Consider the following 72,089-nt stretch of genomic DNA (forward strand, 5'->3'; position numbering starts at 1 on the left):
AGTACTAGTGCTGCATCTAACAACAATGATCGGGGGAGGAAGCCCCCCTCAGGATGTCGCCATTGCGGCGGACCACATTGGAATAATGAATGTCCACATGCACAGATGAATGCCCATCAAGCTTTTGAGGATGGGACGGATGACGACGCCGATGATGCGGACCAGACCGAGCCAGTAGGTGCATTCAATGCAATTGTTGGCTCCATTTCTGAGCCCTTAGCGGGTACCAGTGCCGGTATCCGCAAGAAGAAGGACCCCTGTCCAATTGCCAGGAAAGGAAATAAGAAGGCGAATTTGAGGACTCCTCCTCATCAAGAGAGGACCCTAATGTTCGTTGACATGAAGGTAAATGGCAAGCCCATTCGGGCAATGATAGACACAGGTGCCACCCACAACTACTTAGCCTCGACTCAGGTGGAGCGTCTTGGACTAGTCGTAGGAAAGGGCAAAGGTCGTGTGAAGGCTATCAACTCACCACCTCAACCAGTGGGTGGAATAGCCAAAGAAGTACCAGTGAAGCTTGGCCCTTATGAAGGAAAGTTCAACCTGCGCGTAGTGATCATAGATGACTTTGAGTTAATCGTGGGGTTGGAATTCCTGAGACAGACCAATACCATGCCCGCACCGTATGCAGACATGCTACTGATGATGGGGGCAAATGGGGCCAAGCCCTGCATTATTCCGTGCATTCCCATGAAGATGGCAGCCGAGAACATCTCGGCCTTGCAGTTGAAGAAGGGGGTAAAAAGACATGAACCCACGTTCCTGGCTACCCTCTGCATGGAAGATATAGAACGCTCCTCGGGTCCCATTCCTGCACCCGTGAAGGAGTTGCTTCTGGAATTTGAAGACATCATGCCACAAGACATGCCAAAGCGTCTTCCGCCTAGGCGAACTGTGGACCATGAGATTGAGTTGGTGCCGGGTGCGAAGCCACCTGCCCGGGCGCCATACAGAATGTCACAACCCGAACTCGCCGAGCTTCGGAGACAATTGACGGAAATGCTAGACACAGGGATCATTGTGCCCTCTAAGTCCCCATACGGGTCCCCTGTGCTATTCCAAAAGAAACATGATGGTAGTTTGCGACTCTGCGTGGATTACCGGGCTCTAAACAAAATCACCGTGAAAAACAAGTACCCTATTCCGCTAATGGCAGACTTGTTTGATAGACTGGGTGGTGCGACGGTATTCACCAAAATAGACCTGAGGACAGGTTATTGGCAAGTTCGGATTGCCGATGGTGATGAGCACAAGACGACCTGTGTGACAAGATATGGGTCGTACGACTTCCTGGTTATGCCCTTTGGCTTGACTAACGCGCCAGCCACATTTTGCACCTTGATGAACCAAGTCTTCCGAGAATACATTGATGAATTCGTCGTGGTTTATTTGGATGACATTGTGGTATATAGCCAGACACTAGAAGAACACCTGGAGCATTTGCGGAAGGTCCTAGCCCGATTGCGGGAGCACGAACTATATGCGAAGCTATCCAAATGCTCCTTTGCTCAGAAACAAATTGACTTCCTCGGACATGTCATCAAGGAAGGGAGGATCAAGATGGACCAGCAGAAGATTCAGGCCATTACAGAATGGCCGCCTCCTAAGGATATACATGCCTTGAGGTCGTTCCTTGGCCTATGCAACTTCTATCGGCGGTTTGTGAAAAGTTACTCCCTCATTGCAGTGCCGCTGACAGAACTTCTCAAGAAGGCCACCCCGTGGGATTGGGGCCCCAAGCGGGCAAAGGCCTTCGACGCATTGAAGATGGCTATGTCCAGTAGCCCAGTCTTGGCCCTCCCTGACTTGGCCAAGCCATTCGAAGTGCAAACGGATGCCTCCGACTATGCACTTGGTGGAGTATTGCTACAAGAAGGGCATCCCGTAGCGTACGAGAGCCGGAAACTGAAGGATGCAGAGCGACGCTATGCCGCCCATGAGAAAGAATTATTGGATGTCGTTCATTGCTTACGCCTTTGGAGGCATTATCTACTGGGAGCCCCATTCGTGGTCAAGACAGACAACACAGCCGTTAGCCATTTCATGACCCAGCCAAAGCTGAATGGACGACAGGCTAGGTGGCAGGAACTCCTAGTGGAATTTCACTTCAACCTGGAGTACCGAAGTGGAAAGACCAATCATGTTGCTGATGCACTCAGTCGGAGAGCTGATCTAGCATCGATGTGTGTACTCGCCGCCCTAAAGGGAAGCGAAGTAACCACCACCATAAAAGACCAGATACAGGATCTACTCATCAAGGATCCTGCTGCACAGTATTTGGTTGATTTGGTAGGACAGGGCAAGACTCGCCAGTTCTACACCGAAGATGGGTTCCTGAAGGTGAAAGGGAACCGACTTTATGTTCCTAAAGGAGGAGATCTGCGACGGACTCTTCTTGCAGAATGCCACGATACTTTGTGGGCCGGTCATCCCGGCGAGGAACGCACCATGGCATTGCTTCGCCGTGCATATTATTGGCCTCAAATGGTCGATGACGTCGCTCAGTATGTGAAGACTTGTCTAGTATGCCAGAAAGATAAGTCAGACCGCTTGACGCAGGCAGGGCTCTTGGAACCACTAGCTGTACCAAAAAGACCTTGGGAAAGCGTTTCCCTGGACTTCATCACCGGATTGCCCAAGGTCGGAGATCTCACAACTATCTTGGTTGTGGTGGATCGGTTTTCCAAGTATGCTACCTTTATAGCAGCCCCACAATATATATCAGCAGAAGATACAGCTCGACTATTCTTCTCTCATGTCGTCAAGTATTGGGGCTTACCTAAAGACATTGTTAGTGATCGCGACTCACGCTTCACTAGCAATTTTTGGACCCAACTCTTTAAGTGCCTCGGGTCAAAATTGAGTCATAGCTCAAGTTTTCATCCGCAATCTGATGGCCAGACGGAGCGATTCAATGGCATGCTAGAGGAATATCTCCGGCACTTTGTGACCGGATCGCAGAAGAATTGGGTGAAGCTTCTGGATGCTGCTCAACTGTGTTTCAATTCACAAAAGAGCTCAAGTACCAACAAAAGCGCTTTTGAAATTGTTACCGGACAGCAACCGCTACTCCCACACACAGTGAACGCACCAAACATGTCAAAATCTCCTCGGGCTGCCAGCTTCTCAAAAGAATGGAAGCAAAATTTGGAGATAGTGCGGAGCTATCTTGTCAAAGCCCAAAAGCGGATGAAGAGGCATGCTGATCAGAATCGCCGCTTTGTGGAATACCAGGTGGGAGACAAAGTGATGGTCAAAATCCCAAAGCGGTACTTGTTTGCAGGGGTCCATGACCCTCGCCTATTGCAAAAATATATTGGACCCTTGTCCATTGAAAGGCGCATTGGGAAAGTTGCATACCGGGTGGATACCCCAGCTTGGTGGAAAATCCATCCTGTTTTCCATGTCAGTCTCCTGAAACCTTTTCGGGAAGATATGGAGGATCCTTCACGAAGCCAACTCACAATACCAAGTATTCGAGGCCCCAATTCAACCGGAAAAAGGCGTGCTGAAGCTATTCTTGATGATCGAGTGATTCACGCCTCAAGAAAAGATCACCAGGAGTTCTTGGTGAAATGGCAGGGATGTGATGCAGAGGAGAATACTTGGGAGAGGGGAACAAACCTCAAAGCCTACAAGAGCCTGATTGATGATTACCTTGCAAGGAAGGCGCCGAGGACGTCGCCAACTCAGGTGGGGGAGAATGTCATGGGCGGCTTTCCAGCCATGCCCCATGATCCCTTGGACGCGCCCCGTGGCGTCCTGGCCAGCCTCCCAACGCCCGTCGCCACGGTCGGCCCCGTGGTCTCGGCAGCTCCAAGTGACAAGCGCGCATGTGCCTCTGTCGCCCCACCGATAGCCATCGCCAGCGCCCAGCCACAGGCAAAAGCCAACAGCGCCGCGCGCGCAGACAATGCCGCGCGCGCAGACCCTGATGCTAAAGACAAAGTTGCTGCCAACGGACTTGCTGCTGCTTTGTAGAAGACTAAGTCCTTTTCATTGTAAATATAGAGTAGTTTTGCTGCATTTTCTTTAAGTGTGATTTTCCAGCTTTCATAGGTCTAGTCATGTAACTTTGGTTTATTTTTTTTAAGCATTATTAAGGGGGACCAAGCAATCAAAACTTTCAAGCAAGCAAACAATTCTCTGTACTGGTGTCTCTCCCCCCCGACACCGTCTTGTTTTCTGTAATAGCTTTCATTCAATGCAATCAAGCTTTCTTTCATTCTCAATTCTCTTTTCTGCTCTCTTTCAATTGCTCATGACATTGGTTTTCCCGTACGGCACTGACAATCTAGTCTAGCGTACGGAGGGGACCTCAGTTGGCGGACAGCAACCGTACTGACATCGGTTGCCTAGCCTTACGTCGCCCTTCCAAGGAACTTCAGGAAGGCGCCGCGTAACAGTAAGTATGAACAAATTCAGACTGTGAAACTGCGAATGGCTCATTAAATCAGTTATAGTTTGTTTGATGGTATCTACTACTCGGATAACCGTAGTAATTCTAGAGCTAATACGTGCAACAAACCCCGACTTCTGGAAGGGATGCATTTATTAGATAAAAGGTCGACGCGGGCTCTGCCCGTTGCTGCGATGATTCATGATAACTCGACGGATCGCACGGCCATCGTTTTGCTGCTATTTGTATAGCAGCCTTGCTATCACTATGCACATGTACTGGCAATTTTACTTCTATTCCCAACTCCTTTAGCAATGTTGTTAGCCAAACAATTTCTGAGACTGCACTGACCATGCTTCTATACTCAGCTTCAGCTGAGCTTTTAGAGACTGTGTTTTGCTTCTTGGATTTTCATGAAACTAGGGATTCTCCATACTTAATTAGATATCCTGACACTCACTTCCTAGTGTTAGGACATGAGGCCCAATCAGCATCACAAAAAATATTGAGCTCATTTGAACTTTGACTGCTCAATAAGATTCCTAGTCCTAGTTCCCTTTTAATGTATTTCACCACTCTTATAGTTACATCCCAATGAGACTTCTTTGGTTGTTGCACAAACTAGTTAAGAGTCTGTACTGAGAATGCAATGTTTGGCCTGGACATAGTCAGATACAACAGCTTCCCGATGAGTTTATGATATTGACATGCATCCTCCAACAGTTGATCTTCTGTTATACCCACCAATTGATCCAGTTCTGGAACTGTCAACTTGACATTTGCCTCTAATGGAATCCAAGCTGGTTTTGTCCACCTAATCCCAAATCTGATATTATTTCTAGTGCATATTTTCTTTGGTTGATCAAAATACCCTTGTTAGACCTATTGAACTCCATGCCAAGAAAGAATTTTAATTCACCCAAATCTTTGATCTTGAAGGCCTGCTGTAAGGAGTCTTTGGTGGTTTCAATCAACTGTAGATTGTTTCCTGTAACCAACATATCATCCACATATATCAGTATCACCACTATATATGTTCCATTCCTGTTGATGAACAATGGATGATCTAGGTTACTTTGTTTGAACTCAGACTGCACCATAGCCTCTGTTAGCTTTAAGTTCCACTGTCTGTTTGCTTGTTTTAGACCATAGAGAGATTTTACAAGTCTACATACTAACCCAGACTCTCCCTGACTTGTAAAACCCTGTGGCAAGTGCATATAGACCTCATCATGTAAGTCACCTTGCAAAAATACATTATATACATCTAGTTGATGGATTGACCAATTGTGCATTGCTACCAAGGAAAGTACAATTCTCACAGTGGTGATCTTCACTATAGGAGATAAGGTCTCATTGTAATCAAGACCCTCCCTTTGATTGTAGCCTTTAGCTGCCAACCTAGCTTTGAATCTCTCCACATTACTATTGGCCTTGAGTTTGATCTTGTATACCTTTTTGCAACCTATTGTTGTATTCCCTTAAGGCAAAGGAACTAGTTCCCAAGTCTTTTTGTCTTGCAGAGCTTGAATCTCAGCTTGCATAGCTTTAACCCATCTTACATCCTTAGAAGCTTTCTGAAAGGTTTTGGGCTCAACAACAGAAGACAAAACACCCAAGTATGCCTGGTAAGAAGGAGAAAGATGATCATAGGAAACATAGTTATGGATTGGATATAAGATAGTGTTAACTAATTTCTTTGTGGTAATATAATATGTCAGCCAGACAGGTTCCTTAGATTCCCTCTGTGATCTTCTTAGGAGATTAGGATATGTGCCTGCAATAGGAGGAGAAGGTAAGGCTGTGATAGCCTCTGAATCACTGATTATAGGAGATGAGCTTTCAGTGATAATAGAAGGTTGATCTTTAGTAGCAGGTGATGTGCAATACTGTCTGAACCATGTAATTTCTCAAGAGCAAGAATAAAATCATCTGCATTTTCATCTGAGACACACAACTGCTCAGTTGTAGCAATAGGATCTTCTGTATTTGCACCTTCAATACCAAAATCATCATCAGTAGTGTTGGGAATACAGGGACAGATTTGCTTCATTAAGTCATCATTTTGAACCTTAAAGGGAAACACATATTCCCTGAATACTATATCTCTGTTGATAAAGAACTTGTGTCTATCTAAATCATAGAGGATATATCACTTAGTGACACCAGAATATCCCATAAATACTGCCTTGACAGCTCTACTAGCAAACTTATCAGTCTTGGGGTAGGGCACTTGCAAATAATAAACACCCTCGTATTTTTAGATGAGAAATAGAAGGCTTCTTGCCAAAGAAAAACTCATATGGTGACTTACCATCAAGTGCATGTGATGGTAGCATGTTAACAACATATGGTGCAGCCAGGACACAGTGTCCCCAGAATTCCATTAGGTTATGACCTTGAAATTTGAAAGCTCTTGCAACTTCAAGTAGGTGTCTATGTTTTCTCTCAGCTACACCATTTTGCTGAGGTGTATAAACACATGTTTTCTCATGAACTATTCCCATAGACCTACATAGGTCTTACATTATTGAATTCATAAACTCTCCACCATTGTCAGACCTAATTGTCTGTACTATTCCATTTAATTGTGTTTGTATCAGCTTAAGAAATGACATAAAACAATCATAACATCACTTTTAAATTGCAAGAGAAAGATCCAAGTCACACGAGAGTAATCATCTACAACTGTGAGGAAGAATTTATTACCATCAAATATTGGTGTACTGCAAGGTCCCAAATATCTAAATACAACAATTGAAAAGTTCTAGTAGATTTAGTGTTGCTAAATGGAAAAAGTTGTCTTACATGCGTAGCAATTGGACAAACATCACAACTATCTATTACAGACTTGCAATCTTCCAATTTATCTCCCAGCAGTTCCTTTAGAGATCCTCGAGATGCATGTCCTAATCTTTTATGCCATAGAAATATATCCTCATTTATTGTTTGTACACTTAGTCCTTTAACTGTTGGTTGTATATTGTTTACAGCCTTAAGAGAAGCTTTTGGGACCAGCAAGTAAAGTTTTTCTTTCTCCCTACCAATCCCCCTCACCTTCCCATTTGAGAGGTCTTGGAATATGCAAAAATCGAGGTAAAAGGAGACAAATGGTAAGTCTTTTGTTATCTTTGACACAAAAAGCAGGTTGTATGCAAACTCAGGAACATACAGTATATCATGTACTTCCCCTATTTCTGTGATTTTACAATTACCAACATGTAACACAAGTGTACAATCTCCATTAGGCAAGTGAACTCTTTTGTCTCTTGTAGGACTAATGTCCTTAACATCTATTAGCATTCCTAAATCAGCTACCATATAGTTGATTGCTCCTATATTGACTATCAAATTTTTCCTTGCTATCTTTAGCCATAAAGGAATGGGTTATATCTTTATTGAGCAGCTTCATGATTTGATCATACTGATCTGTTATGAGTTGAGGTGCTCTTTGCCAGTTCCGTTCTCTTATTGCGTCTGGTATCTCTCCTCTTCTATCATCAATACCTGTAAAGTTTGGATTAAGATTCTCAACTTGAACATTTTATGTTGTGTTTGTGTTTCCTTTCTTCTTATTCTTGAAGTCCTCAGGGTAGCCAATTATCTTATTACATCCTTCTTTTGTATGGCCTTATATGTGACAAAAATCAAATTGTACATTCCAGTTTCTCTTTGGTTTCTGATAGCTTTGGTAATTTCCTCCTTTACCAGCTAGCAAAACAGCTAGTACAGAGGCATTAGCTACTAACATCTGACTTTGCCTTTAAACAAACATTGCATATGCTTTGTTGATGCTTGGTGTTGGACTGGTCATAAGAATTTGGCTACGAGCCTGCTCATAGTTGTCATTTAAGCCCATTAGAAACTGCAATACCTTCTGTTTTTGCATGAATTCAATAAAGTTCTTTGATCCGGCACAGTCACATGGAGGAGGAACCATGCTGTCAAACTCATCCCACAAATTGTTGAGCTTAGAAAAGTAAACTGAAACATTGTCTGTTCCGTGAGTTATTGTTGATATCGCTTTGTGTAACTGATACACTCGTGATGCATTCACTTTATCAAATTGCTCTCTCAAATCCTCCCACATTTTTCTCGCATCTCTTGCATATAATATCCAGTAATCAATTCCTGCGATACTGAGCTCATAATCCACCTACTACTAAAAATTCGGTAAAAACTGATCAAAAATACCGACCAACGTTGGTCGGTAATGGCCAAAACCGATCAAAATGCGATCATTTACGTGTGGACGGTATTTTTGTGGTCGGAAAGGAATACCGACCAAAGTTGGTCTGAAATTACCGACCAAAGTTGGTCGGTCAATTAAAAAAAAAAACCGACCAAAGTTGGTCGGTATTTTAATTATGTAATAAAAAAATTCACCATTTGGGAATCGAACCGGGGTCTGTACTATGGCAGGATACTATTCTACCACTAGACCATTGGTACATTTTGTTTTAAGATTGTCTTTTATTTGATTTATACTCTTTAATTGTATTTTCGCACGAAAATAACCGACCAAAGTTGGTCGGTTTTATTAAAAAGTAAAATTACCGACCAAAGTTGGTCGGTTTTTTTAAATGACCCGCCGAATTAACCGACCAATTTTGGTCGGTTTTTTTAATATTAATTTTTATTTATATTAATTGAAAAACCGACCAAAGTTGGTCGGTTTCTTGAAACATAAATTTTGCGGGACTCAAAAATAGTTTTCCGCATTTTTGTGCCAAAGAAAACCGACCAAAGTTGGTCGGTTTCTTAAAAAAAAAAAAATATATATATATATATTTTGAAAAACCGACCAACTTTGGTCGGTTTTTTTGTCGGTCTTTTGACCGACCAAAGTTGGTCGGTCGACCTTGGTCAGTTTTTGCCGAATTTTTAGTAGTGACCCTAGGACAATAGTGTTGCATCTATCCCATTGATGACCTAGTTCCTCGTCAAAATCCCCCTTTTTTAGAGTTTCGTCGACTAACCCTAACTTATTCTTTTCTAACAGCTGGATCTCCATCGCACGACTCCAAGTGGAATAGTTTTCTGAACCAGTCAATTGAATTGAGATGATCGGAGCTCCGGTGATGTCCGGTGGGTGAAGAAACAGTGGGTGATTATGGTCAAGGTCAGTTTTCGCCGCCATTGTTAACTCTTACACACAAATTGCAATACGAAAATTGAGATTGATATGAATTTGAACAGGATCAATGATTTCAACTCGCAATCGCGATTTTACCGCTCTGATACCATGGTGAAACTTGAGTGAATCAACAATGGAGATCCTAATCTGATAATGACATAACTGAGCTTAAGAGAAGAAAAAAAGCAGAGTATTGTCTTGAGAGGAAAAATGAAAACGTGTTCTGTTACATTGAGCTAACTATACTACATATATAGACAACTCACTTCCACTAACCACCTAACTAACATTCCACGTGTACACATACTTACTACTAACAAACTGAAATAATAAGCTTCTACTACTATACACTAATGCTTCATGTAATTCCTATATCATCTCACTTTGATTTATACCGCTTATAGTTAAATTATTTGGTTTGAGGCCACGGGTAAATAATTTCGGTATATAGTACGTACTCATCTGGTGATCTGAAACCAATAAAATAGCAAATCAGATAATATCACAAAAGCAAGTCGAAAAAGAAAAGCAGTGATGACTTGGACAAACACTAAAGGTAGGAGTTTTAACTTATCTACGATTTCGAAAATAGGTTTAAGAAGAATGAAAATTGGTTAGGAGTTAGGAATCATTCTTACAAGCTTCCCCAAATTAAGTGTGCACATGATCACTTCTTTGTTAAGCAATCTAAACTAGGATTTTGATTGCTAAAATATTATATTGACATAGTATTATCGTACATGAAATGGAAAAATCTTTGAGTATAAGATCATTAATTAGTTATATACTTTTATTCTAAAGATTATTAAGTGGTAGGTTCAATCTCTCTCACCCATATCTATGCTTCAATCACAAATTCACAATGATCATGACTATTTGATATTTAATGGCGCCTTCGGGTGTTGCCACGTATTAAAATATTAAAGATTATTTATAGACTATTCAATATTTAAAATCAATCTCGATCACAATTCATAAGCAAATAGTATTTTGTATTAAAATTCAAAAAAAAAAAAAAAAAAGTTAGGACTTGACCATGACCTCGAGGCGAGGTACTCTGTATGCAATTCGAGGTGATCATAGAGCACAAAACTCAAACTATAACTTATACTATATTCGTATAGCGATTCCTAAAAGTCTAAAACCAAAGAGAAGAAACACTACCTTTCTTTCACGAATATGCAATTAAGTCCATATAATAACTAACCGTATAAGTGGAAATTCGAATGACGGAGCAAGTACGTTACTACTTTAGAATTGTAAGTCAATAAATTCGTTACATAAGATAATTTTGTCAGAAATATAAAAATCACACAAGATTGATATATATTAAGATGATTTTTTCCTACAATTTTGATTGAAAGTATTGTAATATTCGACAGAGTTAAACTAGGAATAAGAAAGGTTCAGTTGGATAATGGCCACCTCTTATTTGAATTAGTGATACTTTAATTCGAATTATGACTTCTAATTAACCATTTGATTATTCTCAAAAAGACATTGGAATTATATAAAATTATTTATAAAAAGTTTGGTCAAATTCAACGTAAGTAATTATAGAAAATAATGCAGAATAAAAAAACAATATGCAAAGAAAGTAAAATCTTAGAGCCTTCCCAGGCCACAACCCCAGCGTATAAGCTGAGTGTGACGACATATTGACACAGTTTGCGCAAAATCTTATGTACACTATTAGGGTTGGGGAGGAATAGGTGGACTATGTAACAGGTATTTGAAGAACTCGCACACACAAAACAAGTTGGGTAGAAATCTTTGTCTGCACATTGTTAGGAGTGCAATGTGATCCAGCCCCTTTGATTTTATGGCTTGGATTTGATGCTTTTGGTCCCCCAAAATTTTTCCTTTGTCTATATTTTTTCCAATATTGTTCAATCAACTTTTTTATGGTTTTCCCCCTCGACTTATAATATTCGGACGGGTCCGATTAAATTTGAATTCGCGTCAAAAAATTTCACATTGAGATTAAAGCGCTTCCTGACAAAAATAACTTTATGACCAAAAATCGAAAGAGTATTTTTCACTCTGCGGTAACCCTTGTTGGTGTTATTTAATCAACTTTAATTTCCTTAGTGGCTGAGTCTTCAGTCTTCTTTCTTCTCCTTCTTCCTCAATCAGTACCTTTGGCCCTACAATAAAACGAGACTCCCCTTTAACGTGCGCGTTGGGTTTCTTTCATGCTCTCCATTTTGGAATCTCTTGTCCCTTTGGCAGTCAGGCACTCGTTGGTGGAGAGGTTTGTTGAGTGTGGATAAGTGAGTATACATTTCTTTAATTCAGTTTATGCATTCCATATTAAAAATTCACAAATCTAATCTTATATAGATTTTGAATTCATGTCGAGTATGACTATTAAAAGAGTAAAACTCTTCCTTTTGATATACTTAATACATTTTGAGAATTCCCTATAATTAAGAGCCAAGGGTTTAACCACCCACCATATTACAGAAGGCCATTGGTGTTTAGAGAATTGTGTGTGATGTACTTCCACAGTTGATTTGACTAATGCTATACTCCTTTTTTTCTTCTTTTATGTTTACTGTACTCTTATTTTGTCGTTTATTTAGGGCATTTTCATTTGTTATATGACCCGACATTGATATATGATAAATCCTCGGTCATTAACATAATCATCCATGCATTCTCAACAACTAATGATTATAAAATCCAAATTTTATATGTCTGAATCGTATTGGTCTTGATTTAGGTCAATTTTAATAGTTTCATCTAAGAAAGTGCCGCGATTGTACGCTAATGTATACATACATATATTGTCACAACTGAAAGTTTAGATGTGAGATCATACAAATACTAGCAATATATTCAAAAGTTTTTGTGTTGTCGGTTAAGTAGTTTCTATTTTGCATTTTTAACATAAATTGCGACAATTAACGAAATATATCATTAAAACAACGTACGATTACGGGTCTTACTGTTTATTTTTACTTAGAAAAAAATGCTGATATTCTTTTATCTATATGTCAGTTAAGTGGCAACGATAAACCCATTACTGTTACCAATTGAAAAATGATTAATTCATTACAACTTGGGTTTATTAAAGATCGCAAATGGTGTTCCATTGTCAAATGTGAGATTTAATATATATGAGGCAGGGTAAGAACTTGAAATTAAATAATACGTAGCCATTATTTTTCTATTGCTTTTTGAACGACAAAACCCGATGAGGATGGGTAAAAAGCCGTCTGATAACTGTAATATTAATTAAAAACGAGAATAAGATCCAAATCTAGAGAAGAGAGTGAATAGTGTAGTATAGAGGAATTGTAATGATGGGATGTTTGGAGAATGAGAAAATCCCTTGGGAGACTACAAAATCTGTTTGTTCCCCTTAGCCATTTGCTTTCCTCTTTAATTCCCTTCTTTTTCTCCTTATTAGCTTAGCTGCCGCTAAATGTGTTTATGATTCGGTTTGGGTCGGTTTTTCTCTAAAAAGAAATTAAATTAATTAAGTTGATTTTTTAAATATTGGAATCAAACCAAACCAATTAAGTCGGTTTTTATCAAATCGGTTTTTGTCAGTTTTTTATTTTTTGTTATTTATTAATTTTTTTTAAATATGAGACATACACTACCAAACGCATATTCCGGCGACTACATTTTCAACGTAACACTATCAAACTAATTGCTCTTTGAGAAATCTATTATTTACCAAGATATATTGATGATAATTGACTCAAATAGTGATGAATAATTTAAGTACTCAATTAAAAATCGATTATTTTTAACATGAAATAAATTCTTGTACTTAGCAAAAGAAAACTATCAATCAAATTAGAAGACAAAGAATTAGATTATTATAATAGCAAAGAACTAGACCAAAAATATAAATTACTAATATGTACCATAAAAGTTCATAAACTTTATATATATATATATATATATATATATATATATATATATATATATATATATATATATATATATGGTGTAATAATAAATTTATATAGCCACTTTTATAGTCGGTTTGGTTCGATTTTTTTGATTATTTTTTTTATTAAAACCAAAACCAAACCAAATTTGATCGGTTTTTAAAATTTAAAACCAAAACCAAACCAAACTTAAAAAGTATCGATTTTTTTAGTCGGTTTGGTTCGATTTTTCAGTTTTTTTATGACCACCCCTAGCTGCCACCGCATGGTTTTCGACCATTTTGCCTCTCCCAACCACTCTTCTCGCACCTACACAAAATAGTAGGAGAAGATTAAATATAAAAGAGTGAAAAAAAAGAGCTTGAAATGTACAAGAGATAGGAATTTATATTAAGACGGACCAACATGATTAACGGTTTTATGCATATGGATATACGTATATAGAGTGCGTCTGGGTGCATGAAATATTCTCGATAATGCAAGATTCTGGGACAGATCACACGTGTAATGTAAGCAATCTTCTCTGATACAAGCATTAATAACTGATTTTTCGGCTCGAACGTCTAATTGTTAAGTCAAACAAAGATGACTTTATTGTTACTCCAAATGTCTCCCTCATACGTATACGTACATAGTACGAAATATTGTACAGTGCATGTCCAAGTCTCGAGATATAGTATTTGATAAGATAAACAAAATGTATTCCAACTAAGACTTTCGTAGTTCTAATGTGATACGAAATAAAAACAGACTGTAGCTGTAGTGGAGGTGTTTGCATCAGAAATGCTTGCCAGTAAAGCATTCCAACCAAGACTTTCGTTTTCAATTAATTGAGGTCTTCTTGCATCCTATTGGACAGACGGCTAACACAATTTTCAGCCTTAATCTGGCTGTTAAAGTATTTCTTTAAATTCTGTTTTGTTACAATGACGATTTGATACTGGTCAAAGATAAGTCGCTAGAGCCAAATCCTAAGAAAATTCAATTATCTTGACCCTTCGAATTAATGAAGAAAAAAGAGTAAACAATGGACCATTAGAGGGGGTTGGGTGGGATGGTTAAACTATTTTTATATCACATAATCATATATTTTGAGTTCGAGCTTTGAAAATCGAAATTGTTTAGTAAGAAGACTTAACTCCTTTGTAAACATATTCAGCACGAATTTAACTTAATCGAACTAATAATGACATTAAAATCGAATTCCAAAAAAGGAAAAATAAAAAAAAGTTATCCTTGGGAATAAAGCGTGGCCTGAACTATAAATCATGTACTATAGAGACTGAGAGGGAGATGTGGACATCCACATGCAGGCTCTTGTCCCTTTCTCTTGGAATTTTCCAGTATCTTAGGATATGTATTTGTTTAATACAAGTTGGACAGTTTTCTGCAAACAGCAAAATTTCCTTCTTTTCTCTTCATCATATTTATTATCAGCTACTATCATATATTACCCTCCCAAATTTTTGTCAGATTTATAAGAATATCACAAACCATTTAAAGATAGGAGAAAAACCGAGTGTATACACATCGCATTCAAACCCACCAACACAAACTAGTGCAATTGCGGGGACACTTTGTCCATACTTAGAATCTAGATTGAGTCTGCCAGAGCTACATATTTGGCTATGCAGTACTCCAATCCTTTTGTTATCCAACTTTTGCGTGTATTCTAATAAAATTTACCATCATTCTTTTGATAGTCTAGCTGTATTTAGATAATAAGACTCTAAATTTTCAAACAAAATTATTTTTTCCTCGTGGAACAAACAGTAGTTAAGACACATTTCATGAATCTGTATACGGTCAAAATCGATTAGTCCGTCGTACGGACTGGTCGGTATGGTGATACTTTGATCGAATGGCGGCTTCGTAATACCGGGTCGAGGTCCGAAGTCAGGTCATCAAGTTTCCAGTTCAAGGACCGATCAATGACAAGCTCGGCATCATTATCGAGCTCGTATCCAAATCGAACTACGGAGCGAGGCGAAATTATCAAGCCTAAGATGCATAGACCGACCGACACCGACCCCGAATCGATACTAGACTCCGAGTCAGAATCAAGCTCGAGTCAAGATCGAGAGCTCGAGTCAATATCGAGCTCACGGACAAGAGCCGTTGCAATCCCACTAGAGGAGAGAATCCTAGCATAAATTATGGAAAAACTGATTTATCATGGGTCTCCCACTATGTATTTTTAATTATATCTAAAAGTAGGATCCTTCACTGTAAAGAGGATGGCTATATTTCTGTAAATACACAGTTCTTTGCTTACATTATAAATTCAAGCACTATACACTCCTATATTGAGGAGTTATTATTTTAAGCTTCATAAATTGATTCATCTTGCTTAGTTCTAAAAATCATTTTCTTTCCAACCTTGTTTATTTTGCATTCTTTGCAATCCATATTTGATATTTCTATTTATCCTTATAATTTGTATTAAGCTATACCACATATCCTTAGAACTACGTACAAATTCAACTCTATCCGTTTTTCGGGTAAACAGTTTGGCGCCCACCGTGGGGCTAAGGATAACAGTGGTTATTTGATACAAATCTACAAAAACACGCCGTTTTGCGCTTGTTTCCGGAAGTGTCTTTGATTTCGGATTAACAATGACTAAACTATTAATTAAATGGCCTTACCTATCGAGAACGAAGCTGGTCTTCAAGATGAGAACAACAACTTGACACCCAGTACCGAAAGGCCGCTTGTCAACGTCGTTGGAGCTCAAATCCAAGTGCCGATAGACATTAATTCACATGTGGCCATTGAGGCGAACCTACATTCTGAACCTGAAAATAGCATACATGGTGGCACTCGATCTGCAGCTCGAGATACCCATAACGTCGAGGAAAACGGCGTAAGCTTGCGTATGATTTTCGAGATATTGCAAGCTCAACAGGCAGCGATATCTCAGTTGCAAAGTCAAACCTAAATACCGAGAAGGTCGGAGCCTAGTCAACCCCGAGAAATCGCCGATACAACGGAACCAGCTATAGTGAAATCAAATGAGCAGGAGTCGGGGACTAATCTCGAAATTACTAAGATGTTCGAAGAACTGATCAAATGAATAGAATCGGGAGAAAGGATGATCGAAGCAAACGACAAAAATGAGGAAACATACAACTCCACGGTTGATTAGATCCCGGGGGCACCACCAATATTGAAGGGCTTAGATTCAAAAAAATTCATACAAAAGTCTTTCCCCCCGAGCGCGGCTCCTAAACAGATCCCGAAGAAGCTCCGCATGCCCGAGATTCCTAAATATAACGGAACTACGGACCCCAACGAACATGTCACCTCATACACATGTGCCATCAAAGGGAACGATCTAGAAGATGATGACATCGAATCCGTATTGTTGAATAAATTCGGTGAAACCCTGTCAAAGGGAGCAATGATATGGTATCATAATTTGCCATCTAATTTTATCGATTCTTTTGCTATGCTTGCAGATTCCTTCGTAAAAGCACACGTCGGGGCCATAAAAGTTGAGACCAGGAAGTCGGACATGTTCAAGATAAGACAAAAGGATAACGAGATGCTAAGGGAGTTCGTATCTCGTTTTCAAATAGAACGAATGGATCTACCACCAGTCACAAACGATTGGGTTGTTCAGGCTTTCACTCAAGGTTTGAACGAACGAAGTTTGACTGCTTCACGGCGGTTGAAACATAACCTGATCAAATACCTAGCTATCTCTTGGGCCAGCGTACACAATCGGTACCAAACAAAAATTAGAGTCGAAGATAATCAGTTGGGGACTGAACCTGCTGCTCGAAGAGATATCAATCGAGAACAAGGTCCGATCAGGGACCGATACCGACGGTATAGTGGAAACCACATAATCAATGAATCAAGACATAACCCCGGACAAAGCAACAAAAGAAGTGATCGAGGTCAAGGGTCTCGGGGGCTGATGAACAGAAGTGGGTTCGACAGGCCTACCTGATCTAAGGAAGCGCCTCGGTTATTCTGAGTATAACTTCAGCATTGATGCATCCGCCATCGTGTCGGCTATCGGAGCATCAAAGACACTAAATGACCTCGACCCATGCAGACCGATCCTACCCAGAGGAATCCCAATCAATTGTGCGAATATCATGGCACCCATGGCCACAGAACGGAAGATTGCAGGCAGCTAAGAGAGGAGGTAGCCCGGTTATTCAATAAAGGGCACCTTCTAGAATTTTTAAGTGACAAGGCGAAGAACCATTTCAAAAACAGGGATTTCGGCAAGCAAAACGAACAAGAAGAACCACATTATGTCATCCACATGATCATCGGCGATGTCGATACCCCTCAAGGGCTGGTGCTTAAACGCACTAAGACATCGATTATGAGAGAAACGCGATCTCGAACTCAGGATTACGCACCCATAGGAACCTTGTCCTTCAATGATAAAGATGCAGAAGGAGTCATACAATCTCATAACGATGCATTGGTAATATCCGTACTTATGAAAAAAACTTAAGTTAAGCGTGTGTTAATTGATCCAGGTAGCTCGGCCAACATCGTTAGATAGAAGGTTGTAGAACAGCTTGGTTTACAGGACCAGGTCATACCCGCAACCCTGGTTCTAAATGGATTCAATATGGCATGTGAAACCACCAAAGGCGAGATAATTCTGCCGATAAATGTGGTCGGGACCATCCAAGAAACGAAGTTCCACGTAATTGAAGGCGACATGAGGTACAACGCACTTTTTGGAAGGTCATGGATTCACAACATGAGAGCTATACCTTCGACCCTACACCAGGTTCTTAAATTCCCAACATCGAGGGGAGTCAAAATAATGTACGGAGAACAACCGGCCATTAGAAAAATATTTGTCGTCGAGGAAGCGAATCTGATATCCTCGTCGTCGCCAAAACAGGGATCGGACTCAAAAGGGGAACGAGATGCCAAATAGCAATCACATACATCAACTTTAACCCAACCAGAAAATCAGAAGATCGATGAAGATAATAATCAAAGGATCCCTCTATCCTTCGTGCTTCCCGATGATTCCGAAGCTACCCAATCAACAATTGAAGAGTTGAAGCAAGTCATACTAATCGAGCATTTTCCCGAACGAAAGGTATACCTGGGAACGGGATTAACCCCCGAACTCAGGAAAAGGCTTATTCAATTTCTTATCAATAACATAGATTGTTTTGCTTAGTCCCATTTAGATATAACAGGGATCCCACCGGATATAACGACGCATTGGCTAAGCCTAGACCCTGGGTTCAAACCGATAAAGCAAAAGAGAAGACCCCAATCCGAGGTAAAGCACGCATTCATAAAGGACGAGGTAACGAAACTTCTCAGAATAGGGTCCATTCGGGAGGTGAAATATCCTGAATGGTTAGCCAATGTAGTTGTAGTCCCTAAAAAGGGAACAAACTTAGAATGTATATAGATTACAAGGATTTAAACAAGGCATGCCCCAAAGATTCTTTTCCAGTGCCTAACATCGATCGCATGATCGATGCCACGGCTGGCCATGAGATCCTTACTTTTCTCGATGCTTATTCCGGGTATAATCAAATCCAAATAAACCCGGAAGACCAGGAAAAGACTTCATTTGTCACCAAGTATGGAACATATTGTTATAATGTGATGCCCTTCGGGCTAAAAATATAGGAACTACTTACCAACTCCTAGTAAATAAAATATTCGAGGAACAAATAGGTAAATCAATGGAAGTTTATATTGATGACATGCTAGTTATGTCTCTGCGCGCAGAGGACCATTTGGCTCATTTGCAGGAAACATTGGAGATTTTAAGGAAATACAACATGAAGCTCAACCCCAAGAAATGTACTTTTGGGGTCGGTTCGGGAAAGTTACTCGGCTTCATGGTATCAAATCGGGGGATCGATATTAACCCCAATAAAATCAAGGCCATCGAAGACATCGCCATCGTGGACAGTGTAAAAGTCGTGCAGAGGCTAACGGGACGGATTGCTACCTTAGGCCGATTCCTTTCAAGGTCGTCAGATCGAAGTGACAAATGTTTCTCTCTACTCAAAAAGAAGAACGATTTCGCTTGGACCTCGGAATGCCAACATGCATTAGAGGAATTAAAGTGATATCTATCGAGCCCACCACTGCTTCATACTCCAAAAACAGACGAAAAACTTTGCTTGTACTTGGCAGTATCGAAAATCACGGTAAGTGGTGTCCTAGTTCGAAAAGAGCAAGGCACGTAATTTTTCGTTTATTATGTAAGTCGAACCTTAGGAGAAGTAGAAACTAGATATCCACACTTAGAAAAATTGGCACTTGCACTAATAAGTGCCTCTAGAAAGTTAAGACCGTACTTTCAATGTCACCCCATATGCGTATTGACCACTTACCCACTTCGTAATGTTTTGCACAAGCCCGAACTATCAGGCCGATTAGCCAAATGGGTCGTCGAACTCAGTGAGTACGATATCGAATATCAACCCCGTACGGCCATCAAGTCCAAATTTTAGCGAACTTCGTGGACGATTTCACGCCGACCTTTGTACCCGAAGTTGACAAAGAACTCTTATTGAAATCGGATACATCATCGGGGGTATAGACCTTTTTTACGGACGAGGCTTCGAACGTAAAAGGGTCCAGGCTAGGCATCATTTTAAAGCCGCCCACGGGTAACACCATTAGGAAATCTATCAAAACTACTAGGTTGACTAACAACGAGGCCGAGTATGAGGCCATGATTGCAGGTCTCAAGCTAGCTAAAAGCTTGGGAGCGGAAGTCATTGAAGCCAAATGTGACTCTTTACTGGTGGTAAATCAAGTAAACAAAACCTTCAAAATTTGAGAGGATAGAATGCAAAAGTATTTGGACAAACTGCATGTCAATTTTCACCATTTCAGAGAATGAACTTTACAGCATGTTCCATGAGAACAAAACAGTGAGGCCGATGCATTTGCAAATTTGGGATCATCGGTCGAGGAAGGCGAGATAAGCTCGGGGACTGTCGTTCAACTCTCGAGATCCGTGATCGAAGAAGGTCATGTCGAGATAAATTCTACAAGCTTAACCTAGGATTGGAGGAATAAGTATATTGAATACTTAAAGAATGGAAAGCTCCCATTGGACCCTAAAAATTTGAGGGCCCTACGAACCAAAGCTGCTCGATTCACATTGACTGCAGATGGAATATTATACCAAAGGACATTCGATAGACCATTGGCAGTATGCTTAGGTCCAGGAGACACCGACTACGTCCTACGTGAGGTGCACGAGGGCACTTGTGAAAATCACTCTAGTGCCGATTCTTTAGTCCGAAAAATAATCAGGGCGGGGTATTATTGGATCGATATAGACAAAGATGCAAAGGAGTTTGTTCGAAAATGTGACAAATGTCAAAGGTTTGCACCAATGATCCATCATCTCGGAGAGCAGCTTCACTCAGTCCTATCCCCATGGCCATTCATGAAATGGGGAATGGATATCGTCGGCCCCAGGTAAGGCTAAGTTCATTTTTTTATGACTGACTATTTCTCTAAATGGGTTGAAGCACAAGCGTTCGTGAAAGTAAGAGAGAAAGAGGTTATAGACTTTATCTGAGATCATATCGTATGTCGATTCAGGATACCCGCCGAAATAGTGTGTGACAATGGAAAACAGTTTGTCGGCAGCAAAGTGACGAAATTCCTCGAAGACCACAAAATAAAAAGGATATTATCAACACCGTATCACCTTAGTGGGAACGTATATGCCAAATCAACGAACAAAACTATCATTCAAAACCTAAATAAAAGGTTGAACGACGCTAAGGGAAAATGGAGAGAAATTCTACCCGAAGTTCTTTGGGCATATCGAACATATCAAAATCTAGTACGGGGGCAACCCCGTTCTCCTTAGTATATGACTCTGAAGCCTTGATTCCAGTCGAAGTCGGGGAACCCAGTTCCAGGTTTCGATATACAACAGAAAAGTCAAATAACGAGGCAATGAACACTAGCCTCGAATTATCGGATGAGAAATGAGAAGCTGCTCTCGTCCAATTGGCCGTCCAAAAGCAGCGAATCGAAAGATACTATAATCGAAGAACCAAGCTTCGCCATTTTAAACTCTGGGACTTAGTGCTAAGGAAAGTCACCCTCAGTTCCTGAAATCCAAACGAAGGAAAACTAGGACCGAACTGGGAAGGACCGTATACGGTCAAAATCGATTAGTCCGTTGTATGGACTGGTCGGTATGGTGATACTTTGATCGAAAGGCGGCTTCGTAATACCGGGTCGAGGTTCGAAGTCAGGTCATCAAGCTTCGAGTTCAAGGACCGATCAATGACAAGCTCGGCATCATTATCAAGCTCGTATCCAAATCGAACTACGGGGAGAGGCGAAATTATCGAGCCTAAGATGCATAGACCAACCGATACCGACCCCGAATCGATACCAGACTCCGAGTCAGAATCAAGCTCGAGTCAAGATCGAGAGCTCGAGTCCATATCGAATTCACGGACAAGAGTCGTTGCAATCCCACTAGAGGAGAGAATCCTGACAGGAATTATGGAAAAGCTGATTTATCATGGTTCTCCCGTTATGTATTTTTAATTATATCTAAAAGTAGGACCCTCCACTATAAAGAGGATGACTACATTTCTGTAAATACACAGTTCTTTGCTTATATTGTAAGTTCAAGCACCATACACTCCTATATTGAGGAGATATTTTTTTAAGTTTATAAATTGATTCATCTTGCTTAGTTCTAAAAATCATCTTCTTTCCAACCTTGTTTATTTTGCATTCTTTGCAATCCGTATTTGATATTTCTATTTATCCTTACAATTTGTATTAAGTTATATCACATATCGTTAGAACTACGTTCAAATTCAACTTTATCCGTTTTTCGGGTAAACAAAATCTTTATATCAATTAAATCGAAGATAAACAATCTTTTTTATGAAGACGATTAATATGTAAAGGTTGGAATTCGTGTCATTTAAATCTGAAGCATATTTCCAAATCCTCTCACTCAAAATTGTGATGTCAACAAATTTGCAATAAAAACATTAAAGGAAAGGAAAGTACAGATTGTACTATTTTGATGCATTTTGGACACAGGCTCAATAATAATGACATTATGCCACGATATTGGATGACAACCGATCATGTAATAGACTACACTAGATATAAGATGAAGTGACATTTCCATATATATAGGGGTTGCACAATACATTATATACACACCTTTGTTCATTAATTAGGAACGTATATCTTATAACATTATCACAACATAATTTAATTAATTAAGCTGTAGTTACATGCGATACTACGTACTTTTATAATCTATAACTAGTGATGAATGTAATAAATTAATTAATTAAAGTGGAGTGGGATTTACTGTCTCGCGTTTGTGCCTCGGATATTGAGCTCTAGGGATTCCCTCGTATCTATCTAGCTAAGACTACAACTACTACTATCTGTCTGTGTTCATCTAAATTTAAACAAAGAATGTATAGTTACATTACTTAGTGATGTTGGGTTTCTGGCTTTTTACTTTATTCAACTACTAGAGAATATTTTGTTTCTTTCTTGAAACTCTCGAGATTCATCTATCATATGCTGCTTGCTTTACTTCTCTGTCCTCTTCTTATACTAAGAATGTCTTTCCATATATTTTAATCTTTCTCTTTCCTAAAATTATTTAACAAATAGACAAGTTTATTCAAGACCAAACCCTTCACGTGAAATTAGCAATAAAGAATGATTTACAAAAAAAATTGTTTGTTTAATTAATTCTTTCTTTTTCTTTCTCTAAATATTTGTTCAAACCGTCAACAAAAGAAGACTCACGTCGCCACCTAGCTTTGTCTGCTTACTCTTTGTTTCGAAGAGATTCCTTTTAGAAGAGAAGATCAAAGAAGAAAGCAAGAAAAAAAAAATATGCTAGGAGACTGTGAGAAGATGGTACTCATCCCTTCTTCCACTACTAATGAATGGCCACAGGTTTTTTCCTTTCTCTTTCTCAATTATTAGACTAAAAACCCCATGACCCCATCTTTGTCTTTTAGCTTTTGGAAGAGAATATCTTTTTTTACTTCTGTTGTTATTTTTACTCTAAACCTACCACTCATCTATTCTTCTTTGATTTCTCTTTCTCTCTTTCGTAGCAAAATAATCAGACAGATGAGAAAACATTGATGATGTCCTCAAATGGTGGTAGTGATATGGAGAAACCAATTCAAGATCCACAGCAGCAACATCAACAACAACCGCCGCTTAAATGTCCTCGTTGTGATTCATCAAATACTAAGTTTTGTTACTACAATAATTACAGTTTGTCTCAGCCAAGACACTTTTGCAAGGCTTGTAAAAGGTATTGGACTAGAGGAGGAACCTTAAGAAATGTTCCAGTGGGAGGTGGCTGTAGGAAAAACAAGAGAATCAAGAGACCATCAGCTTCTTCATCTTCTACTCATGATATAACTATTACTTCATCTTCAGCTCTAAATAATAATATTTCAGCTCCAAACCCTAGCCATCATCATCAGATTCACGGATCTCATAATATTGATCTATCTTCTACAACCTCATCAAATCATCTTAATCCTTTATTTTATGGGTTAACCACTGAGCGTTCTGATCTCAATAACAATCCATTTGCAAGGCTTTTCAGTTCTAGGGTTTCGAGTGCAACAGACGAGGGACAAGTGTATTCTCTAACGGACAGTATCCCTGGATTGGATCGTCGTCTGGGGCTAGGGTTTTCTTCTTCTTCAGGGCTCATGGCTGAGAATAATTATGGGCATGGAATCAATTCCATTAAGCAAATCCAAGATGTTATGACTAATTCTAATGCCACTAATTCAAGTTCACTTCTTTCGAGCTACCCCATGTTTGGATCTTCATCAACTTCAAGCTCAACTTCAACTATGGCTTCCCTCATAGCTTCAAGCCTTCAGCGACAGAAGTTCATCTCCAACGGTAACAATTTTCATGGCTCGGCTCCTTTTGAGGATTTGCAAATGTCAGGGAATAATAATAATAATAATAATGTTGAAAGTGGAAATGGGATGACAATGTTGAAAGAAGAGAAAATGGAAAGTGGTGGTCAGAACAGGCTGAACTGGAATAATCTTTCTAACCATCAGAATCATCAGATTCATGAACAAATAATGAATACCTCTGATCCTTCACTTTCTTGGAATGGTGCTTGGCTTGATCCTTCTAATATGGGGTCTAATTCAGTCCCTTCTCTCATCTAGGACAAGAGCATTTGTCTCTTTTTTTTCTTTTTTCTTTTATCTTGATCTCCCTCTCCTTTTTATTAACATGTGTCTTTCGTAGCTAGGTAGGTACTTTTTAGCTATCTTGTTCGGATCCTTCAAGAATATCGTCGAACATGTTTCGAAACCTTAGAAAATGCATTGACGAAATTTTTAGAGTATCCGAACAGCATAGCTTTTTATTTGTCTTATTTTTCTCCTTCTACTAAAATGTCAAGACTGTAGAAAAAAGAGAACAACATGACTTCATATTGATGGGAGGAGTTGGATCGGAGTGATCATGTCAGCTGCAAGAATATTTCAGCCTGCTATTTTTACAGTCAAAGGGTTGAAAGAAATCTCTCATTTTGCGCTGAGAGGAACCTCGGATCCCTTTCATCTCGTCAAATCAAGTTTACTTAATTATATATGAAGACAAATTTCAGAGTTGACGAAGAAGCTGAAGTTGAGGAACCTGAGTACCATTTCTAATTCCAGTGAGTGAATTTTAATTTTAATGTTAATCTTATGCTGTATGTATATAGATGCATGACATTGCGATTTTTCTTGATGTATTTTTCAGAATGTGTATTTGGTTTTGGGTGGGGGTTACAATGTTGGAGTTCTCGTACAAGAGGAACCAATGATAAATTTTTTATTTTTCTTTTTTCCATTTTACTGGAAAGAATTTCCTCCTTGTAGTTTAGGGGAAAATGGTTGGGTATATTTGGGTATAGAAGAGAGGGAGAGACGTTGTTGTTTTAATATGATTATCATGTTATTAAGTTGGCATTGCCATTTTCTTGCTTATTTCGTTCATCATTTTTGTTTACGACTTTCACATACTAGCACTCTTGATTTCCTATGTGAATTTGACTCAAATGCATAATAATTTACACAGAAAAAGCGGTTTAATTTGTTGCGAAAGGACACATTGATTTGATTTAACCATTGATTTCACAGTGGCACTGCACATAATTTTCGGGGTGAATTGATTTTCTTTAACTTTAAAATAATTTAAAATAATTGTTTACATATTTAAAAGTGGGAAGCATGCTCATGTTGATTCAATATTTGTGTGGGGATATTCTTCTTTACCTGACAATTTGCTTTTCCCCTCCAAGCTTCAAACAAGACATACCACATTCTAAAAGCTTGTTCAGAAGAAATAAATAAATAAATAAAAAACTTGTTATGTCACGTTTTTCAACTTTTATCCTATGACATTGTACCAGCCCACTCATCTTATCCCTATCACATTAGTGTAATTAGCAGAAATTTGCGTGAGTAGTATTTAGCGACCTGTTACCATTCGACTTGTATATAATTTTATTTGAAATTGGGGGCATTGAGGGATTAAGGTTTTATTTTTTATTTCAAAATGATGTTTATTTTGTAATTGTTTTTGTAGACTATCTCCAAATGCGTATTTTTAAAGAAAAATATATTATCCACGTATATGACTATATGTATGTATACATATAAATTTCCATATTCAACGAATGACACTATTCATCGTGGCTCGAGCATCAATTATAGTATCTATAGTTTGATTATCAACTGTGACAAATCTAATACATGAACAAATCAATACGTTTTAATTTTTGCAACTAAAGATCTATACTAGAATGCGTGGTCTACATACTGTTACCTTTTCTTTTGGTAAAAAAGACATACATATATACCGTCATTCTTGATACAAAAACATTCGGACTTTTTTATGGAAAAGAAAGTATGTGAAGCTCTAATTTTAAGTGTTTTTCCTTTATATAATTAACCAATAAGTAAAGAAGATCCGATTGATCAATAATGTGTAGAGAAGTTTACTAAACACTGCTTTATGATTTTTTGGTCACTAAATTTCTCCTTACAGAGAAAAAAAAAAGGTGGTTGAGGTGGAAAGAGATACTTTAATAAGCTTTTTAAACCAAAATTTGAAATCAAGGCTTCCTTGTCAAGATGAATATAATATTAGTGTACAAGTTCTATATTTTGATAGTGTAAAATATATTTAATGATTATACAAACTTTTTTTTTTGCATCTCCAGTGGGTAAACTTAAAAACTTAATAGTTTTACATATTGGAAACCAATAGCCTTTCGCAGCTTTCCCTTTTAGTACTTACTCCACTGTGTATGTCGTGATGGAATGTTTTGGTGGTATAATTTGTCTCATAATAACATCCACTAGTGAGGTACGGGGAGGGTAGTTTGTACGCAGACCTTACCTCTACTCTGGGATAGAGAGGCTGTTTCCGATAGACGAGGCCCTCGGCTCCCTCCCTCCAAGAACTCCTCACCTTACTCTTGGGGTGACTCAAACTCACAACCTCTTAGTTATAAGTGGAGAGATGCTCACCACCAGACCAACCATTCTTATCTTGTCCGGTAATACTTTTCATTAAAACATGAGTCAAAGACAGACATTACAAACCTGGTACTACTAATTAAGTACTAGTTGTACCATGCCAGTTCAAATGTGTCATCATTTGACTGTTGACTGAAATGCTTCAGTTTATATTCTGTTCTGATTTTTGCCTCCGTTAGGTGATGGACTTTTTGCTTATCCCTATTTTTTTTTTCCAGCTCCACTAACATAGAATCTAGTCAAATTGAAAATTTCCAAAGTAGACTACAATTTCTATATTTTTTTTTTGTCTATTGAAACCATTATCATCGATCAAATTTGATGAACCTCAGCAACGTAATTTTGACGGAACGCTTCATAGTCAAATTGACTATTCATTTCACAAGGAAAAAAAAATTATGTTTTATGCTTTCAATTTTTATAAACCGGAGTTGAGGGCTAGCACACTTGGTGAACGGGCGCCTTCGAAGATAAGATTGAAGGTTTAACCTACATCAACGTTATCAGGGGCGGAGCTAGAGTGTCGGAAACGGGTTCGGTCGAACCCAATATCTTTGGTTCGAACCTTGTATTTGTCTTAAAAAATCCATTGAATATGTATAAATTATTAATTTGAAACCCAATGACTTAAAACGATTCGAATCCTAAACCCATAAATTTGAAAACCTGGCTACGACTCTAAGCGTAACATCCTCTTTCTTCCCCTCTCCCTGATGTAATAAAAAAAAATTTAAAAGTTATCACAAACCAATAATGCTACATGCATAGTAATTTTTTTGGTGTTTTTTTTATAGTTTCTTTTGGTGGTGGTAGAGGCTTGTCGGTGAAGGGAAAGGAAAGAGAAGATCAGGTGATAATTAAAGGCTTCCAGATATTTATTTCTTCACTGATTCATTTTCATTGTCTCGCAAAATTTTATATTTTTTTTGCTCCAAAAAGTTATGGTAAGTATTAAAGTTGATAGATTTTCGCTGGTATTGGAATTGAATGTAAAAAACAAGACAAAACGAAACAGAAAAGGATAAAGGAGAAACAAAGATCTGAAGAAATACAAGTGCAGATCTCAAAATTTTCAAAGCAGAAATGAGAGAATCACTACTTGGACGACCCAGAGGGCGCCCGTACCGGCGGCGATGCCTCATATGGCGGCAGCCTGGATATCGGTGGATTGGGGACGGAGTTTGGGGCTGAGAAACTTGAAGAGTCCGTTACCTTTATTTTCATTGTATTCAATGTATCTCGCTGTATTCCATGTATTTCATTGTATTAACAAATTTAGTTTTTTCTACTTTTTCAATATATTCACTGTATTTAAATGTATTAAATTTAATTATATAATTTTAAAGCTTCACTTTGTTTCACTGTTTTGTCCAGCAGTATATATTCAGCAATATGTATTCAATGTATTGTAGAATGTATTCATATATATTTTTAATTAATATAATTTATGTATTCAGATGTAAATATGTATTCAAATGTATCTACAGTATGTATTCATATGTTTTTGCACTATAGATGACCTGTTATACTTCATGTATTCAATTTATTGTATGTATTTAACTGTATTCAATGTAATTATATAATTTCAATATATAAATCTATTTGTAAAAGATACCATTAAAAATATTTTAGTAAAGATACCACTAAAAAAAGAAAGGATGGATTGAATCTCTGAAGATTGCTCTGTTTTTGAGGTATTTTTCGGCTGAGAATCTTTTCTATAACTGAAAATACAATTTTTGCGTGTTATAATTGAGTTTGTTGAGTTATATTAGGAGTCTATCGCGTTAATTGATTCACTTACCGTTTTTAAACAGCTGAAGACCTTTTTTTCGCAGATTTCCATTACTGTATTCACGAATACAGCTCGCGAATACATATGAATACAGTCTATGTTTAGCTGGACTTCCTTGTTTTCCGCCGAATTTTGCTAATGTATTCATGAATACAATAGCTTGAATACATCGAATACACTCTATAACAAGTGAAAACATAATTATAGGAAGTAATTAAGTAAATGGTAGCTATAGCAAGTTAATAGCCACTAAACAATAGTCATTTATGAAAATCTCTCTTTTTAAGATACCAACTCTACCGCTAACTTCAAACTTCAAAAATTTCATTAAAATCTTTTTGCTTTGATATTATTATTATTATTATTATTATTATTATTATTATTATTATTATTATTATTATTATTTATATTGTTTAGAAAAATATTTAGCAGAAAAAGAAATTTAAGCAAAGAAGGTCATAATGGGCTTTGTGCTCTTATGATACCGACAACGAACTTTTAAATATGGGCCTTACACCATGTCTCGTCAGTCGTGGAATAAAGCCCAGAAACTATTCTACTCTTTTGGTAAAACCAACATTGTATACCTTTTTTCCTTTCTTTTTACGAAAAAACCATACGTAATTTTCAATTCTTCTACATTGACCTCTAGCTTTCAGATTCTCAGATATGAACCTCCACGATAAATTTAATCTTCAATTGCAGTGACTAAAAATCGATCTAAATTACTTTTTGGTGAAAGTGAAAAATGATTAGCTTAGTATCGGAAACTACATAACAAGTACAATAAAACACAATGTTTTTAAAATAAAGAATAAGATCTGAAAGGTATAACTAGAGTTATTTTTGACGCTCAGATTATTGAATAGGTGATTTAATTTACGAAACATATAACACTGATGTTTTACAGATTATAATGTTTTCTTAGAAATTGTAGTGTCCAGGACATTGCATGTACTATAATTAGTCCATCAGTTATTTGCTACTTCATACAAATATAAGTATCGAGTAATTACTATTTACTAAATTTTAGTCAAATAGAAAGAATTCAACTAATCTTGTCTCCTTTGGGAACTAATGCATGCAAGTATTAATTCTCAACGTTGTTACTCTAACTCTTCGATCGATTGTAAAAGGGGCATGAATTATAAGTTATGAAATCTTCTATGACAAGTCAAGAATGTTGGTTCGTTTGATATTTGTCTGCATATCAACCATTCTACCTAATTAATTAAATTAAACATTACACAACATTTTAAACTTTAGGCAAAGATAATGAGAAACTTCCAAATGTTCAAAACTACTAACATTGTCCTGTTATTGCTGACTGTTTCCGCGGCGACTCAAAGTTCCTACCTGGATTAACAGTGATAGAAATATGAAAAAAGTATGTGAAATAAGTAATTAATATTCACATTAGAAAAAGATCAGCTGAAGATTTAAATATTCAGATAATCAAGAAAGGACTAGCTGAGGAATTAAATTGGAAGAAAACAAAAAGAATCTGAGGTTAGAATGTACAAAAAATTCCAAGGTATTATAGTCATTAGCTTAAATGTAAATTAAGATTAAAGCAAAGCCAATGATATGGAGGCCAGGAAGTCCGAGAAAACCAAAGATTCTGAGTGAACAAAATTCCAAAAAGAAGTTGTGGTCATTAGCTCAAATTAAAGGGTAACTTAAAAGCAAAACTAATGATAATATAAGGCGAACAAGTTTCAGAGAAGCATCAAATCCATTGTTCACATACGAAAAGGAAGCCAAAGATTATAATCTGGTCAATTAGTTTATGAACACTAACTTATTTACATGTTTGGCGGACATTCGAAGCGTTATAAGTTAAACTGGTCATTCTTAACTTTTAACTTTTTAACTTATAAATACTTTTGATTTGATCAAATATTTTATTATTTTATCCCTAAAATTTTTACTAATTCTCAAAATAGAGAGCTCCTAACTCCCTCTCCATTCTATTTTCGTCTTTCGTTCTTCTACTTGTACATATACTTTTTAATTTATTTGTAAATAACTTTAAGGACATTATCATAACATGAAAAATTCTTTATTAGCACTTGTTTCAACAATTAGCTTGTTACTAGTTTTAGCATTTCTATGCAAACTGCCAAATATATATATAATTGCTTATTTATAAAATTTGTTTCAATATCAAAAAGTATTTTTTTAATATTTAATAGAACTTATCATCTATTTTAAATCGGCTAATCCAAATGGACGCTATGTCAGTATTAATTTTGACAAATATCTTAAAATATTAAAACTTCACTAAATAATGTTTTGAGAAACAATGGTAAAGTAGGGCATCACTTTAACCTCACTGAACATAAGATAGAGAAAGTAAGCATATATCCTCTTCACTATAAACGTATGAAATACAAAAATAGCTAAGGTAAACAATAAAAGGGAATGATGAGGCCCATTTTATCCAAACAAAAATATAATTCTTCTTTTTGCTGTTGTGCTTAGGTCTAATTAGGGTTTTTTTTCACTTTTAGTCCGCGCCAGAAACTATTTATATTTAGTAGCCAAAAAAATATATATAATTTATATCATTTTTGTATATAACATACATAATATATATACATACAAGAAATATATATATATATTTTCGGCTATTATTTTGAAAGTGACTATACAGTGTCATTTTCCGTGTCATTTTCCCGTCTAATTATGTAATGCTTGGAAAGAGCCAGCCTCTCCTAATTTGGGGATCCAAGGATTCTAACAATGGCACTTAGGAGACACCAAAAATGGGGTATGATCATCATCTTCAAGTAGTACTCAATTGTCAATAAGCCAGATGTAAACGTGCTATGGATGGTCCTAAAAGAGTACTTTTCTTTCAATTATTCTAATAATAATTCATAATTAGGAATTTCCCCAAACTTTTGATGATGAAAAATGAAGCTTATGGCTGAAGAGAAAAATTTAGAGAACCAATACACGTGGGCTTCAATATGCTAAGGTTTGTAAGGAAAGCTAATTTATTTCGTATCCTTCAAAATTACCCATCATTAGAACGATTGATAACATTGTAGAAAAAGCAACAATATTTTAAGCTTACTTGTAAAAGATGTCAATACTTAAAAAGGTTGGTTCTCTCTAATTGGCAAATCTAACATTAATCATTAAGGTCCATTCCATGTACTCCAATCACTCCTTTTAGTTTCATAATTTCTTCTCAAGTACTCGAGACATTTATAAATGTAAAACTGAAAAAGCTATGGCATTAATAAGTAATTAAGTACTATGGTAACAAAATGTGCACAAATGGTTTTAGCGCATAAACCTAAGCTTCGCGTCTCAAGTATATGCGGGGCGGGGCTTAAAGTCAAAGTTTAATATGAAGCCTAATTTTTTCTAAAAGTTATAAGATATATTTTTATTTAAACTCTATTCTTTTAACTTTTTGAGATACAAAGTTGTTAAAAATCCTTTTTATAATCGATTTTCTCTAATAATTCTTTTTCAATTGGTTATATAGCCAATCCATTTAATCTTTCTTGAGATATTATAAATTTTAGATAAGATTTTATAGAGTAATAGAAGTATAGAACTATTGAAAGCTTAAATTTCTTAGAAAAAGAAGGGTAGGAATAATATTAAAGAGAAAGACAAAAAATATGTAGGCGTTTCTGAAATATGAAGAGATTGAGAAAAAGAAAGATTGACTTGGACAAATTAAGAAATAGAGAGTAAAATTTTTACACGTTATCTAATGAATGAGTAAGAAGTGAAAATTGAAATGTTGAGAAAACTATTCATCTACCCATGTTTAAGTAAGTCAAATTATTATTTTATTTATATATCTAAAGAGCTTTAGTTCCGTTTATCTAAAGAGCTTTCTTACCATTCAAAACATTAGAGCCGGCCTTGAACCAAAGTCCTTTTTTTTCCCTTCCCTTTTTCAGAAAATTCAAGAGTTAAAGAACTTCGAACTCCAAATTTACAACTAGCTCGAACCTTACCACTCACTTATTCAAAGGGCTTCATCATCCTTACTGAGGAGCTCCGATTTTATAGCTACATATTGTTTACGGACAAAAACCGGACTCATGATACACTCCGGCCTCTATTAGGGTAAAACGGGCTCAAAGATGATTGTGAAGGATCGAAATCGAAATAAAGGTCTCATCGAGTCAGAATTCGGGGGCACGTTGTCTGCCTTTGAAAATATCGGGGTCATGAGCCGAGATCCATCCAAATTCTGGAAGACTTCAGGTAATCGAACACGACCAACAGAAGGCCGTAATATCCGTGACCGGTCGAATATCACAGCGTAGATCTCGGCACGTATTGATGAAAAACTGACAATCAAGTAAACATAAGATTTTTTTTATCTTTTATAAAGTTTTACTTAGAATAGGATTCCCCTATTATATAAAAAAGGTATGATAATTCATTAGACACTAGGTGACACGCATTCCAAAGCAATATATTATTTTTCACTATTATTGTAAGTTTTTTCTCTCGTTCATCAAAATCGTCCACTGTGAGCCCGGATCGAGGGTGAATGCTTCATCAAGGCTGGAATCCTCCTCCTCACGTTATTTGAAATTATTGTATCTTTACTTGTCCATTCTAACTCGATTTATCATTTTGTATCAAAATAATTCACATATCCTTAAAACCACATATAAATTTAATTGTTATCCGATTTTGAGGGTAAATAGTTTGGCGTCCACCGTGGGGCTAAGGATAATAGTGGCAATTTGATATAAATTTCCATAACACACCCTACTTCACCCCTGTTCTTTGAAGTGTCTTTGATTTCAGGTCAAAGTTTAAAATGCCGAACTCCTAATCTGGCCCTCTAAATGTGGACACTAAGTCCGGTCATCACAGAGAGAATAACAATATAGTACCTAGTGGCGAGGTACTACCCGTTGAACCCATCAAAATTCCAGTCGCGGACCCAATCGACGCTAACTCACATGTGGTCATCAACGTGAATCTGCCTACCGACCCCGAGATAAGCGTCCGCGGTGGAGCCCGATCGCCATCCCAAAATACACAAGACATTAGAGGGGATGGGGTCAACTTGCGAATGATTTCGAAATGTTGCAGGCTCAATAGGCAGCAATAGCTCAGCTGCAGAACCAGAGTCGCACCCCCAGCAGGGTCGAGCTAGAGCCGCCCCAAGAAGCCATTCGTAGAAACGAGCCGGTCGTGGAAAGTCTGAGTGACGCCAAGCCCAGGTCTAACCCCGAGATTATAAAGATGCTCGATGAGTTGACAAAATGGGTAGAATCGGGGGAGAAGAAAATCGAAGCCAATGATAAAAAGGTGGAGACCTACAATTCCAGGGTCGATCAAATCCCAGGAGCACCCCCAATATTGAAAGGCTTGGATTCCAAGAAGTTTGTTCAAAAGCCTTTTCCTCCAAGCGCAACACCAAAGCCAATTCTAAAGAAGTTTCGCATGCCCGAGATTCCTAAATACAATGGAACAACCGACCCGAATGAGCATGTGACCTCCTACACATGCGCCATCAAAGGGAACGATTTGGAGGATGGTGAGATAGAGTCCATCCTGGTGAAAAGGTTCGGGAAAACTTGGTCAAAGGGAGCTATGATATGGTATCACAATTTACCCCCTAATTCTATTGACTCATTTGCTATACTTACAGACTCATTCGTAAAAACAAACGCCGAGGACATCAAGGTCGAGACCAGAAAGTCAGACCTTTTCAAAGTAAAACAGAAAGAGAATGAGATGCTTAGGGAATTCGTGTCAAGGTTTCAAATGGAGCGGATGGACCTGCCGCCGATGGCAGACGATTGGGTCATTTAGGTCTTCACCCAAGGACTAAATACTCGAAGCTCATTGGCTTCCTAGTAGTTGAAGCAAAATCTGGTTGAATATCCGGCTGTAACTTGGGCCGATGTGCCTAACCGGTATCAATCAAAAATTATTGTCGAAGATGATCATCTTGTGGCCCTTTCCGGGTCTGTCTATCCCGTTCGAGCTAGTTACAGATCTAAAAGAGACAGTGATCATGAATTGAGGTCAAGTAGAGATCGGTATCAACCGTACAACGGTGATTGTAGGGGTAACGAGCCAGGATGAAACCCTGTGAAAAGTGAAAGGAGAAGTGATCGAGGTCAAAATAATCGGGGACTCATGATCAAAAACGGATTCGATAGGCCCATCGGGCCTAAGGAAGCACCAAGGTTATCGGAGTACAACTTCAATGTCGATGTTGCTGCCATCGTATCTGCCATCGGACGCATCAAAGACACCAAGTGGCCTCAACCTCAACAGTCCGATCCAGCCCAAAGAGATCCCAACTTAATGTGTAAATATCATGGCACTCACGGTCACATGATAAAAGATTGCCGACAATTGAGAGAGGAAGTGGCCCGGTTGTTCAACAACGGACATCTCCGGGAGTTCCTGAGCGATCGAGCTAAAAACTATTTCAGGAATAGAGATTCTAGTAAGCAGATCGATTTGGAGGAGCCTCACCATGTCATTAACATGATCATCGGTGGGGTAGACGTTCCCCAGGGGCCGATGCTAAAGCGCACCAAAGTATCCATCATGAGGGAAAAACGGACTCGAGATTTCGTACTAGAAGTAACCTTGTCTTTCAACGACGAGGATGTTGAAGGCATCGTGCAGCCCCACAATGATGCACTGGTAATATATGTACTCATAAATAAATCTCGAGTTAAGCGTGTGTTAATTGATCTAGGTAGCTCGTCCAATATCATTAGATCGAGGGTCATGGAACAACTAGGTCCACAAGACCAAATCGTGCTTGCAGTTAGAGTTCTGAACGAATTCCACATGGCATGTGAGACCATTAAAGGAGAGATAACATTACCGGCGAACATCGCCGGAACCATCCAGGAAACAAAGCTTTACGTAATCGAAGGAGACATGAGGTACAATGCTTTGCTCGGGAAACCGTGGATTCACAACATGAGGGCAGTACCCTCGACATTGCACCAGGTGCTGAAATTCCTGACGCCATGAGGGATTAAAACAGTTTATGGAGAACAATCGGCCACAAAGGAGATGTTCGTGGTTGACGAGGTGATCCCGGTATCCGCACTTTCGACATCGAAGGGCCTAGGTCCGGTGGCCAAAGAGGAAACCAAATAGCAATTATCGACACCAACCTCGATCGAACCGGAGAAGCAGGGGACGAGTGAGGACGATGACTACGGAGTTCCCAGGTCTTTCATTGTCCCCGATGATTCCGACTCCACCAAATTAACGGTCAAATAACTGGAACAAGTCATATTGATCGAGCATCTACCCGATCGTAAGGTATACCTAGGAACGGGGTTAAGTCCCGAGCTCAAGGAAAAACTCATTCAATTCCTTATAGCTAACATAGATTATTTCGCTTGGTCCCACCTCAATATGACAGGGATTCCGTCGGAGATAACTATTCACAAGCGGATCCTATATCCGAAGTTCCATCCGGTCAAACAAAAAAGGAGGCCTCTGTCCGAAGTCAAGCACGCATTCATCAACGACGATGTGTCTAAACTCCTTAAAATAGGGTCCATCCAGGAGGTTAAGTATCCGGATTGGTTAGAAAACGTAGTAGTAGTCCCTAAAAAGGGGAATAAATTAAGAATGTGTATAGACTATAAAAACTTAAACAAGGCATTCCGCAAAGACTCCTTCCCTCTGCCAAACATCGATCGCATGATCTATGCAATGGCCGGTCACGAGATCCTCAATTTTCTCAACACCTATTCTGGGTACAACCAAATTCGGATAGACATGGGTGACCAGGAAAAAACGTCCTTCATCACTAAATACGGTACCTACTGCTATAACGTAATGCCATTCAGACTAAAAAAATACCGATGCCACTTACCAACGCCTAGTAAATCGGATGTTCGAAGAGCAAATAGGAAAATCAATGGAGGTTTATATTGATGATATGTTGTTTAAGTCCCTGTGAGCAGAGGACCATTTGAAACATTTCCAGGAAACCTTCAATATATTGAAGAAATACAACATGAAGCTAAACCCGGAGAAATGCGCATTCAGAGTCAAGTCTGGTAAATTCCTCGAATTCATGGTGTCCAACCTAAGAATCGAGACTAATCCCGATAAAATCAAGGCCATCGAGGATATCACCGTTGTTGATAATGTCAAGGCCGTTCAAAGGTTAACCAGGCGCATAGTCGCTTTGGGTCAATTCATCTCGAGGTATTCTGGCAACAGCCATCAATTCTTCTCACTGTTGAAGAAGAAGAATAAGTTTTCATGGACCTATCAGTGCCAACAAGCCTTGGAAGGACTCAAGTGGTACGCAATTTCCGAGGTAGAGTTAAGTGAAGTCTGAAGGCAGACGAATAGTTGTACCTGTACTTAGGGGTATCCGAGGTAGAGGTAAGTGGAGTCCTGGTCTGGGAAGAGGAAGGTACGTAATTTTCTATCTATTATGTTAGCAAAACTCTAGGCGAGGCCGAAACTAGGTATCCTCACCCACAAAAATTGGCGCTAACTTTGCTAAGCACCTCTAGGAAGCTAAAACCGTATTTTCAATGCCATCTCATATGTGTTGTGACTACTTACCCATTAAGAAACATAATGCATAAAACCAAGCTCTCGGGACGATTGGACAAATGGGTCGTGGATATTAGCGGGTACGATATCGAATATCGACCCCGAACCGCCATCAAATCTTAAATTTTGGCGGACTTCATAGTCGACTTCACGCCGACCCTAATTCCTGAGGTCGAGAAGGATTTGTTTTTGAACTCGGGCACCTCTTCCAGAATCTGGACTCTCTTTACAGATGGTGCCTCGAATGCAAAAGGGTCCGGGCTTGGCATCGTGTTGAAGCCACCAACGGGTAATGTAGTTAGGCAATCTATTAGAATTATAAAATTGACTAACAACGAGGCCGAGTATGAGGCCATGATTGCAGGTCTTGAACTGGCTAAAAGCCTGGGGGCCGAGGTGATTGAAGCTAAGTGCGATTCCTTCCTCGTAGTGAACCAAGTCAAAGGAACGTTTGAAGTCAAAGAGGAACAGATGCGAAGATACCTGGATAAGCTACAGGTGACGTTACATCGGTTCAGGGAATGGACTTTACAACATGTGCCTCAAGATCAAAACAGCGAGGCCAATGCTCTTGCTAACTTGCGATCGTCAGTCGATGATGATGAATTTAACTCAGCGACGGCCGTACAACTCATGAAGTCGGTAGTGGAGGAAGTCCATGCCGAGATAAACTCGACAAGCTAAACCTGGGACTGGATAAACTAATACATAGATTACTTGAAGATCGGAAAACTTCCCTCAGACCCTAAAGAATCGAGAGCTCTACGTACGAAGGCGGCCCGATTCAGCTTGTCGGAATACGACACCCTATTTAGAAGAACATTCGATGGCCCACTCGCCATATGTCTAGGACCGGGGGACACCGAGTATGTTTTGAGAAAAGTCCATGAGGGCACCTGCGAGAATCATTCGGGCGCCGAGTCGTTGGTTCGGAAGATAATCAGAGTCGGCTACTACTGGATCAGCATAGAAAAAGACGCAAAGGAGTTCTTGCGAAAATGCAATGAATGTCAGAGGCATGCTCCGATGATCCATTAGCCCCGGGAACTGTTGCATTCGGTCTTGTCACCCTGGCCGTTCATGAAATAGGGAATGAACATCGTTGGTCCCCTGCCCTGGGCGCCCGATAAGGCTCAATTTATCTTATTCATAACTGATTATTTTTCTAAGTGGATGGAAGCCCAGGCATTTGAGAAAGTCATGGAAAAGGAAGTTATTGATTTCATATGTGACCACATAATATGCCGATTCAGAATGACGTTCGAGATCGTGTGCGACAATGGGAAGCAGTTCATCGGCAACAAAGTGAGCAAGTTTCTCGAGAACCATAAGATCAAAAAGATCCTATCAACGGCCTATCACCTTAGTGGAAACGGGAAAGCAGATTACACGAACAAAACTATAATCCAAAACCTCAAAAAGAGGTTGACCGACGCCAAAGGAAAATGGAAGAAAATCTTGCCCCAAGTCCTATGGGCATATCGTACGACCTCAAAATCCAGTACCGGTGGTTTACGGTGCCAAAGCTCTTATACCAGTCAAAGTAGGAGAACCGAGTCTCAGGTTCTGATACGCGACCGAAGGGTCGAATGAAGAGGCTATGAGTATGAACCTGGAACTGTTAAACAAAAGGTGCGAGGCCGCCCTCGTTCGATTGCTTCCCAAAAGCAACGAATTGAAAGATATTACAATCGGATAGCTAACCTTCGACACTTCAATGTTGGGAACTTGGTGTTAATAAAGGCAACTCTGAGCACCCGAAACTCGAATGTAGGGGAGCTGGGCCCGAATTGAGAAGGTCCATATCGAATTATCGAAATCATAGGCAAAAGATCGTACAAACTCGAAATGGTGAACGGTGAATGACTACCAAACAACTGGAACATAACCCACTAAAAACGATACTACTGCTAAGGTACGACCCCATTCATTACTTTTCTTTAAATATATCACGAATTGGACTAACGCTTGCAGGTAATGACCAAGGAATGATTCAACTATTAGGCCTGAAAGCACGCATTGCACTTTTTTTCTCTTGAACCGGTTTTATCCCAAATGGGTTTTCTGGCAAGGTTTTTAATGAGGCAACAGTGGATCGTGCTAACTTAGAATTGAAGACCGGCTATGCACCGGAGTCAAAGTTCACATCAATAGTATCCAAGCCCTCTCTAAGATCGGCCTCGAATACTAGGGGCCGTCACCCTCGGTTAATGATTTTGGCAAGGAAGAAAACTTTATTCTCAAACGAGTTTGGACTTGGTGGATATGATTTGTTGTAAGGGCCAAATGGTCAAATGAACCGTGCCCACATAGACCACTTAAGCCATAACATGAAGCTTGTACACATTTGTAATCTTGTATGTTGCACAGAAATAAAAGAAAGTTTCTACCTTGCAGATACATATTTTGTCTCTTAAAATATTACTGTATTTTGTTTCTTAAAGACATCGGGCCCAAGGGCTACCTCTATCCGAATCCAAGAGATCACCCCCGCTCGGGGACTGCCGTCATAGACAAGCTCGGACGGCTCAGGTTATGAAGCCCGGGGGCACAAAACCTATTAAGCAGTGCCCGAACTTCAAAGGCTACGGCCATCCCCATTCGAGGACTATTATCCTGGGCAAGCCCGATGACTCGAGGTAATAAGCCCATTGGGAAACACCCGAATTTAAGAGGCCTTCAAAATTTCTAAATCGCTTCAAAGGCTACCCTCGTCAAAATTATAATCTAAAACATTCTAAGTAAGCACTTCGGGGAAAGCTTCTGGTCATACCGATCCCCCACGAGTCTTAAGAAAAATAATATCAAGAACGACCATTGTTCGAACCCTCAACAAGACCTAATTATTACGTGCTAAGGCATTTAAAATCTTTGCGATAGTAAAGAAAGAAGCAAAAAGAAACAAGCTTGAAATTTGTCGAAGGGAAAATGCCTTGTATATATACATAAATTTTTACAACGGCCAAACGGCCTAAAACAAATACAAAAGTACAAAAGAAAAGGAAAATCTAGAAGGCACCTAAGAAGCCCGATCTTCGCCGGATCCGCCTCATCACTGGAACTATCGGGGTCTTCCCCGTCCCTGGATCCGCCCGAACCCTCGGAATCTTACTCTTCCTCGGGGTATGCCAACTTCTTGACCTCAAGCCTCTTAACATTTTCAATCTCGATCGATAAATCGAACCCCCATGCATGAACTTCCTCGAGAGCCTCCCCCCAGGACTGCCACCTCACATATTTCACGATGGCCTTTAGGCATTCCTGAGACGCTTTAGCATCAGCTTTATACTGGGCCACCATCTCTTCAGTGTCGGCCCTGGTTATTTTCGCCGCTGACTTGGCTGCTTCAAGCTCCTTGGCAAGGGTATCCCCTACGGCAATAGCCGATCCCAGCCCAGACTAAAGGTTTTCGATTCTTTGGGATCGGGTTTCAGCTTTCTCCTTCATCAATCGAAGTTGGGCCTCCGCCAAGGTCAGCTGCTCCCGGGCGGTCTCCTTTTTCGAAGCCAATCGGTCCATCTTGCCCTTCTACTCCTCGGTCATAGCCTTGACTTCATCCATCTCGGCCCAGAGCTGGTCGACCTGATAATAAAGTTGAATTATAAAAAAAAACATGAATTCAATCCAAACTCAGGTGTTGAGTTGAGGAAAGAATGATGAATCCTTGTGCTTTCTATCTCCAGTGCTCTTCCAATCTTCCATAGATCAAAATTCCATTCAAAAACACTATCCAAAAACTTTTTACACTTCATGCGCCGCACAGTGCTACGCAGGGTGCATCACATTAGTGTAATTTGCTCTCTGAACTTAGCTTGTATGACAACATTTTGTACCAATGTATCGCACTATGCCACGCGCCATGTGTCGCACTAGTGTATTTTTTTGGCAAACCCAAAAACTATAAGTCTCTGAACTACTCAAATTTCTAACGAACATTTGTACTAATGCATCGCTCTATGCCACGCCTTATGCGACACACTAGTACATTTTGCTCTAGCCCTTGCACTTTCTTCCAACTTTCGTATGCAACGCCGATCCACCTCCGGGAATGAACATCTTCAAGGGAGGTTCAGGAGCTGGTTCATCAATAGCCACGTTAGCAGCAGGTCTCCCGAGGTCGAGCACATCATAAGTAGTTTCGACAGTCATTTGGGAAGTAGAAGCGACCTTTTGGGGAATAGATTTTGACGTTTTTGCCATAATTATAGGGGAAAGCTTGAAAGAGATTGACAATGGTTGAAAGCTGGAAGCTCAGATGTGTTGGCTAGAGTAGATGATGAGTAAAAATTTCAAAGGGATCTCTAATAACAGAGGTAAAAATGCTAGAACGTGAAAAAGAGTAGTGAAATCCTAAGGGTACGAGGGTAAACAGTTTAATGTAAAGTAAAGAATGAATAAAAATGAGTTATTTATAGTGGTTCAGCGACTCTTTGCCTCCAGGGATAGCCGACCGGAGGCTAACGTGTATTTAATGCCACTATGACATGACTGACGAGACATTTCGGGCTTCTTGTCGTGCCATATCTTTACAACATGATGTATTGGAGAAGGAATCGGGATGCTCATGCCGTTTCTCATCAGCTTGCTTTTCGAGAAATGAGAGGACTATCTGTATACAGGTAAAAACTGGGCTCATGATACACTCCGACCTCCATTAGGGTAAAACGGGCTCGAAGTTGAATGCGAAGGATCGGGATCGAAGTAAAGGTCTCATCGAGTCAGAATTCGGGGGCACGTTGTATGCCTTCGTAAATATCGGGGTCATGAGTTGAGATTGATTCTGTAACGACCCGACCGATCGTTTTGAGAATTAGAGCCCTGATCCCCTAATATCTGCTTTCCCCATATTTGTTTCTATTTTTCGGAGTTGCCGGAGTGTTTGGTTATGGAATTCGGGGAGTTTTGGGACACTTAGTCCCTAGTTGTGAGTTAAGCCTTAGAGTTTGGTCCGTAGTCGGAACTGTGTGAAGACGGATTTGGAATAGAATTATGTCGACTCTGTTAGCTCCGTTGAGTGATTTTGGGGTTAGGAGAGCATCCGAAATGTGTTTTGGAGGTCTGTAGTAGATTTAGACTTGAATTGGCGAAAGTTAGTTTTTCAGCGATTTCGGCCGATAGTGAAAATTTTGATATTGAGCTCGGAATAGAATTCCGAAAGTGGCTGTAGGTTCGTATTGTCATTTGTGACCTGTGTGTAAAATTTGAGGTCATTCGGACTAGATTTGATGTAGTTCGGCGTCGTTTGTAGAATTTGAAAAATTTTAAATTTTTAGGCTTGAATCCATGCTTAATTCATGATTTTGTTGTTGTTCGACGTGGTTTAAAGGCTCGACTAAGTTCGTAGGGTATTTTAGGAGTGGTTGGTATGTTTGGTTGAGGTCCCAGAGACCTCGGGTGTGTTTCAAATGCTTAACGGGAAGAAATTTGGACTTAGGTAAAATCTGGTGCCTTTGCTGGTTCTGGTGTTTCGCACCTGAGGAAAAAAGACTGCAGGTGCGCGAGCCGCACATGCGAAGATGGAGGCGCAAGTGTGAGAAGAGCTGGACTTGGCAGTCTCCTCAAGTGCGGAGAATTTATGTGCATCAGCGGACTCGCATATGCGGAGATGGAAGCGCAGATGCGAGAAGTCGAGAGTTGGCCTGGGGTCAGAGGTGCGAGGAAGTTTCGCATCTGCGATGCCCACAAATGCGCAAGGCTGTTCGCAAATGCGCAAGATGCGTAGAAGTGGAAGGGATGTCCGCAGGTGCGGCCCTTTCGTCTCAGGTGCGAAGGCAGAGGGGGAGGGGACAAGTGAATTGCGCAGATGCGCACTTTTTCTGCACAAGCGCACCCGCAGGTGCGAGCCCAAGTTCTGCAAATGCGAAAATACCTTGGCAGTAATTAAAGCCGAAGGCTTCGCGATTTTCTTCATTTATGGCTTTGCAAACTCGGGTTAGGGCGATTTTTGAGAAAAGTTTTGAGGAATTTCTTGAGGTAAGTTCCTTGTGCTAATTTTTGGTCAATAATCTTGCCTTGCCTTGTATTTTCCTACCTAGTTAATGCATATTTAAGATGGAAATTGAAAGTTGGAGGCTAGAGATTTGGAAATTTGAATTGTGGATTGGAGGACCATTTGGTGTCGGATTTTAGTAAATTTAATATGGTTAGACTCGTGAGTGAATGAGCTTTCTAGTTTCATAAATTTTGTCGAGTTTCGAGATATGGGCCCGGGGGCCGGCCGGGTTTGAGCCAATTTTGGGTTTTGGCCTAATTTTATAATTTTTCTTGTGGGATTCATTCCATTTGCGCGTATTGATGGTATTGTACTGTTTTGAATAGATTCGGTCCATTTGGAGTCGGATACTCGTCGCAAGAACATGATATCGAGTTGATTTGAGCGGTTCGAGGTAAGTGGCTTGCCTAACCTTGTGTTGGGGACTTCCCCCTTAGGATATCTTGATATTATTTGGTGTGTGGGCGCCGTGTACGTGAGGTGACGAGTACGTACACAGGCTATTATTGCAAAAATCCTATTTATCCTTTTTAAATCATAAATTGCTTCTTTTAATAAATTGTACTAATATGTTTAATTGTGTAGTTTAGACTAGAAAAGCATGCTTACGTGTTTTAACTGCCTATTTGACATTCTGTGCCCCATGCTTAGTTAAATCCCTATTTTCCTTATCTGTGTTCAGCATAAACTGTATAACTCGAGGCCAAATCTGCCATTTCATCTTGCGTTGCATATTTAAATTGGGACTACAGACGTATTCCGGGAGATCCCCTTGTCTTGCATATTTATTTTGGGACTATGGACATATTTCGGGAGATCCCCCAGCACTGTATATTTACTTTGGGACTACAGACATATTTCGGGAGATCCCCCAGCACTGCATATTTACTTTAAAACTATGGACATATTTCGAAAAATCCTCCCTGTACTGCATATTTATTCGGAACTACGGGACGGCATCCCGGGAGATTTTTTACTGTGTTTACCTTGTTTTGAGCCGAGGGCTCCTTTAACTGTTAAATTTTCGAAAATCTCTTTAACTGTGTCACCATAAATTTTTCTTATATCTCTTACTATTTAATTTATTATATCTACTCCGGTAGGGCCTTGACCTGACCTCGTCACTACTCGACCGAGGTTAGGCTTGGCACTTACTGGGTACCATTGTAGTTTACTCATGCCCTTCCCTGCACATATTTTCGTGTGCATATCCAGGTGCGAGCTATCAGTCTCGGGGTTAGTACGTGCTGCTGATTTTAGGAGATTTCAAGGTACCACTGCTCGCGTCCGCAGATCTTCGGAGTCCCCTTCTACTTCCTCGCTAAATACTTTCTTTATTATCTTCAGACTTTTGTATAGAGCTACATAGATTATAGCAACTTGTGACTTAGTGATATTCCGGGTCTTGGAAAATTATTTTGTATATGCCGAGTGGTGTTACTCTTGGCTATTCATAATATGCTGTTTATCTTTAAAATGTTGTGTTTTCTTTATATTTTTCGCAATATTAAGCTTACCTAGTCGTAAAGACTAGGTGCCATCACGATACCTTACGGAGGGATAATTTGGGTCGTGACAGATCCAAATCTTGGAAGACTTCGGGTAATCGAACACGACTAACAGAAGGCCGTAATATCCGCGACCGCCGAATATCACGGCGTGGATCTCGGCACGTATCGATGAAGAACCGGCAATCAGTTAAATAGAAGATTTTTTATCTTTTATAAAGTTGTACTTAGAGTAGGATTCCCCTACTATATAAAGAGGGGTATGATAATTCATTAGACACTAGGTAACATGCATTCCAAAATAATATATTATTATTTCCACTATTAATTGTAAGATTTTTCTCCCCTTCATCAAAATTGTCCACTGTGAGCCCGGATCGAGGGTGAATGCTTCACCAAGGCTGGAATCCTCCTCGTCGCGTGGTTTGAAATTATTGTATCTTTACTTGTCCATTCTAACTCAATTTATCATTTTATATCAAATTAATCCGCATATCCTTAAAATCACATACAAATTTAATTATTAACCGATTTTGAAGATAAACACATACCTCTCATATTAAACCTTAGTTAAAAGTCTTACATAGGGGTGCCAAACGGACGAGATATGCTAGGAACGAAAGGCTATAAATCACCCAATATTTGCTTGGAACAAGATGGACGAATCTATTTAAGCTAATCTAATTTGTCCAAGTCATAATATATTTCCAATTACCTATTTGTTCTTCTATAATTTCTTTAACTATATAGTTACTACATATACTTATTTATCATGACCATATTGAACAAACCAAATTCAAAACAAATGTTTTTTTGAATTGAATAAATTATTTTTATGAATCAATTTAAGTTGTGAATTCGAGCTATATAAATAGTCCATCTTTTCGGTGAGTTATGTACTCATAGTGAACACAATAAGAGCCCGTTTGGACATAAAATATTTTTTTTTTTCCAAAAAAAATTATTTTTTTTCGAAATTAACGTTTGTTCATAAAATTTTCAATTTTTACTTGAAGATACATTTTGAAAATTTTCGAAAATTTGAAAAACTACAAAAAACTATTTTTCAAAATTTTCACTCAAATCACTCACAAAACTTCAAAAACAACCCAAACTGAAATTTATGTCCAAATACAACTCTAAATTTCAAATATTATTTTCACTTGAAAAATATTTTCGATCATTTTTTTGGAATTTTACCATTCTTATGTCCAAACGCCTACTAAATTTATCCAGCAATTCCATCCATGTTTAGGCAAATTAGGTGAGTTATATTTTCATTAACTAAATATTTTAAAGGAAAACAAAAAAAAAAGATAATTGGACCAGGTTGTTCAACCATAAGACTGGCTGACCAAATGATGATGTGGTAGGGTCCCAAGTCCATAGCCTTCAAAGGCTAATTGAAAGTGGGACCAATGGGATAAAATGCAGGGATGATATACTGTGATGAGGAAAAATTGTCCACACTTGAAAATCATCTACTTATGAATGTGGTGATAAAGCCACACACTGGATTATTCCTGCATGCATGTGTCACTGATCCCTTAAAAATAAAAAGGGGTTACACTGGTTCAAAGTGCTTAAACTGGAGGTGTATTTTGATAGAAAAGAAAGTATGAATGATTGAGATTTTTATTTAAATAGTCGACCATATTAATTATTTATTTTTTTTAGTTATATATATAGATTATATATTGATTATACATAATTATATATATGTAATACATACATTATGCATATATTATATATTCACAAGTTATTTTTAATTTAAGTGATAGGGTGAACGACTATTTGGGTTAATTGTAAAGTGGGGTGGGTTTTCACTCACTCAAGGCAGATTCTTTTGACCCGAGGGACCTTGTCCCTTTTGCGTCTCTTCAATTCCCCTCTTGTATTTTCTGTTCCTTTTGCTCTTCTTTGCTTGTTTTGTCATTTGTGTACAGTTAGGAGCCATCTTGTTTCACAGACAAATTAGCGTAAGGATTATAATGTAAAAAATTTTAATATCGAGATTACTAATTGTTGAATAATTATTACATACATTATTTTGGATGAATAATTAGTTTTTTTTTGCATTAAAAATAATATTGTTGTTCCAAATTGGTGCCTCCATTCAAGGGCTCAATGCGCTGATAATAATTAATACACGTTATAGTCGATTAGAATCAATATTTGTGATAATTCTACGGTATTGTGATTTTTTAACATTCTTACACAAAAATAATTGAAGAGAATTTGCAAATTTAGTATACGTTTCTACTTTCTACATCATCACGTAAATTCGTTTCCTCGTTGTAAACCTTAACAATTAACAATATCCTTATCACTTTCCCCAGAATCCGAGACAAACATTGTTGTTAAGAGTACAAAACGTTAGATATGCCTCACCCCTTCTCCTTTTTTTTCCCTTATTCAGTATTCAAATTTTATTGGCTTAACTAATTCAGATTTATTAGTAAAAGTGTAAAACGATGACGATTGACACAGAAAGTGTTAAATACAAGTAGCAAAATAAGCGATTGGTGTTTTCTTGCATAGAGAAAGATTACTTAAATATTCGAGTAACAATTTGCTCTAGGTTAAAGGTGGCAAAGTGCATGCATTTGCAGAAAATATCTATCATTATTCAAATGGCAATAAATTTTTAATGTAGATGAGCCAGAAAAGCTTTGTATACGGTCGAAATAGATTTCGGTCTTCCTACATTCGATCGAGTTTGAGTGTTTAAAAGTCGGAATGAGATTTTGGGAGTGAGCTCTGAGGTCGGTACTAACGAGCCTCGAGCCCGAAGGTCGCTCGAGTAGTCGGCTCGATAATCCTATCGAGCTCGTGACCGAATCGATCCGCAAGGCACTCCTTCGAGGTCGGAAATGCGCGACGCCCATCTCGAAGGTCGAACTCAAGCCAAGACCGAAGGGCCCGACCCAGTAACGAGTTCGAACCAGTATCGAGCTCACAGACAAGAGCCGTTGCAACCGCACCAAGAGAGAGAATCTTGGCGGAAATCAAGGAAGAGACAAGTCATCCTGGGCCTTCCAGTATATGTTTTATTTTATTATTTTTTGTAATGACCCTCTTCTATAAAAGGGGGATCCTTGTAAGCTAAAGGCACGGCAACAAAAGATCACTTCTTATATTGATAGTTATCCCCTTGTGCTTGTTTTACTTATTCATTCTTTTTGCTTATTATTTTCATTCTCATAGTCAACAATACACATATTTCTATTTCTCCACACGATTTATATCGAATTGTATCGCATATCCTTAGAACCATACACAAATCTAACGTTATCCGATTTTTTCGGTAAACACTTTGGCGCCCACCGTAGGGATAAAAGTAACAGTGATCGTTTGATATAAATCTAAAGTACACGCCAGTTTGCAACTTCAAATCAGCAATGGCTTCACCTATCGACCACGAAGTCGGCCTTCAAGATGAAAACAACAACTTGGCACCCGGGGCCGGAAGGCCACTCGATGATGGCACTGAGGCTCGAATCGAGCACCCGAAATTCGAGTCGAAGTACCGTTGGATGTCAATTCACAGATAGCTCTAGAGGCGAATCAGCGTTCCGGACCGGAAAGAAGCATTCAGGGCGGTACTCGATCCGTAGCTCGAGACACCCATAACGTGGAGGAGATCGGAGTCAGTTTACGGATAATCTTCGAGATGTTACAAGCCCAGAGAATAGCGATAGCTCAGTTGCAGAGCCAAACTCAGGTACAAAGCAGGCCGGAGCCCGATCCGCTTCGAGAAGTCACCCACAGAACGGAACCAGCCATAGAGAAGTCAAATGAGCAAGAATCGGGGACTACTCCCGAAATTACTAAATTGCTCGAGGAACTCACAAAACGAGTCGAAGCCAACGATAAAAAAGTAGAAACATATAATTCCAGGGTCGACCTTATCCGGGTGTTCCACCAATGATAAGAGGGCTAGATTCGAAAAAATTCATTCAAAAGCCTTTTCCCTCGAGTGCAGCCCCAAAACCAATCCCCAAGAAATTCTGTATACCCGAAATACCCAAATATAACGGAATGACCGACTCCAACGAGCACGTCACTTCTTACACGTGTGCCATCAAGGGCAATGATTTGGAAGATGATGAGATCGAATCTGTATAATTAAAAAAATTCGGTGAAACCCTGTCGAAGGGGGCAATGATATGGTATCATAATTTACCATCTAACTCCATTGATTCTTTTGCTATGCTTACAGATTGCTTCGTAAAAGAACATGCCGGAGCCATAAAGGTCGAAACCAGAAAGTTAGACCTGTTCAAGGTAATACAAAAGGATGACGAGATGCTAAGGGAGTTCATAGCTCATTTTCAAATGGAACGAATGGATCTGCTGCCAGTCACAGACGATTGGGCTGTTCAAGCTTTCACTCAAGGTCTAAATGAGCGGAGCTCGATGGCTTCACAGCGGCTGAAGCAAAATCTGATCGAGTACCCAGATATTACTTGGACCGATGTGCACAATCGATATCAATCCAAAATAAGAGTCGAAGATGTCCAATTGACTTCTAGGTCCATTACGAAAAAGCAAAAGTCGACCAGAGATCGATACCAGCCATATAGCGGAAACGATACTACTGCTGAGTATCCGAGGCCTCTTTAAATCAACCTCGTACACATGGGGGCTTTATCGTTGAACACATCTGTGATGATTATCAAGTTCGGTGCAAAGGAAGTTACTTCGTTATTTCATGACAAACAGTGTCTTAACGGGAAACGTCGTAAGGGCCAAATGGTCAAAACGAACCATGCTTATGTAGTTGGCCCGAGCCCTGACGCAAAACATGAACCCATGTATAATGACTTGCAAAGAAAGCTCTCTTCTTTACCGATATTTTATGTTCAAGATTTATTATGCAAATAGTATCGAGTTCGAATCATTCGCTTGACGGCCAAGCCTACGGGCCACCTTTATTTCGAGTTCGAGCAATCACTCACTCGACCATTAAGCCTACGGGCTACTTTGACTATTACACCTACGGGCTACATTGCATCGAGTTCGAATCATTCACTCAACTACTAAGCCTACGGGCTACCTTTATTTCAAGTTCGAGCAATCACTCACTCTACTATTACGCCTAGGGGTAGGCGTTCGGTCGGTTCGGTTCGGTTATTTGGTTTTAGGTTTTGTAAAAGTAGTAACCGAAATCGAACTGAACCGATTGATTTTAGGTTTTGTAAAAGTAGTAACCGAAACTGAACTGAAATAAGTTCGGTTAAGTTCGGTTTAAGAAATTCGGTTTGGTTTATTGGCTCTCTCTATGTAATAATTGGACTGGCGAATTTGTTGGTTTTTTTTCAAAATTTCGATAAATTAGACTGAAACCAACCGAAAATTTGTTGGTTTGCTAATAATTCGATTTTTTCGGTTAACCGAACCAAATAAACTAATAACCGAAAACCGAACCGAAAAAATAAAATTTTAAAATTTTAAACCGAAACCAACCGAAAAAACCAAATAACCGAAACCGAAATAAAAATATTTTCGGTTCGGTCGGTTTTTTCGGTTCAGACCAAAATATGCCCACCCCTAATTACACCTACGGGCTACATTATTTCGAGCAAAACTGCTCATTTCTTCGAATTAAAACAAACACTTGACTACTTAAGCTGAAGGACGCTCGAAGCCCGATAAAGCAAAGGGGACTACCCACGAGGCCTGAAGGCAACTGAGATTTAAATTCAAACTATCTATTTAGTTTGAAAGGCCATTTCTCTTCAAAAAGAAGAAAGATTTATATTTACAAATTTTTTGTACAGAGGCGGCTACTTTTCCAAAAGGAAGTTCTTTATACAAAAATCGAAAGCGGTATCACAAGAACGTAGCGATCGACCTAAGGCCCTAAATGACTCAATCTTCATCGGAGGTCGTATTCTCGGCATCTTCCTCGTCTTCAGACTCCCCCGAGCCATCGGAGTCCTCCTCAGGAAAAGCCAACCTCCGAGCTCTGTTCTCCTCCGCCCTGGCGACTTCAATCTCGGCCCCAATATCGAAGCCCTGAGCTTTGACCCCCTCGAGAGCCTCTCTCTGAGCCTGCCACTTTGCATGTTCAACCATGCCTGTTGCTTTGGCTTGATTAACTTCGACATCGATCCTGAACTGAGCCACTTTGGTATCGACTCTTTTATTGGCCTCGACCACTTCAGATCTAGCCACTTCGAGTTCTTTGGCCAAATTTGCTTTATCTAAAGTGGCCAAATCTAACCGATGCTGAAGCTTTTTCATCTTTTCGATCAGCCCCAAAGCATTTTCTTTCGCAAATTGAAGTTGTGCATCGGACAACTCCAACTGAGCTTCGACGACTTCCTTTTTTTCGAGGCAAGGTTATCCATACACCTTTTAAATTCTTCTGCCTCGGCCAGCAGCGCATCTACCTGTGAGTTAAGCCGTCCAATCTGCTCGATCCTTTGCCGAACCTGCAGGATCGGATCGTTAGTGGTTATCTTTTTTTCATCTTCACCATCATGGAACATTCGGAATACCTGCTCAGCCGTCTCCTCATGCTCTTCCCGAGCCGCTGTCAAATCTGCTTGAAATTTTTTCGAGTCACTCTTCTCAGTGAGGCTTCGAACCTCGGCATCAGGCTCCTCCCTGATTCGGAGAAAAGCCTCGTGATGAAATACCGAAGCCCGCAAACAAAAGGAGAAACATTAGAATTACCTACAACTTTGTGTAAAAGAAGCGGCGAAAACGCCATCGGAGTTACCCGATTCAAAGCATGTTGGGCCTCGTTGAAAAGACAGGCGGGCCCCACCGCATTCTTCACTGATTGATCTTCTCCGGTCACCAAAGGACCGAAGGTAACTGGCAATCCCCATAGGGGAAGAAAAAATTCGGATTCTCGATAAAGTCGGGAACTGTAAATACGCATAAGATAATCGAGCATTACATACGTCATGGTCGGGATCGATAAAAATATTAGTGTATATCTGATCGAGCTACTAGGAAATCATATCGTTTCTCGCCACATCCTTTTCCGAGAAACGAGGGGATTATCTGTATACGGTCGAAATAGATTTCGGCCTTCCTACGTTCGATCGAGTTCGAGTGTTTAAAAGTCGGAATGAGATTTTGGGAGTGAGCTCTAAGGTCGGTACTAACGAGCCTCGAGCCCGAAGGTCGCTCTAGGAGTCGGCTCGATAATCCTATCTAGCCCGTGACCGAATCGATCTGCAAGGCACTGCCCAGTAACGAGTTCGAGCCAGTATTGAGCTCACAGACAAGAGCCGTTGCAACCGCACCAAGAGAGAAAATCTTGGCGGGAATCAAGGAAGAGACAAGTCATCATGAGCCTTCCACTATATGTTTTATTTTATTATTTTTTTTAATGACCATCTTCTATAAAAGAAGATCCTTGTAAGCTAAAGGCACGGCAATAAAAGATCACTTCTTATATTGATAGTTATCCCCTTGTGCTTGTTTAACTTATTCATTTTTTTTGCTTATTATTTTCATTCTCATAGTCAACAATACACATATTTCTATTTCTCCACGCGATTTATATCGAATTGTATCGCATATCCTTAGAACCATACACAAATCTAACGTTATCCGATTTTTTCGGCAAACAAACTTCATTTACAAGCGTAAATACATTCAGTGTGAGTCAAAACGTCTATGTATCAAACTGTCATTTAGCTCATAGTCTATCGAAAGGAGATCACATATATAATAACTTTCATGTCATATAACAAATATTTCAAAAAGTTCGTTGAATATCAATTAAGAAAATACTCAAATTTGCTCCAAGTTGTCAAATATACTTTTCACTTTAACTTTACAAAATATTTGACATAAATCTACTAATAAATTTATTTCATACAGCCTTAACAAATATTTAAAATTCAAATTTAATTCAAGACATGATGTGATATTCTAAACTGACTTTAAAGGTATTATTTTTATTTTGTTCTACGACTATATACATACATATAAATAAAAAATCTTTAATTTTGTGTCTAATTTAATACTCCGTATTAGATAAAATGGGACAGAAAAGTAACATTTTAAAACTTTTTAAACATCTTATTTATAATTGTATTAGAACTCGTAGCCATCAATGTTGTTGACTTTTCAACATTAATATGCCACATCGAACATTTTGTTTCCAGAAACAATTCAGAACTAATTGTTCCTTTATAAACCTAAACAAGAATAGCCTTTCAATTCTAACACATCCCATCGACTTTATTTGGAGATATCATATTCTTCAAATTTGTATTCCTACAAATATCAATAATATGAACTCTTTTGTTAAACCAAATTGAACAGATAGTGCAATACTGTAATACCATCCTATGTACTTTATAGCAACTGGGAATAGTAGAGTATTTCTATAAAATCACCTCTAATTTATAACATTAGAAATATTCCATCCTTCCCATTTCCTGTTAAAGTATAACTAATTGAGGAGTTAATAAGTTTTTCTTGAATTATGATTTTCTAAAATATTTCTTAAATTTTTTGAATCATAGGCTATGTTGACTCCTACTTTTCATATGGTTCTGCACCTATATAATTTTATTTTAAAAATATACAAAAAATCATCTATAGCCAAATTCACATAAAATATATGGAGTAATTTAATTGTGATCTTCACACTCCGTACCCCTTCACATTAATTGAAACAGTTTATTTAGCTATCGTTTATCCATAGATTCCCAAATTTAATTTGTTTTAAAAAATTTAATTTGGGTGAAATTTATTTTGAAGATGATAAATCTGTTTGGACATCATTGTTCAAAAGATGTTTCACTTTTTTTTGAAAAGTTGTATAAACTATCAAAAATATCCAACAATACTAAACAAACAAACTTGATAATCCTGTATATGCAGAACCTACATCGATGCCATTCATTATAATTATCACAAATCATAGTCCGGAATATAGATAGGTTTGGTACAAAATCATCATTTCTATAATGAACTGCATAATACCCTGTTCAAAACCATAACCTGATATTTCAATATTAACAGCTAATAACACAATCACTAGCTACTATACAATTTGTCAAATTGCAATAATATTACAAGATCCATCAGTCCAAAAAAATAATAGCAAATAGTTTGTGGGTTAGTTGAGTTATAATAAATGACGTGCTTTTTTAAAAAAAATACAAATATTTAGAGTAATTTTTGAAATTGTTAAAAATCTAAAAGCAATATTTTGGGCTAAAAGCAGATGTAGAGTTAGTTTTGAAATTTGAAAATTTTATTTTCCAAATCTATCAAAATATGAATAAAATCTATAAACAAACAAGTTTTGACAAAAAAGAATATGAAAAAAACTTGCAAAATTAATGGCCAGACGAGGCTTAGAATAGAGGAAGTAGTAAATTAACTAATGACCAAGTGTAATCATCCTCGAACGAGGAAACCATAGTGGTCACTGGTCAGTCAGAGAACTATCGTAAAACTAAAAGAATTAAGAAAATGAGGGTTATTCTCCCAACAGACATATTGATCATCCCATAGGGATGTCTTAGACCCAAGAGATTTCATTCCCAACCTGCCAATATTCTCTGAGGAAGATCTAAACCCATGGCAGACCAAAGATATGCTTTGCTCGAAAACCGCAACCCCTCCACAAAGAAAAAAGAGTACTTTACTTTATGTTTGTTTATTCATGTTCCAGGAAACAAACTTTATTAATTAAACTTAATTTATACTTCGGACAACATAAAATATTTAAACCAAGGTGCATATCAGACGTGTCCAACTTTAATTTTTGGTTCAGGTATGCCCACTCTCTACCCCCATATCTACCAAATCCATTTGATTATTTCAAAAGGGAATGTGTGCGTGTTGCTTTCAATTCATCATGCCATTATGAAAAGAGTACAAATTAAATATTCAGTCAAACCACTACTACTCGTTAACTATACTAATTACTCCTAACTATATATTCAACTAGGGTATGCCAAATTCATGCAGAATATATATAGCCGCAGCTAAAGATCTTAGGAATTAAAACTTGCCAATTGCCACATTGAAACCACAAATTAATGTAATATGAATATCTCAACTAATTAAGTGATGTCCACTTCCCAAAAGTCCATTTGATGTCTAGAGAGAACAAGCAACACATGTCTCGATATAGAGATTTGGGTAAAAGAATAAAAAAAATTGAACGTTTAGAATTAGGAGGGCTCATCCACACAAAAAGAAGAAGAAGAAAGGAAACATCTTGTCTATCACTTTTTGCAAAGAGATGAGCTCACCACTCAATCTCTCCATGCATAAAATTCTCTCTTTACATATGGTAGTTATCTTTTATAGACTTTTTCACACTCTATAACTCTAAATAATAAATAAGCAAAAGGAACAAGCAAGTTTCTTTTTGCTTTTTTAACTAACTGATAGTGTAGCACATTAATAAAGCTGAATTAAAGCAACAAAAAAGAAGAGCTAACATACAAAACACATTTAACATTTGATCAGAAGTTTCAAAAAATACAAACCTAACCCAATCCACAAATTCTCTATAAGAAGGTAAATATCATACAACAATTTTAGCTAGCTAGCGCCTAGCCAACCCTTTTTTTGTTCATGTCTCCACATACATTATATTTTCTGCGTTTTACAAGAAATAAAAACGTAGAAAATTAAATACCATACCATTAAAAAACTTCTTCCGATCCATTCACTTCCTTGGGATGAAGAGTGATCAAAGCTCAGATACCCCCGAAAACCCAATATTCAATCAAGAAAAATGATGGAAACACTAACAATTCAGTATGTAAAAAACCAAAAGCCAAAGAAACCCTAAAATCTCATGGAGATGGGCCAAACCCCGGCAAATCAGGCCACTGATTAGGGCTGAGAGATGAACCAGCTGTGGTGCTATTGGTAGCTCCTCCACTGCCGCTGCTGCTACCGGCGGAGCTGTTCCAAGAATCCATGTTGTTGTTGTTGTTGATGAACCTCTGTGTCCAAGAACCCAGAGGCCTTGTATGTTGAAATTGCAGGGTTTGATCAGATAGGTAAAAGGATGATTCATTGGACTTTTCTTTATTGACCATTTGGTAAAACCCACTTTGTTGTGGTTCCTTAGGAAGATTATGGAAACCTTGCAACAGTACTGTATTACCAGTACCACCAAATTGGCTATTACTGGATTGATTGACACCTTGTGATTGCATGGCAGCTAACGAAGACAGAAATCCACCGCTAGAATACAACGAATTCAGAGGCTGAGATCTTGAAATACTGTTACCTGAGAAAAAAGCAGCTGCTGCTGACAAATTGGTTGTCATATTTAAGGGTACTACTGGTGGAGGCTGAGCGCCTTGAGAAGATCTTGATGAACTTTCACCGGCTGATAAAGAAGATGAACCGCCGCCGCCTCTCGTCGTGCATTTGCCTTTCCGGCGACCACCGCCGACGGGGACATTCCTTAGGGTTCCACCTTGAGTCCAATACCTCCTACAGGTCTTGCAGAAATACCGTGGCTGAGTCAAACTGTAGTTGTTGTAGTAGCAAAACTTAGTGTTGTTTGAATCACAACGAGGGCATTTCTGCGGCGGTGGCTGCGGTGGTTGTGCCACCGCTGAGAGGTTTTCCGGCATCTTCATTTTTCGTTGCTGATTCCGATCATTCTCTCCTCCAGATCTTCCTTGCTCCATCACCAACTTTTTCCGTAGTGATGAAAAAGAAACTTTCTAAGGGTTTTATACTGCTCTTCTGAAATAACTTCTTCAATCCTAATCTCACTACAGATTAAAAAATTAGATTTTTTGGGTTGGGAGATTTAATAACTGCATGCAAGTCAAAAACTCTTAACTGTTTCCACCCCAGAGATATGTTTGAAATTAAATCTCAAACTTCTAGTCAACAAGAAGATTATGCTTCATTTGGGATCATCTCATCTATAAGGAACTTAAATTTAAGAGATGAAATATCTCAATACAAATCCCACAAAACTAAACATAATCTTGGTAGATAACACCACTTATAAATGAGGCAAAGAATTAAATAACCACCACCTGGCTTCTTCTGGTTCTCTTGAGATTAACCGAGAGAAAAAGTTGAGAGAAGACTAGAATGAAAATAAAATATAGAATTAGACATGGACTTTTGTGTACGGACGTTGCACGAAGACAAAGTCTGGCAAATAAGCTTTATAGGTCTTTACTTTAGCTTAGAGAAGTTAGAAATAAGAATTTGGGGTTTGTTTGGGGGGGGTGGGGCGGAAGAGAGTCGCGTGAGTGTCTACATATTAATGTTCAGTTAAAGTAAGAAGAATACTGAGATGGGACCAAGGAGGTAAGTTTTAATGTTCTGTTTCTCTGTTTAATCTCGTCTCAACAAATAAAGAAAAAGAAGCCATAATTTTCAGTTCAACAAACTCTGAGCAGACAAGAAATTGGCAATAAAGACAAAAAATTGCTTCTCAATAGGCTTCTACGTACTGAACTGTTATCATCAAAAGTAAACTCAAGAGAGAGCAAGAATTAATGGACAAGTCATAACACTTTGAAAGTAGTAGGGGTCTAGCTAGTAATAGGAGATCATAGGTGTTGTATTTTTTGTGGACCACTAGGGAATATTGAAGGAGCAAGGGGTTGATGAGAAGGCGGCGGCGGCGGAGAGCTGCCGGCAGGAGGTGGAGGGTTGCGGTTGTCAAATGGGTTGCGTTAGATGTATCAGACTAATCAGCTTATTACTCATTTTTTATTCTCTCTCTCTACTTTTAGTTTTTCTTTTCATCCTCTCTCAAACATAATAACTCTGACATCTTCATGCTTAATGAAAAAGACTGGTATACCCACGTCCATGGGACACCGAAATTGGCAACTCAATTGACTTGACACACAAAAAAAGTGTAGAATGGCACATAAATTATTTTTAGATATATTATCTTACGGAAAACTGAAAAGTTTTGCTCATCTGTAAAGAGTTTCTTTCTAAGTACTAAGGCCCGTTTGTTTATAAAAATTAAATTTTTAGTGAATTGCGTGTCTAAACATAATTTTAAATTTTAAATATTATTTTTTAACTTTACTCCAAATTTTATTTTTTTATAAAAATTATAATTTTTATGTCCAAACGCCTATAAGTATATATTTTTAGTCGACTGTTCTGATAATCTTATAAATGTTCCATGCAACAATTTATGATCTTACTAGTATAAATGTAATATATTTAAGTGATATTCCTGCCTGATAATTTAAAGGATTTTAACACAATTAGTGTAGATTAATTTGTCATAGCAGATTTTATCATTTTATTAATTATAAAACTGCCCGTGAATGAAATAAAGATAGAGGCTACATTGAATCTATTAGATAATCTACAGTATTATCTATATCAATTATTTGATCGTTTTAATATTTATATACCATCAGTGTATACAATTTAAATCTATACGGTAACTGTAAGGTGATGCATTCGATTTGACCCAGCCAAAACATAACACAATAGCGACGTTGTTTTAACTAACATACGGTGCCGAATTGGGCCAACTGTGCCACAAAACAGGTAAAAATAATAGACTAATCAGTTCGAACAGTTTTCGAACTGATAATTGAAAAATAGTTAGCGTTTGTAAAGTTATTGAAAAATAGTTATTATTTTACTGTAATATGGACCGGTCCAGCATAATATACTGGAGATCAGTGCACCTATATATGAACTTCCATACGCGAAAAGTTCCAGCATAATATACTGGAGATTGGAACACATGCGTATGAACTTCTAGCATATTATGCTGGACCGATATATTATACTGGAACTCCAGCATAATATGCTGGAGTTCAAATATAATATTTTTTGGATTTTAAATAATATTTTCGTTCAAATTTATCTTTATATAAAAAATGACGAAATTTTAATTACTTTTAAAATTTTGGCTATTTTTCAATTAACACCTGTAACCTATTGTTGAATTTCTACCAAAAATAACAGTCTCGAAATGAAAGAAGGCAGCCCAGCCCCTGGGCAATTTGCTGCTTAGGTGAGGCACGTGATATGTCACGTGACGTGTTATATTCTTGGAGGACCTATGGATGTGCAATGGAAATTACAACTGCTCCCTGACCAGTGACCACGCACCCATACCTCTATATTTAGATGGGTTTTTCATATTTATTGAGACAAATGCTAAAATATTGAAATCTGTCATGAAAATAATTATAATCTGGATATCCATTTATTACTCGATTATCCGTTTGGTACTCTATTGAAGTTTATCTACAAGCAGCTGATACATACAGATTGCAAACAACTCAATTAAAAGATTTGCAGCAGCTTCATATTAAACAGGCAGGTTGCAAGCAGCTCAAGAAAAGTTTGCAGTTGCTTCCTGAAAAGCCTCGCAGCTGCTTCCTTTCTTCTATAAATAGAGAAGTTTTCAGTTCATTATATATATTATTATGAAGTTGAATAATATATCAACCTTTCTCTATACTTATCTTCGGTTTATTTACTTTATATTTTTTTATTTTATAACACGTTATCACCACGAGACTTTGTCATTTTGAGCACTTACTTTGAATTTAATTTCTATTTCAGTGTTCATCTCCGATGTAAGGCGACGCTGTTATGTCCGTGGTTAGATTTTGTTCATTCCGAGCATCATAAGACAGATTATATCCTTGAGGTGGTGAGCTTTTCTTCATGGCAGTAGTGATGTGGATATCACTTACGTCTGGAGTGGCCAAATTTGAGTAAAGTAATTTGAGCATTTTGCTTATATTTGGTTTAATATCTTTATCATCGCTTGCTTGATTATATGCTACGTATACAATACCTATTTTGGTATCTGTTTTCATCCTTATTATTATTATAAAGTGGATAACATTGTTAGATCAGCTTAAACTCCAGCAGAGTTTGCAAGAAATATACAACCACCAGAAGTGGTTATGTTTCGTATATCTTATTGTAACTAAATTTTGTTAACCACGAGAAGTGGTATATGCCTATGACAACCAAAAGTGATAATTTAGGCTTTCTATGGTTACAATTAAAGATAAGCTAGAGAAATATTCTCTATATTACATGCACGCCTCAATTTGCTCCTGAAACAGTAAATATTTTAAAAGAGGTTGAAGCGTCACAATTTGATGTGATTAATGCGCGTTCAAATAATTATGTTCGATTTCCTGAAGGATGAGAATTTTTGATAAATATTAATCCATTCCCTGAAGTGAATGTGATAATATTAATAAAGCCGTAAATATGAACGCGCTCTTGATGTAAATATATTTCAATTCACCTCCAGAAGAGTTAATATGATTGAGAGAATATATACTCAATATTTCATATTTTAAATTTGCTCCTGAAGAAGTAACACAATTGAAATTTTCTCCTGAAGTAGGAAAATATTTTGAAGTAGTGTCTTTCTGTACTTAAATAAAATAATGAGCTACTCAAAGTTATTTTTGAAGCACATTTTCATTCCTTGGAGTGAATGAAGAAATACCACAACTCACCTCCTGAAGAGGTAGAATAATAGAGATATAAATATTATTTTTGTAGCATAAAGATCATTTTCACACATACCTGTTGAACGCAAAACATCTTGGATAAATTTATTAAGTATCATTCTAAGGCAAAAGCATTCTTGTAGAATGCTTTCTACTACAACCACATTGATATATTATGGTTAGTTGTTATTAACTACCCCGAAGAAAATAATAATTCATTTATATTTCCCTGGAGGATGTAATGACTATGTGGTTCCCACTTTGATATAAATATTTAGATATTAATGGCGTTTCTCCATGAAGGAGATAATTGTCACGACCCAAACCGATAGGCCGTGACGAGTGCCCGAGTTTTACCTATCGAACACCCATAAGCATTCGTCTAAGATATAAACATGAAATAAGTGTAGGTCATGCATAACGTCTCGAAATAAACTATTAATTCATATGAACAACGTACGTAGGAAAACAGGGCCAAAAGACATATATACATACATATATATATATATATATATATATACTATAGGGCGAGCCGACAAGGCCACATACTATATAACTATACATGACTGTCTACAGACCTCTAATAGAGTGTACAAATATATAAAGAAAGAGACTGGGCCCCGTCGTACCCATATATATATATATATATATATATGTAAACACACCGTACCAAAACTCAAAGCAGCTCCGGATAAAATGGAGCACACCAACTCTCACTGATCAAGGATCCTAAGAAGGGGGACCGTCAGCCTGTCTACCTGCACCTGCGGGCATGAAACGCAGTATCCCCAGGCAAAAAGGGACGTCAGTACGAATAATATACTGAGTATGTAAAGCATGAAAATCAGTACATAAAAGACATAGATGAAACATGGGGTAAAGAATTCCACCTGTGAGTCTAAATAACTTTGTGAATCCTGAAATATTTATAATATCATGCACGTGCGTGTAAATGTCGTATAATGCATAGGTATATGTGTACATAATATCATCAAGCCTCTGAGGGCATCCCATCATATTATCTCGGCCACTGTGGGCAAAATCATCAACATATACCAGCTGATCAGGTGGTGGTGCGTATATAACGCCTTAACCTTTTTCCATATCCCATATACATATAATATACGCGTATATAACGCCTTCTGGTCATGGGTCAATGTACATGTATAAATGCATGAAATGCAATAGAAATACGTTAATAAGATTTCTCGAATATCATAAAATCAATATGCCTTTTGGACAAATTTTATCAAATACGTATTTTTCTGAGACCCATGAACAGAGGATATAATAATAATTCACATGGGGAATCAAGAATATAGACACCTCTAGTATTTCTATGAATATAGTCATTTATGAACGTTGCGTATTTTGCTCGTTTCGTTTGTATCATTTGGATCGTGCCAGAAAAAAAAGGGATAGCCTTAACATACCTCAAGTCGTCAATGCAACTCAACAACAAGATTATGACAACTAGAGCGCCAACCCTATAGCAAAGAAATACGTGTACAATTTAGATGGCGGTAGTATATTACGTATCTCAAACGATAATTCGATTCTAAAATAAAACGGGCAGCATTTCTCTTAGATTTTACTGCTCCCTCAAGCCTATTATAGGCGAGATACAAACATAATACAATCAGCAACTCAAAACTAACCTAATTACAATTCGGGACCTTCAATACAACAAAACCCCCAAATATACCATAATACACCCAATCAACAAATTATCAATTAGCCTGCAACTACAACGACGAGCGACCAACCTATTACCCTACCACATGTGGCGTTTCTCCACGCTATTTTTATCCTTCCAAACTCCATAAATCAGCAGCACAATAGACAGCCCAAAAGAAACACAAAACAGCCTACAAAACAGTCCACTACAATTCAAATAACTCGAACTCACGGCTTCCGATCACCGTTCCGTGAGGTCTAACTATCAACTTTTCTTGATATTTTAAAGCTTAAATACAGAAATTAAATTTTTTTTATTAACTAATAAATACATTCCAAAACTCAAACTATAAAGAAAAAGAGAGGTGATATAGTGATACTTACGTCGTAGGGATCGTTATGATGTTATCGCTTTTCGATTTCGTACCCGTGATGTTAGAATTATTTGAAGCTATTAGAGAGCTCAAGGACCTTTCTTTTATGGTGTCTCTGGTCAGATTCTATGTAAAATGAAGAGAGAGAGACGAGTTAAAACATATTTATCAAACTTTTGAAAAGTCAAAAGGTGCTAGCTTGGCACCCTCTGATTCGCCCATTTTTCAATGCTTGTATCTTTTTATCCGGATATCGTATGAATGAACGGTTAAGAGCATTAGAAACTAAATTTCAAGACCTTCAATTTGGTATATAATATGTCCCTAAAAGACCTCATATAGCATACAAAATTTATTTCTCAAAAATCTTTATTGTAGGGCAAATTCTTAGTCGGTTTTTCCGCAACTTTAATCCGATTTTTTCCAAACTTTATGTGTTTTGTCCAACCATCAAATATAGTCATATTATGACTTTAAAATTATTTAAATTATGATTAACAAGTCTCATATTCATTATACATCACCTTCGAACGTACAGGGTGTAACAATATTTGTCACAAAGTTGGTGGTAAAAATATTGAAATTCTTGATTTCTGATATTTATAAATTTAGAATTATCTTTATATTGTTTATTTAATTATAATTTTCTCTCATGATACCAGAAGTGTCTGAGCAATATTTGATAGTACAAAATATATCAACAACTCCTGAAGAGCAAGCTATTTGTCTAAAAGACACATGACACCAGTAGTGTCCGATAAATATTAGATTGTGGATAATAAACGAAGGCTCTCGAAGAGCTTATATACAATTAGTCGCCATATTATATGATTATGGTCAAAACATATGTTGTAGTAAACCTGAAGTTTACTAATACAAATGGCTATCATATTGAGAATACAAATGATTAAAAGATTGAAAATCTTCATGTTTCCACAATCATAGGGGGTAAAATAATATGTATGTGAGAAGTGACTCGCCTTATTCTTCAATTTGTATTATATCATATATCACAGTAAATCAGAAGTTTATTAATGCAAAAGGAGTCACAGTAAATTATAAGTTTTACTAAGGCAAAAGTAGCCACAGTAAATCAGAAGTTTACTAATGCAACAGTTTATGCCATAGTAAACTAGAAGCTTACTAAGAGATAGCACATATCATGATAAACTTGAAGTTTTCATTTGCCATTTTTAAATGAGCTATTTGAGAATTCAGATAAACATATACTGAAGAACTAGAAAATTCTTCAAGAATTCACTTGTGTTGCTTGTTCTCATAATAAATTGATTATACCAGCTAAAGTTGGGACTAAGACCCCTGAATTTTGGAATATATAAAAGGTTAATATGGGCCCATTCACCTATCATGTGAACCACTTATAGATGCATATATGAAATAGTTACATGTGTGTTTATTGTCAACATGCAGTTTGGCATTTGAAATTACTTTTCTTAATTAAGAGCATAATTTTCAGATTATGAAATCAAGATAGTTCATCTTGATGATGCTGGTTATATCCAAGCTAGTTTGGAATTGATACCTCCTATTAATGGCTAAACTATTGCTTATGAGAACAAAGCCTCATGTGTTGGTCTAAGATTTTCTAAATTATATACAACAACACTTGTATGCATCAGACCAACAAAATATGATAAGTCCTCCCCTCACAATTGGTTTAGGATCAGAAATCAAATATTTTTACTATCTAATAACTTTTGATGTGTGGTATATGATTAATTTCTCTACCACAATGCACAAAGATAGGTTTCCCAAAGAAGATTGGGGATATGTGTTAGTTTTTCTAACATTTGGGGGATAAAATAAACAACTGAAAAATATGCTATACGAATCGAATTATCATTAATATGATCCTCATTCAGAAGATAATTCAAGTCAAATACCAGAAGCATTTGCTGATCTAAAATTAAATATCATATTTCAGCTGTAAATGCTCCTATTAAAATTAAAGTCCCTGAAGGATAAAGTTTATTGCACGCATGAAGCGTAGTAAACCGATCGGTTCCAAAGGTAACAATCCTTGAAAAGGATAGGAGCAAATGATCATAATAAGGAAGAAATGAGCTCTAGAAGAGCACACGACGTAACATTTCATGAAACTCAAGAAGTTCAGGTACCTGAAAATAAGGAAAGTGATGAGATCTCAACAAGTTATGTCATTTAGGAACCGATACAAAATGATCGTCGTCGGTATATTTGATACAATATAGTGCACAATTTTATAAATGATTGTGAGGATCAGACATGTAGTCCAAACACCTGAAGATGTCATGCCATTTAGATGCAAGTCATAACCTATATGGCTCATTTGGTCAAATTTATATAAAGATCCCTCAAGGATTTAAAATGCTTGAAGCATTTATTTCAAAGTCTCGAGAAATGTAGTCTATCAGATTACAAAAATCTTTGTATGATTTAAAACAATCAGGGCGCATGTGGTATAATCGCCTTACTGAATTGATGAATGAAGGTTATATAAATGATGGCATTTGTTCATGCGTTTTTACAAAGAAAACTGCATCAGAGTTTGTTATACTTACTGTTTATGTTAATGACATAAATCTCATAGGAACTCCAGAAGAGCTCCAAAGGGAAAAACTTTGTCTTAGCATGCAAATTTAATATTTAGCAGGCAGGATCTTTATCCATCAATCTGCCTACACAAAAAGGGTCTTAAAACTCTTTTACATGGACAAAGCGCACCCATTGAGTACACAAATGGTTGTTCGATCACTTGAAGTGAATAAGGATTTGTTCCGACCTCCAGAAGAGGATGAGGAACTCCTTGGTCCCGAAGTACCCTATCTCAGTGTAATTGGTGCACTAATGTATCTTACTAATGCTACAAGGTCTGACATAATATTTTCTGTTAATTTACTAGCAAAATATAGTTCTTCTCCTACACAGAGACATTAGAATGGGATTAAGCATATATTACAATATTTAAAAGGAACTCTTGATATGAGTTTGTTTTATGCTAACAAAGATAGTACAGATCTTGTTGGTTATGCAGATGCAGGTTATTTATCCGATCCCCATAAAGCTAGATCTGAAACCGGGTACGTGTTTACATATGTAAGTACTGTCATATTATGACGCTCCACAAAGCAATCTATTGTTGCTACTTCTTCAAATCACGTTGAGATAATAACTATTCATGAAGCAAGTAGGGAATGCGTATGGTTGAGATCAATGATTCATTTTATTCAAGAAAAAAATGGTTTGGAATATGATAAAGATCCACAATTTTATATGAAGACAATGCTACATGCATAGCCCGATTAAAGGAGGAATTTATAAAAGGAGATAGAACGAAGCACATTTGACCAAAATTAATCTATACACATGATCTTCAGAAAAATGGTGACATCAATGTGCAACAAATCCATTCAAATGACAATTCAACAGATTTGTTCACTAAATCTTTGCCAACTTCAACTTTTGAGAAGATGGTATACAAGATTGGAATGCAGAGACTCAAATATTTGGAACAAGATTTTCATCAGGGAGAGTAAAATACGCGCTACACTCTTTTTTCCTTACTAAGGTTTTTTTCATGGGATTTTTCTTGTAAGGTTTTTAATGAGGCAGCTAGAATTGCGTATCACTAAATATGTGTACTCTTTTTCCTTCACTAGGATTTTTCCACTGGGTTTTTCCTAGTAAGGTTTTAACGAGGCACAATATCTTTTAATGAACATCCAAGGGGGACAACAACAACAACACAACAACAATAACCCAGTATAATCCCACTAGTGGGGTCTGGGGAGGGTAGTGTGTACGCAGACCTTACCCCTACCCTAGGGTAGAGAGGCTGTTTCCAATAGACCCTCGGCATCCTTCCCTCCAAGAACTCCCCACCTTGCTCTTGGGGTGACTCGAACTCACAACCTCTTGGTTGGAAGTGGAGGGTGCTTACCATCAGAGCAACGCACCTTGAACATCCAAGGGGGAGTGTTATAAAAATAATTATAATCTGGATGTCCATTTATTACTCCGCTATAGATAATCTTCTTTGGTACTCTATTAAAATTTATCTACAAGCAGCTGATGCAGGCAGGTTGCAAGCAACTCAATGAAAAGATTTGCAGCAACTTCATATTAAACAGACAGGTTGCAAGCAGCTCAAGAAAAGCCTCGCAGCTACTTCCTTTCTTCTATAAATAGAGAAGTTTTCAGTTCATTATATATATCATTTTGAAGTTGAATATTATATCAACCTTTCTCTATACTTATCTTCGGTTTATTTACTTTACATTTTTTATTTTATAACAAAACCTACTCTCTCCTACTTATACCTATGCTGTATCTTCAATAAAAATCATAGAGGCTTATGGTAGGCATAGATTCATGAAGTCATTGTTAATTATAGTTACTATTCCTAGACGTAGATAAGGGACTATTTCTAGAGGTTGCTAATTCAATAAGAGACTGGCGCCAGCGTTTAAATATGAAGAGATTGTGTTAAGATGACATAAATTCATTAGAAACGTGTTCGGCTACCTGCTGAAAAGAGGAAAAAATAATAGAAAATTAAATTATTTTTCTTGCGACTATCTTTTACTTTTTAATTTTTTGTCAATTGCTTCAACTTACACTAAAAATATTATATGATCAATCTTAATACCCAAAAGATTTCATAAAAATATTTTCCAATTTTCTAGAATACATACTTTTTCCGTAATTAGTTTTCTCCTACTGACCAAATAGCGGTAAACATTTCCCGGAAACATATCATCCGTGAAAGACAATATTCCCATAAAATATTTTATAAAGGAAAGATAGCTTTTATCATCAAACACAGTTGATTCAGAAAGAGGACTCGACATTTACTGGTTGGGACGAATTAAGGCCCAATACTATCTTCACACTCTTTTTGGAAGATAGAAGTGCACACCGCCATATTGGAATGACCTTTATATACTGAGTAAAATTATTAAGACATCAATAAAAGCAGTACGTGATAATCAAGTACCCAGTTGACCAACCGGAGTTAGTGACTAGTGCTACCGGCCTGGTTTTCCTTTTCTCCTACCAGTTAAGTTTTCCGCCAACTCTTGTGAACTTCGTAGTACATGTTAAAGTTTTTCGCCAACTGTTGTGAATTATATATAACAAAAGGAACAACGAAAAGGAACTCCCAAAATCTCACTTTTGCTGTACCAAGGTATTCTGTTAAAGTCAAAGCCGCCTTGATACTGAGGAAGCTAAGGACAAAATGTATACTCCATTTTCTGTCCGCAATTGTCCAGTTTTAAGCCAATTTTTCCTTTAGGACTGAAATTACTCTTGCTGAAGCGTGGGAAGGAGATAGGTTGTAAACAAAATCAATTCGCGACCTTGTTTGCCCGACCAAACGAAGGCACGATAACTACGGAAATAAATCATGCCCCTTTTTCCCTAATCAATTGGGGGTATTTCTCTTTCACCCCGCCATTAATAGGAGTATGAAAAGGATGAATTGAAAGGCATACAGACCAAGTGGATGCTCCCTACCTTAGCCTTAATTATTTACTCGGTGTTTTGTGCAAGATCGACTAAGTAAATACATTGCGTCCTCTTTGTTGGTTTAGCCAAACCCGACTAATCCGATTTGCGGGCAAAACATTCCGTAACAAATAATTGAATCCAAAATCTCTAGTTGTGTGGAAATTAAATTATCCACTACACCCTTAATAGTGCGGTAATGCCAAATGTGTAGTGTAGTAATTAAACTAAGTTGAACGTTTACCACGAAAAGGACGTTCTAGAGTCCACCGTCTGAATAGGTGATATACTAATAGACTTTAAATTCCATCAAACTTCTCGAAGGCGGTGAGAAGAGGAAATTCACACCAAGTGCAAGTACCCTCAAAGCTCAAAAACAGAGTTCCGTACGTGTATACACTATGCATAAGGAAATAAGTTGGAACATATTAGAGATAACCTTCACTAGATTATTATTCAAAATAACTTCCATTTCCTGCATGCCTCAATGTTTCTTGTCACCACTTCCCCCTGCACGCCTTCTCAGTTCCACCACATCTTCATCCATGGTTTTCTCACTCGTATCTTCCTTCGGCTTACCCGTATGATCTTCAATATAATCATCAACAGACTTCTTGTCATCGTCCGATGAACCAACCACAGTTTCTTTAATCTTCTGAGTCGTCTCCTTTGCCGCTCCCATAGCATCTGACATTGCCTGCTTAGCTTTGTCCGCTATTGCCTGCGCTGTCTCCGCCACTTTGATTGCCCCTTCTTTCGTCTTCTCCGCCATAGCTCCTGCTCTGTCCTTTGTCGTCTCCTTTGCATCATGCGCGTATTCTTTCGTCTTGTCAGCCATGGACTCTGCAGTGTCTTTGGTCTTTTCCTTCATGTTATGTGCTCTCTCTTTTGCGCTCTCTTTAGTGTCGTGTGCCATTTCTGCTGCTTTGTCTTTCCCTTGTTTTGCCTTATCTGCTGCCTTTCCGGCCATGTCACTTGCCTTGTCTTTTATGCTCTCTCCACCTTCTCTTGCTTTGTCCTTCATGTCTTTGGCTGTCCGTTTAGTTTCGTCCATGGACGCTTTCATATCGTCCTTCGTGTTGTCAGCCATCTCCCTCATAGGCGATTTCTCTTCTTTAACACCTCTGTCAAAGTCTTGTCTTCTTTTAAAGTCTTCCGATGCATGGTATCCCTTCAACATAAAATTGAAAATAGTTGAGTCCTAACATAATTTAATGCTAGTATTATCTTTGGAACACGTTGGCAAAAATACTAAGAAAGGCAAGTATCATAACTTCTACTATAGACTAAAAAGTTGAAAGTTTTCTTCCACATCGTCTAAAAAAGTAACTTCTACTTCTACAAATAATAACGCATAGCAAGTAAAATCAATAGTCCGAAAATATAAGAGACAACCTTCTGTAACGTATTAAACAAATTGACGATGTAAACAATATAATTCCGTGTAATACATGAAGTGAATCTATCTAGTTTTATTTTACGTTTTATATTAAATATAAGATGTGCATTTGTTTGTTTGGATTTACTCCTTTGCACTTTACACTTTACACTTTACACTCTCCATTACTGTACATAAATGACATCTGAAAAGAGAAAGCAATAGTCAAATATAATACCTCGGAGTAATTCGGGGAAGAGGAAAAGCAGACTCGAGATACTTTGTGGCGAATGAAAAGAGAACGGTTTCGAGGAAGAGTCTTGGAGAGGTTGTAGAAGGAGACGTTGCGGCAAAGGAAGAGAGAAGGGGTTCGAGGAAGAGCCTTAGAGAGGTTAAAAATGGCGTTTTTAGTGATTGACATGGCTGCCATTGTTGTTATGTTGTTGAAGAAAAATAAGTAGCTTTTGTATAAATTCCTGCAGTTTCCGTGTTATAGTTTGCAGAAGTTGAAGAGGGTTACTACTTTCATTCGGCAATGGGTTTGATGTTATAGTGGGAAGTTGCAAGAGATGAGGAATTGGTGTCGTTGTAGGAGTATGACACGTTTGGTTGTAAACGCCACGTATAGGATGCTGTGGTCAGTACTTCTTGTAGGTTGTACCCAACACGTATAGTGAAAAAATTCAACATTGTAACACGCGGAAATGAAAAAAATGTAACCGACGACGAAGTTTAGAACAAGCTGATTGGTGTTACAGAGAGGTACAATTGATTTTTTTTTTCTTTTTCTATTTTCACAAGAGATAAGCACAGGTGATATAAAACATAATTTTGAGCTGCACCTATAGTGTCACATTGTCGGTCACTTACAGATTAGCTTATTCATTTAAAGTGAAACTAATATCTTGAAAATAGGTACTGTATGATTTTTCTATAGAAGTTTCGAAAGGGAAATGAAACATTCACCTTTTGAATTGTATTTCTCCATCTCATTTTTTCTTTCTCTATAAATTTAAAGATTTGATCTTATTTTTCATATATAAAAAATCTGAATTTTCGCTCTTTTTTATATTGTTACATTATTTTCTCAATAAAAATAAATATCAAATGTGATTTGCTTTATTTGTTGAGTTCCCTAAAATTATGTGATTTGTAGTGATGCTATCACATAATAATTATTTCGTTCTATCCTTAAAAAAATTAATCCAAAATCTTGGACAATAATGGGGGATTAAATTCCTCAAGATTGTTGGTAATAAACTGTGTTCAAAACCAGAATTGCCTTATATTTGTCAATAATACCAACTTTCATTTTCCTTCTGAAAATCCACTTAGATTCCAATTATGATTACTTAATATGGATTCTGTCTCGCTATTGACGGCCTCTTTCTAACATTGTGCTTTCGAGCAAGACGTTGTTTCTTTAAATGTTTGAGGCTCATTTTTCAACAAGAATGTCAGAAAATCTCGTCCAAAGAAAGTAATTATCCTTTGACGTTTACCACGTCTTGTATTTTCCTTATTAAACGTACCTTCTTTTGCTTATTGCCGAGGTCGCTTAGATTTTTCACTAGACGACTCACATTCCTTTTTATACGGATAAATATTCTCAAAGATATATATATCTTTGGATTTGTTTCATGAATGAAGGTGCTATAATTTACACATCATATAGACTTGTATTGCATTTTGGAATAAGAATAGATAGCATAAAAATGCTATAGAAAAAAAAAGCGGAGTGATTGTGAAATGTGTTATATATTAAAAGGTTGTGGCCACAACTGATGCCAACCATTTTAGTTGTTGTTATAATATAATATTGCTACATTAATTGTATTCAATAATATGATGTGCAATAAAAAGTCGAGACGTATTAGTCTACGACATAAGGAAGTTTGCATTAAACTTTCATGACAATGAAACGAGTCTTGAGATATTTGAAATATACTCAAATTATGCTTTGTATTACAATAAGTATCCCCGGTAATTAAGGGGTATAGTGATGCAAATTAGATCACCGATTGGACTGTTTTTAAATTCATAAGTGGATATATTTTTAGAGTCAGTGAAGGAGCGGTATCTTGGAAATCATCCAAATAGATGTGCATTACCCGCTCTACAATGGAGGCTGAGTTTATAGCCTTAGACAATGCCGGTGAAGAAGAAGAATGGTTGTGGAGTTTCTTGAAGATATTTCATTTTGACCCAAATTGCTGATACCTATATGCATACATTGTAATATTCAAGCGGCAATGGAAAGGGCTAGGAGCATTATGTGTAACGGAAAATCTCGTCATATACGATGAATGCATAAAACCGTTAGGCAACTGCTCTCAAGGAGAATTATAATAATAATTGACTACGTGAAGTCAAGCGATAATGTGTCGGATTCACTTAGAAAATGCCCGATTAGAAAGGTAGTTGGAAAATCATCGATGGGAATGGGACTATGGTCGAGGACAAGTCATTGTGGCGGTAACTCTACCTAGAAGATTGGAGATCCGAAGATCTAGGTTCAAGGAGATCAAACAAAGTCATTAATGACGGTTAAACATTGTCAACTAAAATTTTGGTCCATTCTCGTGATGAGACAATGTTCAATACTAAGGATAAAGTATGTAAGTGTGAAGTGTAAGCCGCTTCAAGAAATTTTTTGTAAGGTCAGCTCTCTATGCACTATGGAATGAGACGATGTTCATGGCTGAAACGAACACAATAATGAGACGATTAAGGATTGATTGTGTGACTTATGGTTGTCTAGGTATACACCAAATTCTCAACGATTCAAATATTTCAAATCTACCTATTGACCGAATATATCCGACATAAGCTCACTA

The 72,089-nt window shown here is 37.9% G+C and overlaps 6 protein-coding genes and 1 long non-coding RNA gene across 7 annotated transcripts; 2 read left to right on the forward strand and 5 right to left on the reverse strand.

The window, feature by feature from the left end:
* Positions 1-5,883: 5,883 nt before the first annotated feature.
* LOC138905033 (uncharacterized) lies at positions 5,884-7,705 on the reverse strand. The gene is made up of 4 exons (XM_070193537.1): positions 7,211-7,705; positions 6,717-6,867; positions 6,293-6,535; positions 5,884-6,179 (listed from the first exon to the last, which is right to left on the reverse strand). The coding sequence occupies exons 1-4, from the start codon at positions 7,703-7,705 to the stop codon at positions 5,884-5,886; spliced, it is 1,185 nt and encodes a 394-aa protein (XP_070049638.1).
* A 460-nt stretch (positions 7,706-8,165) lies between these two features.
* On the reverse strand, positions 8,166-8,492 carry LOC138905034 (uncharacterized). Its single transcript, XM_070193538.1, has one exon. The coding sequence runs from the start codon at positions 8,490-8,492 to the stop codon at positions 8,166-8,168; it is 327 nt and encodes a 108-aa protein (XP_070049639.1).
* Positions 8,493-23,220: 14,728 nt separating this feature from the next.
* On the forward strand, positions 23,221-25,458 carry LOC104114401 (dof zinc finger protein DOF1.4). Its single transcript, XM_009624846.4, has 2 exons — positions 23,221-23,389; positions 23,554-25,458. Exons 1-2 carry the CDS (start codon positions 23,327-23,329, stop codon positions 24,646-24,648), a joined length of 1,158 nt encoding a protein of 385 aa, XP_009623141.1. The 5' UTR covers positions 23,221-23,326; the 3' UTR covers positions 24,649-25,458.
* A 9,493-nt stretch (positions 25,459-34,951) lies between these two features.
* Positions 34,952-35,809, forward strand: LOC138905036 (uncharacterized). Its single transcript, XM_070193539.1, has one exon. The coding sequence runs from the start codon at positions 34,952-34,954 to the stop codon at positions 35,807-35,809; it is 858 nt and encodes a 285-aa protein (XP_070049640.1).
* Positions 35,810-55,303: 19,494 nt separating this feature from the next.
* Positions 55,304-57,073, reverse strand: LOC104114402 (dof zinc finger protein DOF3.1-like). The gene has a single exon (XM_009624847.4). It carries the CDS (start codon positions 56,512-56,514, stop codon positions 55,663-55,665), a length of 852 nt encoding a protein of 283 aa, XP_009623142.1. The 5' UTR covers positions 56,515-57,073; the 3' UTR covers positions 55,304-55,662.
* Positions 57,074-60,745: 3,672 nt separating this feature from the next.
* Positions 60,746-62,511, reverse strand: LOC117281041 (uncharacterized). Its single transcript, XR_004511634.2, has 3 exons — positions 62,377-62,511; positions 61,749-61,802; positions 60,746-61,079 (listed from the first exon to the last, which is right to left on the reverse strand). It is a non-coding gene; the product is annotated as an uncharacterized lncRNA (long non-coding RNA).
* Positions 62,512-68,159: 5,648 nt separating this feature from the next.
* On the reverse strand, positions 68,160-69,783 carry LOC104114403 (late embryogenesis abundant protein 1). The gene is made up of 2 exons (XM_009624848.4): positions 69,491-69,783; positions 68,160-69,045 (listed from the first exon to the last, which is right to left on the reverse strand). The coding sequence occupies exons 1-2, from the start codon at positions 69,680-69,682 to the stop codon at positions 68,359-68,361; spliced, it is 879 nt and encodes a 292-aa protein (XP_009623143.1). The 5' UTR covers positions 69,683-69,783; the 3' UTR covers positions 68,160-68,358.
* Between the last annotated feature and the right edge of the window lie 2,306 nt (positions 69,784-72,089).

This window comes from Nicotiana tomentosiformis, chromosome 2, assembly GCF_000390325.3.
Source record: "Nicotiana tomentosiformis chromosome 2, ASM39032v3, whole genome shotgun sequence".
In the NCBI taxonomy this organism is placed as follows: domain Eukaryota; kingdom Viridiplantae; phylum Streptophyta; class Magnoliopsida; order Solanales; family Solanaceae; genus Nicotiana; species Nicotiana tomentosiformis.

Coding starts and splice junctions, on each gene's coding strand:
- LOC138905033 (XM_070193537.1), bottom strand. CDS start 7,705: ATGCTAATAGATGTTAAGGACATTAGTCCTACAAGAGACAAAAGAGTT. Junction 6,868..7,210: donor TTTGTCCAATTGCTACGCAT/GTAAGACAACTT, acceptor TATACACCTCAG/CAAAATGGTGTAGCTGAGAG. Junction 6,536..6,716: donor ACCATCACATGCACTTGATG/GTAAGTCACCAT, acceptor TCTATGATTTAG/ATAGACACAAGTTCTTTATC.
- LOC138905034 (XM_070193538.1), bottom strand. CDS start 8,492: ATGTGGGAGGATTTGAGAGAGCAATTTGATAAAGTGAATGCATCACGA.
- LOC104114401 (XM_009624846.4), top strand. CDS start 23,327: ATGCTAGGAGACTGTGAGAAGATGGTACTCATCCCTTCTTCCACTACT. Junction 23,390..23,553: donor CTACTAATGAATGGCCACAG/GTTTTTTCCTTT, acceptor TCTCTTTCGTAG/CAAAATAATCAGACAGATGA.
- LOC138905036 (XM_070193539.1), top strand. CDS start 34,952: ATGATCAAAAACGGATTCGATAGGCCCATCGGGCCTAAGGAAGCACCA.
- LOC104114402 (XM_009624847.4), bottom strand. CDS start 56,514: ATGGAGCAAGGAAGATCTGGAGGAGAGAATGATCGGAATCAGCAACGA.
- LOC104114403 (XM_009624848.4), bottom strand. CDS start 69,682: ATGGCAGCCATGTCAATCACTAAAAACGCCATTTTTAACCTCTCTAAG. Junction 69,046..69,490: donor CTTCCCCGAATTACTCCGAG/GTATTATATTTG, acceptor TTTATGTTGAAG/GGATACCATGCATCGGAAGA.